The 60948-nt window shown below is 40.8% G+C and overlaps 2 protein-coding genes, 1 long non-coding RNA gene and 1 pseudogene across 3 annotated transcripts; all 4 read right to left on the bottom strand.

Moving 5' to 3' along the window:
- Positions 1 to 7360: 7360 nt before the first annotated feature.
- LOC131990154 (uncharacterized) lies at positions 7361 to 19565 on the bottom strand (annotated as a pseudogene).
- A 6653-nt stretch (positions 19566 to 26218) lies between these two features.
- On the bottom strand, positions 26219 to 31568 carry LOC131989945 (uncharacterized). Its single transcript, XR_009396007.1, has 2 exons — positions 31055 to 31568; positions 26219 to 26807 (listed from the first exon to the last, which is right to left on the bottom strand). It is a non-coding gene; the product is annotated as an uncharacterized LOC131989945 (long non-coding RNA).
- A 1370-nt stretch (positions 31569 to 32938) lies between these two features.
- Positions 32939 to 46343, bottom strand: slc25a11 (solute carrier family 25 member 11). The gene is made up of 9 exons (XM_059355472.1): positions 46117 to 46343; positions 44759 to 44911; positions 41184 to 41301; positions 41001 to 41089; positions 40727 to 40817; positions 40510 to 40600; positions 39829 to 39928; positions 38213 to 38264; positions 32939 to 33537 (listed from the first exon to the last, which is right to left on the bottom strand). Exons 1-9 carry the CDS (start codon positions 46179 to 46181, stop codon positions 33382 to 33384), a joined length of 915 nt encoding a protein of 304 aa, XP_059211455.1. The 5' UTR covers positions 46182 to 46343; the 3' UTR covers positions 32939 to 33381.
- Positions 46344 to 47225: 882 nt separating this feature from the next.
- On the bottom strand, positions 47226 to 57723 carry LOC131990155 (zinc finger protein 239-like). The gene is made up of 3 exons (XM_059355555.1): positions 57436 to 57723; positions 50699 to 50866; positions 47226 to 48848 (listed from the first exon to the last, which is right to left on the bottom strand). Exons 1-3 carry the CDS (start codon positions 57721 to 57723, stop codon positions 48219 to 48221), a joined length of 1086 nt encoding a protein of 361 aa, XP_059211538.1. The 3' UTR covers positions 47226 to 48218.
- Between the last annotated feature and the right edge of the window lie 3225 nt (positions 57724 to 60948).

A 60948-nucleotide genomic window follows, 5' to 3' on the forward strand; every position in this document is an offset into this window, starting at 1 on the left:
AGTTGTCTTTATACAACTGGATCTTATCATGACTTTTTGTATCTGAAATTGTGCAAACTTCTCCAAGTCCTTTTTGCAGGGGTCTATGGCCAACAGCTCTGTTTTTGCCATGTTAATTTTATAGCCTGAGATCTCTGAAAAAATTGTGATTATTTTCATTACGTGTGGGACTGAGGTGATTGCATTGCTTAAATAAAGTAATAGATCACCCACAAATAAGCTTAATTTAAACTGTTTCTTACTTATCTCAATACCTCATATAATAATACCTCATAATTATCTCATATGTTATTTCTTTTGTCTCTCTAATTTTTGGAGCCAAGGGTTTGATTGCCAATACAAACAATGATGGTGAAAGAGGACAACCTTGGGCAGCACCTCTAGTTAATGAGAAAGGTGTATACATACTTTAGGAGCCCTATACAGGTTTCTAATCATATTTATAAAGCTAACTGGAAAGTTGTATACCTCTAATACCTTAAACAAATAGGACTATTCTATTCTATCGAACGCCTTCTCCGCATCTACTGCCATTAATGTTAAGTCTATTTTATGTCTCTTTGCATATTGGGTAAGAGAGAAGCATGTTCTGATATTAGTTCTTAAATCCCTATGTTGTATAAAACCAGCATGGTCATAATGAACTAAGCTTGGTAAAATCTGTACCAGTCTATTATTCAGAATTTTGGTTATGATCTTCCTATCACAGTTTATTAAGCTTATTGGCCTATAATCAGACGGTTTTTCACAGGTCTTACCTGGTTTTGGTATAGCAGATATAGTTGCTTGGTACATTGTTTCGGGGAGATTCTTAATTTTTTGCACTGAATTAACCATTTCTGTGAAGAAGAAATCAATTTTGGGCCAGAAAGTGGTATAAAATTCTATGGGAAAGCCGTCCATTCCCGGAGCTTTTTTGAGGGGAAAGTTCTTTATAGCAGAAAGTATTTCTAAGTTGGTTATGTCCTTGCTAAGATCTTCAATTTGTTCAGGACAAAGGCACTTAAGGTTGATTGAATTTAAGAAAGGGAGATGGTCCTGGTCTTTTATTTCTGATGTAAATAGTTTTTCATAGAATGATCTAAATTCATCATTTATGGCCTGGTTATTTGTATTGGATCTGTTTGATATCTCATCTCTTAGAACTATAGGTTGCCTTTTTAAAACTGTCTTTATTAAGGAAGTCAGATGTCTGCCTGATTTGTTTGCAGCTATATAATTTATTTTGTTAGAGTTATGCTTGAAATCCTTCGCTTTCTCAATTAACAGACTGTCCAGTTTTAATTTAGCTTCCTGTAGTTCTTTATAAATGCTATCATTTGTTTGGGTCTTGTGTGCTCTCTGTATCATTTTGATCTCTTCTCTCACTTTTCCCAATTCCTTCTCAAATTCCACTTTCTTCCTTGACGCATATCCAATCATAACTACTCTTTTTTTTTTTATTGGTTTTTAGTGTCAAACATTTCCACATCATTCATCATAGTTTCTGTGTGTGTGCTCACCACTATGACTTGAATAGTACAAATTTGAAAAAGTCTCTCAAAAGCACACACATATCGACACAATATAGTAAAGAAATAAAATTAAAGTAGAAAGAACAGTAAAACAGTTAGGGGGTAGTTGTTTGTGAGATGATTGGCTATCAGTGAAAACAAAATCAGGCCTTTGGGGCATTACAAAGTGAATCCCCTTTTTAAAGTATGAAGTAAATTGCTCTGTTTTATGATTGAGAAATGCTGTTATCTTTTCCATTTTGTAAATGTCCATTGTGATGTCCATCCATCCATTTAGAGTTGGGCTCTCCTGCGATAACCACTTCCTGGTTAAAGCCTTTTTAGCTGCAACCAACAGAATGTTCAATAAGTATTTGTCCTTTTTCATCCAGGTCTTAGGTAAATTCCCAAAGTACATAGTTTTGGATTCTAAAGGCAGACCATCTTTGAAAATGTCTTGTAGGGCATTGTGTATCCCCTTCCAGTAGTCTTTGATGACAGGGCAGTCCCAAAAAATGTGGAAGTGGTTTGCATGCTGGTTACCGCAGTTCCTCCAACATATAGGGGGGACTCCATCATAGTGGGATTTCTGAGAGGGTGTTATAAAATATCTAATCAAGTTCTTCCAGTTATATTCCCTCCATTTCTGTGAACTGGTACATTTCCAATGAAACCTCCACATTATTGTCCATTCCTCTTCAGATAAATTCATCCCACCTTCCTGTTCCCATTTTTGCCTAATGTATGTAAGTTGAATGTGTTTTAAGATTTGACAGCATTTTGTACGCACATGAAATTATTCTCCCATTTACATCAGAATTATACGCTTTCCTAAACATTTCTATCAAGTTTACATTTATCTCCAACACATTTTTCATCTTTATATTAACATAATGCCGCATTTGTAGATACCGATAAAAATCCTGTTTTTCCAAAAGGTATTTCTCTTTGAGTGAATCAAAACTGAGCATTGTTCCTCCTTTCATTACCTTATAGCTGTTAATCCCTTAAGTGTCCAGTCCTTAAATCTACTGTCCAGTTGGTTAGGAATGAAGTCTGAGTCATATGCAACCCATTTAAGAAACATAATATCGCCTTCTAATTTATATTCTTTTATGATAGTTTTCCACATTTTTAGAGTACATTTCACCCATGGATTCTCAATACTGTTTATGTAATTTTGCAAATTATTGTCTGCTATAACTGCCTGTATGGGGGTGGAACATGTTTTCTCTTCAATAGATTTCCATTGAGCATTATATTTTGGGTTGCACCAATATATAATGGTTCTTATCTGTGTTGCCAGGAAATAATCTCTAAGAGAGGGCAGATCCCATCCCCCTTTTTCTTTTGTCAGTTGTAGAGTTTTAAGACGGACCCTTGGTCTTTTGCTTTGCCATATATATCTTGACACCATTTTTTCCCATTCGTTGAATTGGCTTTGATTGATCTCAATTGGTAGGGTCTGAAAAAGGTACAATAATCGAGGTAATATACTCATTTTAATAGATTCGATTCTTGAAGAAAGGCTAAAGAAAGGGATTAGGTTCCATCTTGCTATATCTTCCTTGATTTTTTTCTGTACTGGGAGGTAGTTACATTCTAATAATTTTGTAAGATCTATGGGTATGTTAATCCCCAAATATCTGATGGATTTTGTTTGCCATATCAATGGGTATTTCTTCTTAATTTCTTCAGGTGGGCTGTAATTATATGAAAGTAATTGGGTCTTACCTATGTTAACCTTATATCCCGACAATTTACCATATTGTTCAAATGATTCCATCAATTTAGGTAGAGTGTTTGTCGGCTGCCCCAAAAAACACAAAATATCATCCGCATAACAGGCTAATTCATACTCGGTCTCTCCAATAGAAATTCCCCTTATATCTTTGTTTTGTCTAATATGTTGGGCCAATGGTTCTAAATATAGCGCGAAAAGTAAGTGTGACCATGCACAGCCCTGTCTAGTGCCTCTTTCTAGGGTAAAACTATTAGATAAATATCCGTTGACTTTAATTCTGGCCGTAGGATTGTTATACAGTGCCTGTATAGTTTTTATAATTGTATCATGAAGGCCAAACCTGTGTAACACTCTGTAAAGAAAAACCCAATTAACCGAATCAAATGCTTTTTCAGCATCAACACTTATTACTATTGCCTCAGTCTTATTTTTTTGTATATAATCTATGATGTGTAATGTCTTTCTTATATTGTCTTGCGTTTGGCGTTGCTGTATAAAACCTGTCTGGTCATTATGAATCAATGTCGGTAGGAACTCCTCTAATTGTCTAGCCATAATCGAGGTAAATATTCTGTAATCCACGTTAAGAACAGATATTGGTCGATATGAACCACAATCCGTCTCGTCCTTGCCTTCTTTTGGTATAGCCGATATAATCGCTTCCTTCCAGCTGGGTGGAGTTTGCGCCTTTTTTAAAGCCCAGTTCAGTGTTGGAAGTATAATAGGTGTTAATTCCTCTTCAAATTCCTTATACCATTCGGCTGTATAACCGTCTGATCCTGGTGATTTATTTGATTTAAGTCTACTAATCGCATTTTTTAATTCCCTTTGTGTTATATCAACAGTCATTATTTCATTTTGTTCTTCATTTAATGTGGGTAAATCTAAAGAATTTAGAAAATTGTCGATTCGGGCTATATTTCCTCCTGGGACATCAGAGTATAAGGTTTTCTAAAACACCTCGAAAGCTTCCTGAATTTCACTTAATTTATTTTGCATTACTTTTGTTCTCGGATTTCTAATTCTATGAATTGTATTTTCTGCTATTTTTTCCTTCAATTTCCAGGCCAATATCTTCATATATTTAGACCCACTTTCATAGTATCTCTGTTTCAAGAACATTAGATTTTTTTTAATTGCTTGTGTAGCTAAATCATTGATTTCAGTCCTAATTTTTTTGATATCCTCTAATATCTTTTGCTCAGAATGTAATTTATGTTTTCTTTCTAGTTCCTTCAATTTGTTATGCAATTCCTCATTTTTTTTTATTCCTCATTTTCTTCTTGTATGATGAAAAAGCTATAATTCTCCCTCTTAATACAGCCTTTAAGGTATCCCAAAGAATGGGAGGTGTGACCTCATCATTGTCATTAGATTCTAAGTAGAGGCTTATTTCTCTCTTAATTTGTTCCTTAAATTTGGAATCATTGAGCAGACTTGAATTAAATTTCCATGTGGTATTCTTTGGTTGCAGGTTTAAGTCAACATACAAGTAGATAGGTGCATGGTCACTTAGATCTATCGTCCCAATTCCACAGTCATTCATTACGTCCTTATCTTTTCCAAATGTTATAAAATAATCTATTCTTGAATACGATGAGTGTGGGGCAGAGTAGTGTGTATAATCTCTCCTGTTAGGGAAAAGGTTTCTCCATATGTCGATTAGACCCACCTCCTCAAAGAGTGCATTTACTTTTCTATGTAGGGACTTTTTTCCAAGGTTTTTTTTACTTGAGCTATCCAACCCGGGTTGTAGGTGTACGTTTAAATCTCCCCCGCAGACCAGAAGTCCTACTGTTTCTGTTGCCATAATATTAGTGATTTTTTTAAAGAAGCCAACATCACTTCCAGGGGGCACATATATATTTAATAAAGTTATTGGCCGCCCATCTATATTCCCTCTTACTAAAATAAATCTACCCTCTTTTTCTCCCATTTCAAATACCTTTTCAAAATTCAGCCTGTTCGAAATAAGGATAGCAACTCCTCTTCTATGCCCTGATTTATATGAGGAGAAAAACAAATTAGTGAAGCCCATTCTCTTAAGTTTTCCATGTTCATTATCGTTTAAATGAGTTTCCTGAAGGTATACTATGTGGGCTCGTTCTTTCTTCATTTTAGATAGAATTTTACTACGCTTAATTGGATTCAAAAGCCCATTAATATTATATGAGATGAATTTCACTTTGCAACTATAGACATACGTATTTATCTGTCCATGTAACATTAATATCCACAAAACAAAACTTAGCAGATCTACTCCCTGAACAACCAGAATATAGAAACACATATGAACAAAACAATAAAACAAGTGTGGTTCCAAGGTTGGGGTCTTTTGTAAGTGACCCTGTGCTAAGCTGAAAATAAAGCCTAGCTGTGGGGGAAGGCCTCTTCTACCTGTAGGCTGAGGGCCCCCACTGCAGCATCTGACCATTGCCAAAGAAAAAAAAAAAAAAAAAAAGAGTATCTGTGTCACTCCCATGTATATATTCTCATTCAAATAGGGAGAAAAGAATGGATGTGAAAATAATAATAAAAAAGGAAAAAGAGAAGGAAAGCCACATCTTGATCCCTGCATTTTTAGTAAATTAAACCTGGCACTGTTTTAATTCAAGAGATTGTTCAGCTCACCACCTTACTCATAACTTATAGCTCTTCTCCTGTGGGGGACAAGCCTTGTCTCCTGAAAGCACGCAGTTTCTCCCTGATGTTCCGCTCTCGCTCCTCTCCCGTCCCCCTCTGCCTCGCTCCCACCGTGTCCCAGGCGGAGCGGGACAGCTGTTCAGCCAGGCTCTCCCTAGGTGTGATGACGGTGACGGGCAGTCCTCTGTCTTTCATGTCCTTGGTTGCCTCCATCGCTGACTGGTATAGCCTCGTCTCGTCTTCGTAAAACACTCGTAGTTTAGCTGGGAACGGGGTCTGGAAGCGGATATTCCTCTGCTTTAACACGCGCTTTGCCTCGGAGTAATCTTTACGCTTTTGTAGAATAGCTGGGGGGTAATCTTGATCAAAATAAATCTGTCTCCCGTTCAAAAACACCTTCCTTTTCCCCCATGCCTTGCGCAAAACCTCCTCTTTAGTTATGTAGCGGAGAAACCTGATTATTATTGACCGCGGCTTGTCCTCTCTGTCTCCGGACGGTCTCGGGGCGTCGGGATTTTCCCTCTTGGTCAAGCAGTTTATTCTCCTGCTGATTCATCACTTTTATCATCTTGCTTAGCACCTGTTCGACATTTTGAACACGGTCCTCCACATTTTCAATTCGCATCTCTGCCTCCGCTAGCTTAGCATTGACATTGGTGAGCTCAGCTTTGATATCGTTTAGCTGTTGTTTCGTGTCTTTACGAAAGCCCCGTATCTCCTCTAAGACCCTTGTTAAGCTAGCCACGTGTGGCTCAGCGTTAGCTTCCTCATCGTGTACCTGTGCAGGAGAGCTGTTCGGGGTTTCTTCCTCGTTATTGGACTCCGTAGAAGTATTTTTCTTTCGTTCATTCTTCTTTCCCATCTTCGCCCCGTTATTCAGATCTTGTGTAGTCGAAGAATTTGTTATTTGGCAATTTAACGAGGCGAAATTAACGTTTTGTCAGGGAGAAGTTAGTTTAGGCTGCCATTCGGTGTGGTGACGTCACCGGAACCTCCATAACTCCTCTTAGGTAGGCCTTAAAAGTGTCCCAAACTATGTTGATTCCCGGTCTATCCTGGGGGTCCCCACTTCGCATATTGGTTTCTATAAATAGGTCTATGTGGTTATTGACATATTTGAGAAATTCAAATTAAATCAAATCAATTTTATTTATATAGCCCAAAATCACAAATCACAGATTTGCCTCAAAGGGCTTCACAGACTGTACATGGTACGACACCCTCTGGGAGGGAGGATAGAGAGAGACAGTTGAGAGGGAGAGAGAAACGAGAGTTCATGGAGGGCACAGCAGCAGGTGATGAAGCGTCACCATTGGCCAGTAGTGATGGTGAGTGTAGAGTGGACCAGGAGTCGAGTTGTGTCATGTATTATTGGGACATCAGAGAGAGAGAAAGAGGGCCCCGGTGTATCGTGTCCCCCGACACATTGGGCCTATAGCGACATAACTAGGGGCTGGTCCAAGGCAGGCCTCAGCCAGCCCTAACTTTTGTCAAAGAGGAAAGTTTTAAGTTTACTCTTGAATAAAGAGAGGGTGTCTGCCTCCCGTACTGAGACTGGGAGGAGCTTGATAACTGAAGGCTCTGGCTCCCAATCTAGTTTTAAGGACTTTAGGAACCACAAGTGACATAGAATTTTGGGAACGTAGTGCTCTAGAAGGGTAATATGGCCCTATGAGGTCTTTAAGATACGATGGTGCCTGACCATTTAGAGCTTTGTAAGTGAGAAGAAGGATTTTAAACTCAATTCTGGATTTTACAGGGAGCCAGTGCAGCGAAGCTAGAACAGGAGAAATATGATCTCGTTTCTTGGTTCTTGTTAGTACACGAGCCGCAGCATTTTGGACTAACTGAAGAGTTTTAAGGGATGTATTGTAGCAGCCTGACAGTAAGGAATTACAGTAATCTAACCTTGAAGTAACAAAAGCATGAACTAATTTTTCTGCATCCTTTTGAGACAGGATGTGTCTAATTTTTGTAATATTACCTAGGTGAAAAAATGCAGTCCTTGAAGTTTGTTTTATATGGGAGTTAAATGACAGAATCTGATCAAAGATAACTCCAAGATTCCTTACGGTGGTATTGGAGGCCAGGATAATGCCATCGATGCTAATTAAGTCTTTAGATAATGAGTTTCGGAGGGGTTCGGGTCCCAGCACAATCACTTCTGTTTTTTCCGAGTTTAACATTAGGAAGTTGTGGACCATCCAGGTTTTTATGTCTTTAAGGCATGCATTAAGTTTGGCTAGCTGATCAGTTTCACCTGGCCTGATTGATATATATAACTGAGTGTCATCAGCATAACAATGAAAGTTATTTGAATGTTTTCTAATTATATTACCTAGAGGGAGCATATAAAGGGTGAATAAAATTGGTCCAAGCACAGAACCCTGTGGAACACCGTGGTTAACATCAGTGCGCACGGAGGATTCATTGTTCACATGAACAAACTGGAAACGGTCTAATATGTACGATTTAAACCAGCCCAGTGCCGTTCCTCTAATGCCAATTGCATGTTCCAGTCTCTGTAATAGGATACGATGGTCAATTGTATAAAATGCAGCACTCAGATCTAGCAAGACAAGGACAGAGACAAGTCCTTTGTCCGAAGAAATTAAAAGGTAATTTGTAATTTTTACCAGTGCTGTTTCTGTGCTATGATGAGTTCTAAATCCTGACTGGAAGTCCTCATATAAACTATTGTGTTGTAGAAAATCACAAAGCTGATTTGCGACTGCTTTCTCCAGGATCTTAGAGATGAAGGGGAGGTTAGATATTGGTCTATAGTTTGCTAAAACACCAGGATCTAAATTAACCTTTTTGAGAAGAGGTTTAATTACAGCTACTTTAAATGATTTTGGCACACAGCCTGTTAATAATGACAGGTTGATTGCATCTAAGAAAGAAGTGCCCGTTAAAGGTAGAACCTCTTTAAGCAGCCTTGTTGGTATGGGGTCTAGGAGACAGGTTGACGGTTTAGATGAAGAAATCATTGAGGTTAGTTGTTGGAAAGTGATGGGAGCGAAGCGATCTAAATATTTATCAGGGTTTGTACCCGTTTCTAAGGCTCCAGGGTTTAAAGATGCCTCAGTACCAGTTAATGGCAGGAGGTAGTGAATTTTATTTCTAATAGTTATAATTTTCTCATTGAAAAAGCTCATAAAATCATTACTAGTGAGGGCTATAGGAATACATGGTTCAATAGAGCTGTGACTCTCTGTCAGCCTGGCTACAGTGCTGAAAATAAATCTTGGGTTGTTCTTATTTTTCTCAATTAATGACGAATAATAGGCTGATCTGGCTTTATGGAGGATTTTCTTATATGTTTTAAGACTGTCCTGCCAGGTTAAAAGAAATTCATCCAGCTTAGTTGAACGCCATTTCCTTTCGAGCTTTCGTGAAATTTGCTTCAGTTCACGGGTTTGAGAATTGTACCATGGAGTTAACTTTTTCTGTTTTATTATTTTCTTTTTTAGTGGGGCAATAAAATTTAGGTGGAATCACTTCCTTGAACTTAGCTACAGCACTATCAGATAGACATCTAGTGTAGAAACTCTTGCTTATTAGTGAGTAGTCCAGTAACAGGACTTCAAAAGATATTAAATTGTGATATGCTATGTTTCCCACTGCGCAGGCGGTGGCGCTGTGTATGTTTTGGTGGGGTGAAAGAGAAAGGGCCTCGTGTTGTTGTTGTTGTGGACATGGCCGAGAGAAGTTGAATAAAAAGCCTGAAACTATTGAGTTGTCGTAAGTGAACTAACATTGGTAGCAGAGGATGGCCGCCGGTAATTACAAAGTTCCACCAGTGTTTGATGAGAAGAAATCGTATGAAAGCTGGAAAAATGAGGTTGGTATATGGAGGCTGGTTACCGACTTGGATAAAAAGAAACAAGACCTTGCGGTGACCCTAGCGCTAACGGGAAGAGCGAGGGACAGCGCGCTGGAAATAGCCACAGTGGATTTAAACAAAGATGATGGCATGACTACACTTCTCATAAAACTGGACTCTGTGTTCTTGAAAGAGGAAACGGACCGGCAATACGAGGCGTACACGGAGTTTGACCGGATCTCGAGGGAAAATGGCGCTTCGATGGTGGATTACATTGTTGAGTTTGAACGGAGGTACAACAGAATTCGCCAGTTCAAAATGGAGCTACCGGATGCGTTGTTAGCATTCAAGCTGCTAGATACCGCGGGACTTAATGTTAAAGACAAACAGTTGGCGCTCACTGCTTGCGCAAGCCTCACGTTTGATAACATGTCAAGCCTTGAAGACAATCTTTGGCGATGTCTGGCCGCAGGGGGGCGCCAGTGGACTGCAGATGAGCGGAGATGCAACTGATGCTGCATACTACACAAGGTTTAGCAGCCGGAGAGAAAGTAGGTCAAATCCACAAAATCAATCAGCTGTTCAAGGCACCAATCCACTAGATAGATATGGGAGGAGATCAAGATGTGCAGTCTGCCAAAGCACTTATCACTGGGCAAAGGACTGCCCCCACAAAAATGAACATGCAAAACTAACAGAAGATGAAAGGTTGAAGAATGCAACATTACTTTGTTGTCAAAAGAAGAAGTGTCTGACACAGAGTTTTTCATGGTAGAGTCCCTTGGATCTGCTGTGATTGACACAGCCTGCACCAGAACAGTGTGTGGAGAAAAATGGCTTGATCATTATGTCAGTCAGCTGACACAAGATGAGTTGCTGAAAATGAAAGGTAGGAGGGGGGGTTGGAGGGACCAGGAGGTTTGTAAATATGGAGTAGAGCTTCTTGGGATTGGAGAATGAGGATTGGATTTTGGTCTGATAGAAAGAGCTTTTTTCAGCTGAGATTAAAGATGAGAAGGCAGCAAGAAAAGATTGGTAGTTGCGTAGGTCCTCAGGGTGTTTAGTTTTCTGACACTTCCGTTCTGCTGCCCGTAGGGGAGCTCTGGTGGCACGCACAGAGTCCGACAGCCAAGGGGCAGGGGAGGACTTGCGCACTTTCCGAGGAGTGAGAGGACAGAGTGAGTCAAGAGAGGAGGAGAGGGTGGCAAGGAGAGTGTCGGTTGCAGAGTTGGGCTGCAGAAGTGAGAAAGAGTCCGATGAAGGGAGGGATGAGAGGACAGTTGAGGCCAGAGCAGGAGGAGAGAGAGAGCGAATGTTGCGGCGGACCAGTGCAGTATCTGTCGGTGAGGACAGACAGTCCGATCGGGAGAGTGGGAGGGAGAACTTGACATAAAATGGTCAGAGACGTGAAGTGGGGTTACAGAGAGATTGGTAGTCGAGCAACTCCTGGTGAAAATGAGATCGAGGAGGTTGCCAGCTTTGTGAGTAGGGGGTGATGGAGTGAGCAAAAGAGCGAAGGAGGAGAGTAGAAGTAGTAGGTCAGCTGACTTCTCGGGCTGGATGTTGAAGTCCCCGAGAAGGACAAGTGGTGGACCATCTTCAGGGAAGTTTGACAGTAGGACGTCAAGCTCCTCCAGAAATTCTCCAAGGGGACCAGGTGGGCGGTAGAGAACAACAATGGTTATTGGTGAGGGAGAGGTTATGGAGACAGCGTGGAATTCAAAGAACCGCGGAGAGAACTGTGGGAGTGGATGGAGGGAGAACTTCCAGTCACGGTTGATAAGAAGACCTGTTCCTCCACCCCTACCAGTATGTCTAGGAGTGTGGGAGAAGGAGAAGGCAGCAGAAAGAGCTGCAGGAGTGGAGGAGTTGGTTGGTGTTAACCATGTCTCAGTGAGGGCAAGGAAGTCCAGTGATTGCTGAGCAGCAAAGCCAGAGATGAACTCAGACTTGCGACATGCAGACTGACAGTTCCAGAGTCCACCCTTGACGAGGCACTGAGTGTGCTTGGAGCGAGCAGGGTGCACAAGGTTGTGATAAGTGCGACAGGTTGTGCGAGGTCTGAAGAATCTTCTAATTGAAACTCGAACTGGGATTGAGTACGTTGTCATGGTCAGGGCAGGAGGTACAAAGATGGTGCAAGGGGCCAAGCCACTGTGAAATTTTTTCACAATCTTAAATCAAAAATACATTACCAGAGACTAGGAGCTAGGTTAAGTCCACACAAGATAAATGCACTAAAAGATTCCAGCTAAATTTCACAGTTTTTAAGGGGCTGGCCACTCCCAGATACTTGAAGACAAAAGCCACTAAATAGCCAATCAACAGATAAAGTGGCTAGGCAGTAGAGCTCTGAAAACTAACCTTAACTTTAAACTTAAACCAAGCAAATAAAGCAGAAAGCCCAGCAGCAGAGACACAAACTTAGGCAGAAACAATAGCAACCTTAAGTAGAAGAACACTAAGCAGCCTTTAAGCACAACAATTAAAAATCTTAAATCAAAAATACATTACCAGAGACTAGGAGCTAGGTTAAGTCCACACAAGATAAATGCACTAAAAGATTCCAGCTAAATTTCACAGTTTTTAAGGGGCTGGCCACTCCCAGATACTTGAAGACAAAAGCCACTAAATAGCCAATCAACAGATAAAGTGGCTAGGCAGTAGAGCTCTGAAAACTGACCTTAACTTTAAACTTAAACCAAGCAAATAAAGCAGAAAGCCCAGCAGCAGAGACACAAACTTAGGCAGAAACAATAGCAACCTTAAGTAGAAGAACACTAAGCAGCCTTTAAGCACAACAATTAAAAATCTTAAATCAAAAATACATTACCAGAGACTAGGAGCTAGGTTAAGTCCACACAAGATAAATGCACTAAAAGATTCCAGCTAAATTTCACAGTTTTTAAGGGGCTGGCCACTCCCAGATACTTGAAGACAAAAGCCACTAAATAGCCAATCAACAGATAAAGTGGCTAGGCAGTAGAGCTCTGAAAACTGACCTTAACTTTAAACTTAAACCAAGCAAATAAAGCAGAAAGCCCAGCAGCAGAGACACAAACTTAGGCAGAAACAATAGCAACCTTAAGTAGAAGAACACTAAGCAGCCTTTAAGCACAACAATTAAAAATCTTAAATCAAAAATACATTACCAGAGACTAGGAGCTAGGTTAAGTCCACACAAGATAAATGCACTGCCTACCTCAAGGACCGCACCTTCCGTGTAACTTGGAGGGGTTCTGTTTCAGAACCCTGTCTACTCACCACAGGGGTCCCTCAAGGCTCGGTCCTTGGTCCGCTCCTCTTCTCGATTTACACCAACTCCCTTGGCTCCCTCATCCACTCGCATGGCTTCTCCTATCATAGCTATGCCGACGACACCCAGCTAATCTTCTCATTTCCCCAGTCTGAAACACGTGCAGCAGCACGTATCTCTGCATGTCTGGCCGACATCTCCCAGTGGATGTCCTCGCACCACCTCAAACTCAACCTGGGAAAGACTGAGCTACTTTACCTCCCAGGGAAGGGCTCTCCCACCACTGACTTCCACATCACTGTCCAGGACACAGTGGTTGCCTCCACAGAAACCGCCAAAAACCTTGGCGTAACTCTTGACAACCAACTGTCCCTCTCAACAAACATCACCGCCACTACCAGATCTTGCAGATTCTTGCTGCATAACATCAGGAGAATCCGCCCGTTTCTCACCCAGAAGGCAGCTCAGGTCCTGGTCCAGGCACTGGTCATCTCACGCCTGAACTACTGCAACTCCCTCATGGCAGGTCTGCCTGCCAAAGCCATCCGACCTCTACAACTCATCCAGAATGCAGCTGCTCGATTGGTCTTCAATCTTCCCAAATTTTCACACACAACGCCCCTCCTCCGCTCCCTCCACTGGCTACCAGTGGCTGCGCGGATACGCTTCAAGACTCTAGCTCTGGCGTACTCTGCTGCTAACGGTTCAGGTCCTACTTACATCCAAGACCTTGTCAAACTCTACACTCCTGCCCGTCCTCTCCGCTCTACATCAGCCAAACAGCTGGCGACTCCCACCTTGCGTGGGTCAACTCGCCTCAAAACCACTTCCAGACTTTTCTCTGTCTTGGCTCCCAAATGGTGGAACGAGCTCCCCACCGACATCAGGACCTCAGACAGCCTGTACATCTTCCGCCGCAGGCTGAAGACCTATCTCTTCCAACAATACCTCGGTTAAGTCAAGGTCACCTAACAGATATATATTTAATAAAAAATAAAAAAAAATAAAAAAAAATTCTTATTCTTATTCTTTTCTCTTCTTTTCTTTTTTAACATATAGCACTCCTGTAGCAATGACAGTTAGCTCTTAAAGTTATGTACTTACTCGATTCCTATGGTCTATGTCTAGTACCATCAGGTTGAATGCACTTATTGTAAGTCGCTTTGGACAAAAGCGTCTGCTAAATGACATGTAATGTAATGTAATGTAATGTATGAAAGCTGGAAAAATGAGATTGGTATATGGAGGCTGGTTACCGACTTGGATAAAAAGAAACAAGACCTTGCGGTGACCCTATCGCTAACGGGAAGAACGAGGGACAGCGCGCTGGAAATAGCCACAGTGGATTTAAACAAAGATGATGGCATGACTACACTTCTCATAAAACTGGACTCTGTGTTCTTGAAAGAGGAAACGGACCGGCAATACGAGGCGTACACGGAGTTTGACCGGATCTCGAGGGAAAATGGCGCTTCGATGGTGGATTACATTGTTGAGTTTGAACGGAGGTACAACAGAATTCGCCAGTTCAAAATGGAGCTACCGGATGCGTTGTTAGCATTCAAGCTGCTAGATACCGCGGGACTTAATGTTAAAGACAAACAGTTGGCGCTCACTGCTTGCGCAAGCCTCACGTTTGATAACATGAAGTCAGCCTTGAAGACAATCTTTGGCGATTTCTGGCCGCAGGGGGGCGCCAGTGGACTGCAGATGAGCGGAGATGCAACTGATGCTGCATACTACACAAGGTTTAGCAGCCGGAGAGAAAGTAGGTCAAATCCACAAAATCAATCAGCTGTTCAAGGCACCAATCCACTAGATAGATATGGGAGGAGATCAAGATGTGCAGTCTGCCAAAGCACTTATCACTGGGCAAAGGACTGCCCCCACAAAAATGAACATGCAAAACTAACAGAAGATGAAAGGTTGAAGAATGCAACATTACTTTGTTGTCAAAAGAAGAAGTGTCTGACACAGAGATTTTCATGGTAGAGTCCCTTGGATCTGCTGTGATTGACACAGCCTGCACCAGAACAGTATGTGGAGAAAAATGGCTTGATCATTATGTCAGTCAGCTGACACAAGATGAGTTGCTGAAAATGAAAGACATAAAAAGTGCAAGACCATTCAAGTTTGGCGATGGAAGAACTGTCCTTTCAACAAAGAAAGTGAAAATCCCAGCTGTAATAGCACAAACTAGATGTCAAATTGAGACAGAAGTTGTCCCACCAGATATCCCGTTGCTCTTAAGCAAAACTTCACTGAAAAGAGCAGGTGCAGTATTGGACATTGAGAATGACAAAGCCACAATGTTTAAGCAACCTGTGAAACTTGAACTGACATCGTCAGGACATTACTGTGTGAACTTGAGGGATGAGAGTAACCCAGATCGAATGGACATCCAAACTGAAGAAGACGTCCTCATTGTGACAGAAAGCATGACAACACAGGAAAAACAAAAGATCCTGTTGAAACTGCACAAGCAATTTGGACATGCCTCAGTTGACGGACTGAAAAAACTACTGACCTGCTCAGGTAATAATGATGTGGAGTGCACCACAATCCTGAAAGACATTGTAAAGAACTGTGAGACATGCATCAGATACAGTAAACCTAAGCCGAAGCCAGCAGTAGGGTTACCCATGGCCTCAACCTATAATGAAACTGTAGCTTTGGACTTACATGAGCTAGAACCAGGAGTGTGGTCTCTGCACACTATTGACCACTTCACACGCTTCAGTGCGGGTAGTGTTATTACCACCAAAAAACCCAAAGAGATAATAAAGCACTTTATTCACTGCTGGATAAGTGTTCATGGTCCTCCACGCAAACTGTTCACTGACAATGGCGGTGAATTCAACAACGAAGAAATGAGTGACATGGCTGAAAACGTCAACATTGAAGTGAAAACGACTGCAGCTTATAGCCCATGGAGCAATGGACTCTTGGAGAGGCATAATCAAACCCTCACTGAAATCCTGTTGAAAGTAAAGAAGGACAATGGATGTGACTGGAAGACAGCCCTAGACAGGGCACTGATGGCAAAAAACTCTATGCACAATGTGCATGGCTACAGCCCCTACCAGCTAGTGTTCGGGCAGAACCCAAACCTTCCATCAGTTCTTACTGACAAGCCACCAGCTCTAGAAGGGACTAGCGTGGATACTTGGATAGCAAAGCACATCTCAGCATTACATGCTACAAGGAGAGCATTTACAGAAGCGGAGTGCTCTGAGAGGATCCGAAGAGCCCTTCGTAAACGACTACGACCGACTGATGACAGATATGAAACAGGGGATAAGGTTTACTACAAACGGGTGGATTCTACAGAGTGGAAAGGTCCAGGTGTGGTCATTGGCCAAGATGGTGTGGTGATATTTGTTCGCCACGGGGGCACTTATGTTCGTGTACATCAATCTAGACTTCGAAAGGTTGATGGCTCACAAGCCATTCTGAGAGAGAGAGACAATCAGTTGATGGGAGCTGAAAATGACACAATACCAGAAACTGGACCCAAGGAAAATAACAATAACACCGAACACGACAGTGAGGAAGAGGCTGATGCTAACAATGACCCCCTTAACAGATTAACACACCCTGGAGATGGTAATCATGGACAATCTAATTCATCACAAACACACTCAAACACTACTTGTGAAGGACTTAAGCTGACAACTGGACAATTAGTAACATATGCAGACAGCAAAAGTGGCCAAGCACACACTGGAAAAATCATCAGCCGGGCAGGAAAGGCCACCGGAACATTAAAAACTGGTACAATCTACAGTACACAGATCCTGAGGAAATTGCTGGCACCACGGGATCAGTTGACCTAGGACAAGTAGACAATCTTCAGGTGGTTCCATCAGAGCATGCTGAGCTATGTGCAGACTGCCGTACAGAGGATATACTGATTGTGAATGATGATGCCTTCATGCCAGCCAAACATGCTGAACTTAGCAACTGGAAACAGAACGAGGTGTTTGAAGAGGTGAATGATGAAGGTCAGAAATGCATCTCTACACGGTGGGTGTGCACACTCAAGGACACACCTGATGGTGTTGTACCCAAAGCCAGACTAGTTGCAAGAGTAAAAATGATAATGGCTGTTATATGTCAAAAGAAATGGCAGCTGAACTCCATGGACATTAAAGCAGCCTTCTTACAAGGTAAAGAGTTAACCCGAAATGTCTACATCAGGCCTCCACAAGAAGCTCAGTGTAAAGGAACTCTTTGGAGGTTGAAGAAGTGTGTTTATGGCTTGGCAGACGCCTCTCTGTACTGGTACAACAGGGTGAGAGACACCATGCAGCAGGCGGGAGGTACCATGTCAAAAGTCGACCCAGCAGTGTTCTACTGGTTGGATGACTCCTGCAATGTGACGGGAGTCCTTGGTTGTCAAGTGGATGACTTTATCTGGGGAGGTTCAGAAACGTTCTATACAAAAGTCATCCCTCACTTGAAAGCTGCCTTTCAAGTTGGACGTGAACAACACAACAGCTTCAGCTACACTGGAATAGAGGTTCACTCTGTGGAGGATGAAATACAGGTGCAGCAATGTATGTACATAAAAAATCTCCAACCCATTCCTGTGGACCCAACCAGAGCCACACAGCGAGAGGCCCCCCTAACAGACACTGAAACAGATTTGCTAAAATCCAAGATTGGGCAAATATTGTGGGTGGCTCGACAGAGCAGACCTGACATCATGTGTGACATATCCATCCTGGCGTCCAGTTCAAAGCATGCTACTGTTCAAACTCTGCACTGTGCAAACAAACTGATCAGAAAACTGAAATCAGAGGAGGTGACTTTGAGGTTTCAGTACTTGGGAAAAGACAGCTCCCTAAAACTGGTGGTGTTCAGTGATTCATCCATGGGAAATCTTCCAGACGGAGGTACTCAAGGTGGACACCTAATCATGCTCATGGGAGAGGGTGGAAGATTCTCGCCTCTATGCTGGCAGTCAAAGAGGATCAGAAGAGTTGTTCGTAGCACTTTAGCTGGAGAGACTTTGGCGCTTGGGGATGGAATCGACAGTGCAGTTTTCTTAGCTACACTCTACTCAGAGCTCACCACAGGTGACTGCACATGCAACAATATGCACATTGTTTGTGTGATGGACAATCACTCTCTTTTTGATGCAGTCAGGTCTACCAAATCAGTCACAGAAAAGAGACTGCGGCTTGAAATCAGCAGTATCAAGGAGCTCATCAACTCTGGGACTATTCAGCAGATCACATGGTCAACTAACAAGGAGCAGCTTGCTGACTGCTTGACAAAGAAGGGGACGTCTGCACTTGTTCTGCTGAGGGCTCTCAGCGAAGGTGTATGGCAGCTTAAAGACTATATGGACTAAACAGAGACTTTTCCACTGTTCAACTCTAGTTATTAAAGCTAAAACTCCAAACCGGTTTATCTGTTCAAATCAAATGAAAAAGGGAAAGAAATGTTTCTTTGCACTGTTTTTCTTTTAAGAGAAAAGGGGAGTTTGTTATATGCTATGTTTCCCACTGCGCAGGCGGTGGCGCTGTGTATGTTTTGGTGGGGTGAAAGAGAAAGGGCCTCGTGTTGTTGTTGTTGTTGTTGTTGTTGTGGACATGGCCGAGAGAAGTTGAATAAAAAGCCTGAAACTATTCAGTTGTCGTAAGTGAAGTAACAAAATAATGGTCTGATAACACAGGATTCTGTGGGAAAACTATTAAATGTTCAATTTCAATCCCATACGTCAGCACAAGGTCGAGGGTGTGGTTAAAAGAGTTAGTGGCTTCATGAACTTTCTGATTAAAGCCAATCGAATCTAGTAAGGAGATAAAAGCACATAAAAGCAAAATCATTATCAACGTCAACATGAGTATTAAAATCACCTACAATAATTACCTTATCTGTAATTAGTACTAGACTTGATAAAAATTCAGATAATTGTGATAAAAATTCTGAATATGGACCGGGAGGCCGGTAAACTATGACAAATAGGATTGGCTGTTGGTTTTTCCAGGTTGGGTGTGAAAGACTGAGAACAAGGCTTTCAAATGAGTTATAGTTTAATTTAGGTTTTGGGGTAATTAGGAGGTTTGACTCATATATCGCTGCAACTCCTCCTCCTCGGCCTGTGCCACGAGGGATATGAGTATTAATGTGACTAGGAGGAGTAGATTCATTAAGGCTAACATATTCTTCATCACGCAGCCAGGTTTCAGTTAGACAAAGTAAGCCAATATTGCAATCTGATATTAACTCATTTACTAATAAAGCTTTAGATGATAAGGATCTGATGTTTAAGAGTCCACATTTAATTATTTTGGGTTTTTGTTTATTTGCAGTTGAAGTTTCAATTTTTATCAGGTTATTTTGGGTAACTCCTCTTCTGTTAGAACCTGGTTTAAGTAACTTAGCTTTGAGAGGACGGGGGACAGACACAGTCTCTATGCGGTTTTGGGTGGGTGACTGCTCTAAGGGAAGCGCAGAGAAGTGTTTGACACTGCGACTCTGCCTCCTGGTCTCAACTCTGACTTGTCACGGGTTTGGACCGCTAATAAATATTAGTGTGTTACTGAGTGGGGAGAATCTATTGGAGACGTGAAGCGGTTGGTGGTTAACCATCGTGGGCCTCGGCTTCTGACTATTCCCCCTTCGGACATTCACCCAGCCGTCCGGCCGCTCGGGAGGTGTCGGGAAACGGTTCGCTACGCTATGTCGGCTCGCACCAGCTAAGGGCGACTGGCTAACTGCTGCAGTTAACTTTACCGAATTGGTTTCCATGGTGCGGAGCCGCACTTATAGTTCACTAAGCCTCGCCCCCAACACAGCTAAAGCACTACACTTATTACAGGTACCATTATCATTAAAGGAGGCTAAGCAGTAACTAAACATTTGACACACCGGGCAAGAGAGAGCAGGAGAGTGAGGGGGAGAAGACATGGTTAGCATCTAGGCTAAGTAGCTAACACAATTGAGTAGTATCAGACAGATAAGATTAGCGATAAAGTTGCTACAAGGAGCAGATAGATACAAGTGCTTAAGTAAAACTAGCGTATGTATAAATGAAGCGGTCAGGTATCCGCTATAATGTGTAACTTTAACAGAGTTAACTGTATATAGCAAGAGCAGCGAACAAGCACAGCACTACGAGCACACACAGAAACACCGGAAGTGACACAATACGCTCACCTTAGCCAACAGCATCCATTAAAAATTTCCTATTCATTCTCCAGATCCTGTGGGTCTGTTTGTTTTCTTTTGGAAACAACTTGCATGTGACAATAGCATGATCAGATATTACAATGTTATTGATTTTGACTTTTTACTACTCTCTCTAGTTCAAACCCCGAAATAAACAGATGATCAATTCGACTGTAGCTATTCTGCGCATGTGAGAAGTAGGTGTAATCCGTTGTATTAGGGTGTAAGGTCCTCCACACATCCTGAAGGTCGTTAATAGATAAGAAATTTAGGAGTTTATTTGGTGGGTTTACCTTTCTGGTTGTTGTTGAGCTGTCCTTTGAACTAAAGATATTATTTAAGTCTCCCCCCGAATATAATGATAAGCATCCTCCTGTAGCCCGTTTACATCCGGCCTTCTATCTTGACATGTTTTTTGACAGTGCCTTCAGGTTGGAGCAGTACAGGCGGCAACCTCCGTGTCTCAGCATGGAGTGTGTGTAGGCATACAAATATTTACTTTGGTGCCACCCAGTGGTGGTATCAAGAAAATCACTGTTACTACTACTGCAACTACAGTTCTACCCAGGCGGCAACCTCCGGGTCTGAGCATGGAGGCAAACCAGGAAGTGCCTTGAGCTGCATTCTACTGAAAATTCCAGCAGGGGGCGCTAAGTTTGGCTGCAAAAAAAAATCTGTCCATTCATTTCAATGCAAAATGAGAAAACTTCTCACTTGATTTATTACCTCAGACACTATGGTCTCAATCACTAGTAAAAAATCTTCTTCAAGACAATTTGATGTTAATAATTCAGATAATGGCCCCATTTAGAAAAAAAATAGAAGCTAGAGAATCGTATGATTTGGGGCGTGGCTACCTTTGATTGACAGGTGGCTAACAAGGTGAGCCATTCATCAGGAGAGAAGCAGAACAATGCATATCCACGGCAACGTGTCAATAAAGTTATATATAACGTTATATAGATATGAAAAAGGACATTTAGCGGTTTGGTCTCATAACTTTGACCCTTTCACTGTATTTTCACTTAATGACAGTTTATTTGAAAGTTTTGTTCATTAAATGTCTTGTTCAGCGTTTGGTTGGACTAACAGACACTCCAAGGAGTCGCTGCTCAGTTTTCTGAGGTCAGTAACATACATTTTGTTTTTATTTTTTGCTAGCCAAAATAACATCCCAGTTAATGCTCCAGTTAATGCTAACATGAATTAGCAGCGACTTCTCTCAGTCAGGTTGAGGTGTAGAGAGGCTGTAGTCAGTGATCAGATCCCTCTCCTCCTCCGCAGTCCAGATATGGTCTGCTCCCCGTATCGGAAACAAGATGGCGATGAGTGTAACGCTGAACTTGATGCTTCCAACGGGCCACAAACCAATGGGTGATGTCACGGTGACTACGTCCATTATTTATATACAGTCTATGGTGCAGTAGTGAGGAGAAGCTTTTTCCACCTGACAACACCAAGACCAAAGCCTACCAGCCTCTGAGTGACCTGGAGAGAGCTATTCATGCCTTCATTACATCTCAACTGGACTACTGTAACACTCTCTACACCGGCATGGATCAGTTGCCCAGGTCCAGGTTAAAAACAAGCCCCAGAATTTGGACCTGCCCCCCCCCCAGTCCCTGAATGTTTTTAAGTCTCACTTAAAGTTTTCCTCTTGCAAGTAGAATAGTGCCCCCTAGTAATCCCTCAGTTTCCTTTAAATGATCCCTTCTTCTTTTAATTTATTTTAACTCCTGCAGGCAATGTCTTTTAACCCTTTTTGTGTCTTTCACCTTTGTCAATCCTGTATTTTATTGCACTTTATGCACTTTTATGTGAAATAATTAAAAGTTTTTGCGGTCATAGGTCAAATAAATCTTTGTGATTGTTGAGCATAAAATGACATCATCAGTACATGTAGAAGTGTCATATCACTTCCCCACCTAAAACATTAAAGCAGCTTTTCCTCAGTTTAACCCTTTGTGTGGTTACTGCAGTCAGGCTCTGTAGGGCAGAGTATTCCTCCAACAGACTAGAAGCTGGACCATCAAGAGACAAAGGATGTAGTCTGGGCCATCAAGGGGGGCCGAATCTAATGCTGGGCTTACACCAAAAGATTTCCACAGTCCCAGACTAAAAGCTGAAAGTCTTTAGTAAATCTAGGAGTTTTACTGAAGTCACGGCGCTCCCGTCATCTCCATGGTTAAGTTTAAGGTAGTAATCTGCTCTGTTTCATATCAGTCTTTTCCTAGTCTTGGGTTTGGATCATATCAAACATGTTTGTTATTATCTCAAGTCTCAGTGACGTAACACAATCACCAACCAATAGATGGGCGGGGGAAAGGTCCCCGGTTCCAGACTGGCCAGTAAAACCACTTCCACAGGAAAAAGAAACATCACAATAATGTTAGTTAGCTCAGTCCTCAATAAAAATATACTGATGTCATATATCTATCTGGCTGGAGCCAAAAGTTGCTTCTCCTCCATTTAGTAAGTTTTTACTAAGAGCATGATGGGAAAAAATTGCATGATGGGAAAAACTGCTAAAAGAATCTAGTTGTAGTCTTGTGTCTGTCTAAAACCTCAGTCTGAGACTCCTCTCTCTCCTCCTCTTTTCTCTCCTTCTCTCTCCTCCTCTCTCTCTCTAAAACCTCAGTCTGAGACTCCTCTTTCTCTCCTCCCCTCTCTCTCTCTCTCTCTCCTTCTCCTCCTTTCGCTCTCTCTCCTCTCAATTCAATTCAGTTCTATTGGCTTTATTGGCATAACATAACACTGCACATATTGCCAAAGCAAGCGTCAGAAGTAAAAAAAAAAAAAAAGATAACAGTAAGGAAAGCAATGTTTACAATAAATTAATTATAATTATATTATTCATTTTAAAGGAATGAAGAAAAGAAAAACGAATAACAATAAAAGAAAACAATATTTACAATCATTGAATACCAATCAATCTATCATTCATTCAATCTAACCGTCCCAGCAAAGAAGAAGAAAAAAATAAAATAAAAATAAAAACAAAACAAACAACAGCTGTGTGTCACTCGCTGTCCCTCAGTGTGTGACAGGCAGAAACATAGACTGCTGCTAATCTACAGCTCTGTGACTTTTCCTCGAGGAGGAGCGGCACTTTTTCCTCATCTGACCATTAAAAAAACTTTTTTTTTTACAGATTCAAAGTTTTGGAAATATGTTTCTCTAATTAGTTTATATTTTTGGCATTTGGTGAGGAAGTGTAGCTCTGTCTCAGGCTGACTGAGGCTGCAGTGGCAGCACAGCCTCTGCTCTGCAGGGAGCAGCTCTTCCTGTGCCTCCCTGTTTCCACAGCCACTCTGTGTTCACTCAGTCTGGACTTAGTCAAGGTTCGTCTCAGCTGTGGATCCGTCACCGTGCTCAGATAATCTGCTATGGTGTACTGTCGCTTCAGATCCAAGCAGCACTGCATTTTGCTCTGTGTTTTGATTTGTGTTTGCCAATAGGTGATGTAGTCTTGTTTTAGGAACCTGGTCTCACAGGAATCCGTGAAATAGCCACAGATTCGCTTAACTCAAAATCCGTGGAATAGCCACGGAATCACTCACATTTCTGTGAAACTGACACGGATTTCGCTACAATGCAAGTTAATGAGTCATATCCCGTGGCTATTCCATGGATATTTTTTCCTATTGGTTTGTTCCAAGTCACGTGACTTTTAAGGTTCCGGCGATCAGAACAAAAAACATGGCGGACAGTTCTCTCATTTTTAGAGAAAAAAATCAATATTTTGACTTAGTTTCTGCATAAAAATGGATTTTGACTGTCATTACATTACATTACATTACATTACATGTCATTTAGCAGACGCTTTTGTCCAAAGCGACTTACAATAAGTGCATTCAACCTGATGGTACTAGACATAGACCATAGGAATCAAGTAAGTACATAACTTTAAGAGCTAACTGTCATTGCTAAGGAGTGCTATATGTTAAAGAAGAAAAGAAGAGAAAAGAATAAGAAATTATTATTATTTTTTTTTTTAAATATATATATTTGTTAGGTGACCATGACTTAACCGAGGTATTGTTGGAAGAGATAGGTCTTCAGCCTGCGGCGGAAGATGTACAGGCTGTCTGAGGTCCTGATGTCGGTGGGGAGCTCGTTCCACCATTTGGGAGCCAAGATAGAGAAAAGTCTGGAAGTGGTTTTGAGGCGAGTTGACCCACGCAGGGTGGGAGTCGCCAGCTGTTTGGCTGATGCAGAGCGGAGAGGACGGGCAGGAGTGTAGAGTTTGACAAGGTCCTGGATGTAAGCAGGACCTGAACCGTTAGCAGCAGAGTACGCCAGAGCTAGAGTCTTGAAGCGTATCCGCGCAGCCACTGGTAGCCAGTGGAGGGAGCGGAGGAGGGGTGTTGTGTGTGAAAATTTGGGAAGATTGAAGACCAATCGAGCAGCTGCATTCTGGATGAGTTGTAGAGGTCGGATGGCTTTGGCAGGCAGACCTGCCATGAGGGAGTTGCAGTAGTCCAGGCGTGAGATGACCATTAGATCGCTGGCTTAAATAGATGGATTAATGTGAGGAGATCATTGCAAAAGTTTTCAATTTCATCAGAGTCAGATGTGCTACATGTGTTGATAACTGGACGGAGTTAATTATGGACTATTTCCCCGCACCGGTAGGTGAGGAGACGAGAGGAGAGAGAGACAGCGGGACCTCCGACTAGGACGCGGACGGTCCGGCTAGTTAGCCGAGATAATACCAGAGAGAGTGAGTTTTGGAGGAAGATGAGGAGGAAGATATTGCGCTCATGGATGAGCCGATGGTAGCATACAATGTCTCTGACTGTAGTTATCTAAACGAGGACAATGTTAAAGAGACTGCGACAGCTCGGGACTGTGTTGTGTATTGCTTTGATTTTTGAATTTATTGGTGTGTTATGTTGTTTAACAGAGGGTTTTTTTGCTTTGATTTTTGAATTTAGTAGTGTGTTATGTTGTTTAATAGAGGGGTTTTGCTGTGATTTTTAATTCAGTTATTTCTTATTTTTTAAATATGTTATCTTGTGTTCAGTTCAATAAAGATGATGTTAAAGTCACCTCAGTCTTTGATCTCTTACGTAAGTGGTATAACCTGATGTACAAAGCACATTCACCTTGTCAGTGTGTCTGACAATTTTTCTAGTACAAGTAAAATGTTACAAATGACACATCATAATAGCATTATAAATTAGGATAGATAAAGTTTTAACATTTATCAAAATAAACAATGACCCATATTTTACTAGAATTCACTAAAGGCAAAAAAAACTCGACATTAGACTTCAAAAGGATGCAAACTATTTTGGCATGATGAAAATGGGAATGACAACAGCTTTTTAAAGTTGTAATGCCGCTTCAAACTCCCTTATTTGTCCTTTGGTGCATTTCTCACATCAATATTAACATTTGGACAACAGTTAGTTCAACCTCCTCAACATTTAGTCATTTGTGCTCATCATATTAGCAGTTTCTCCTTACAACAAATTATAAATGCTTTTGGACATGCATTAATTGCTTTCATACAACTCTCTGCTGTTTTATAACATTATCATTGCTTATGTCAAGTCAGTCAAAATTAACTATACTTGTGAATGCTGAATAGTCATTCCATATAAAACTAATTGTCCTCATTTCTTTACTTGAGTCATTACATACAAAAATATAAATATATATATGCTCCTTATTTGTTTATATGCGGCCAATAATAACAACCGAACGGTGCTTCGCGGCTGTCATCAATGAGTGGTGCCGTGGAGTAAATCTAACATACTCCTCCAGCTCTATTTGACTCCACCCAGCTCAACGTTTGACTCCACCCAGCTCAATGTCCGTTGAGCTCCGCCCCGAACTGCATGCTGCAGCCAGGGGCACCTGCTCCATCAATGTGAGTCACATTGACCCCGAAACACATTTTGAGATTTTGATGTGTATGTAAAGAGGAGACTCTTAGCTTCATGTCAATACCAAAATTATGTTTCTACTCCAAATATTCCATGATATGATCATCCAAAATTCGACTGTTATCAAAAGTTAGTTTTGAGAAAAAGGGCTTTAAAGAAAATGATACAGATTCCTCCATGTTTCACATTAAAACACATTTATTAAGACTAGAGTCCAAATGAACAAAATATTTTTGGGTCAAAGGTGATACCCCACATCTGTATGTGTAGTCTACTCATACTGTCACACATACACGTGCACGTGACCTCGTGCACGAGCACATACACAACACAGTACAGGCCTAGAAACCCATGTAGATAAGTATCCAAAACATATGGAATACAATAATGATAAAATATGAACAAATATACTGTACATATGACGTAATACAGAATATGATGGGTATTTAAATATAATAGTAATTAAAAAATATCAATATCAAGAATATTTATAAAATATTAAATATCGAGCCACATGCACACATGTACTTACACTTACTTACAAGTGCATATCCATATAATTAAAAATATATATACAGACAATGACCCTTTTAATATAATAATAATATAGAATATATTTTATATTATTTCATATTTATTTATTATTATTTCATAATTAAACTGTCACATGCATCAAGGAAGTAGGCAGTCCGCTGGTGTTGCTGCTTCTCACACTGCATCCTCTCATAGAGTCGTATGGAGCTTCACAAGATGGACCAAATGATTTCATCTACAAAATAAGATAGCATAAATGAAAAATCCAGTCATCACAAACATTTTGGGCTGGCTAAATCATATTGAATCATTGTTGAATGAGGCCTGATCATTTCTGTATTATTGCTTCAATATGATCAGTGTATAAACTGATAGACTGCACAGGATTTAATACAGCCCCATATTCAGAAACATAACATATTTACCACTCAGTTTATGATTCACCATATCAGATCTTTTAAACAATACTTTTACTATACTTTTACCATACTTTAGGCTGTTTATTTTATTATAGCCTAAATATCTCCTCACCTTTGTGTCTCACAGCAAACCTGTCTCCTACAAATTATGTTTGTATATTACTGTTAAATAATTAGCCTCAGTTGTGTGGTGATCACTGCCTGGATTATGTTCAAACACTGATTTTCCTCATTATGTCAATAAATGTAATTTATAGGAGACAGTAGACACCTGAGTACACACACCTGGGCTAACGTTACACACTGCTGTTATCACACAGCATCAGAGGGGAACATTCAGGGCCTTCTACGCCTTCAGAGAAGGCCTTAAAAATTCTAAACCAAAAAATATGAGTATTAAATAATTTATATATATATATATTTTAAACAATCTCATTTAATTTAATTTAATACAATACATTTTCTCTCATCTATGTTCTAAAGTTAAGTTTATTGTCAGTGTGCATCAGCAATGAAAGGGTTACTGTCCTGAAACATGTTATCCAATCAGAATCGTCCGTCTCGGTTAGCTAGCTCATTAATTGGTTAGGACTTCACAAATCTCGGAGAAGGCCAAGCTATGTGTTTTGGTTTGGGGAGTGATGGGACAATTGACCAATCACGGTTTGATTTTAAGTGGGCGGGACAAAAAAAAAAAGATCGTAGGCCTTCATGAAGTCCTAACCATAGGGTCCTAACAGCGTCAGAGTGGTGAGAGCGGTAAAGAGACAGTGAAACGGCGGAAAACGAGATCGACATAGTGGCTAGCTTGATAGCATCGCCTTTTTCAAGGCAGCCTTTTACAGAAAAACTGCAAATTATAAAAAATGGAAAACCAACTCCAGAACTGGAATTAATAGAAAAAGTAAAGAAAGTAGAAAGGCATTTCAAGACTGAAAATTTTCAGCGATATCCATGGATGACGGACTGTAAGGAAACAAACAGGCTGCACTGCTGGAATTGTTTGCTTTTTACAACTGACAAGTCATCCACTTGGGTCAGCGGCGGATTTGTCAGCCTTACAAATCTGACAAAGTCAGCCCATCGGCATCAAGATTCTGCGGCACACCTACAAGCAACGGTCAGTTTGAAAACTTTTGGGGACACAAGAGTTGATCTTCAGCTAGATGAGCAGCGCCGTAATCATACAACGGCCCACAACAACAAGGTCAGGCAGAACAGAGAGATCCTGAAACGTCTCATCAATGTCGTCACATTCCTTGGAAAGCAAGAGCTGGCATTTCGAGGACATGATGAAAGTAAATATTCCACAAACAAGGGGAACTACTTGGAGTTGCTGGACTTTTTGGCGGAGTATGACAGCCCTCTGCGCTGTCACCTGGAGTCGGCCACTGTTTTCATCGGCACCTCCAGCAAAATTCAGAATGACTTGATCCAGTCAGTGGCGGATGTAATGACCGCGGCAATGAGGGAGGAGGTGAGGAACACGCCTTTTGTCTCCGTTATGGTAGACGAGACAACTGACGTAAGTAACACCGCTCAGATGTCATATGTCCTACGTTACACCACAGACGGCGGTGTGAAGGAGCGCTTTTTCCAGTTTGGTGATGTAAGTGGTGACAAGCGCGCAGAAGCCATAGCTGGACAAGTTTTGGAGTTTCTGGAGGACTGTGCTTGCACCAATAAGGTAGTTGCCCAGTGTTACGACGGAGCTGCAGTCATGGCCTCTGGACTGAATGGGGTCCAAGCTAAAATAAAGGAAAAAATACCACAAGCTCTCTTCGTTCACTGTTATGCGCACTCTCTGAACCTCGTCATGTCTCAAAGTGCTGCTAAAATCAGAGAGTGCAAAAAATTTTTCTCACACCTCAGTGGCCTCGCAGCCTTTTTCTCAAAGTCAGCCAAACGCACGAAACTCCTGGATGAAATATGCCAGCGGAGACTGCCCAGAGTGACTCCAACACGGTGGAACTTTTCATCACGTTTGGTTTGCACTGTGTATGAGCGGAGAGAAGAACTCTTGGAGCTCTTCGAATTCATTGTGGACAACCACAATGATTTTGATGATGATGCTGTGCACAGCGCTGATGGATACATCGCACTACTGACGGGCTTCGAGTTCTGCTTTCTCCTCGCCACATTCAACTCAGTGTTTGCCTACTCCGACGTGCTCTTTGGGATCTTGCAGAATAAGCAGTGTGACATGCAGTTCTGTTTGTCCAGCATTGATGACTTTTGCACCACCACAGAGAGAGAAAAGGCCAAATTTGACTCCATCTATGAGGACACGGTGCGCGAAGTCGGGGATCCCAGCGGGCGCAGGGCACGGAGAGTTGGAGATGTGCGCACAGCGTACCAGCAGCTGCACAGTGAAATCCTGGACAACATTCTCACTCAGCTGAGGAACAGGTTCAAGGATCATGAAAAACTGATGTTCCTTGCCCTTCTGGACCCCAAGAAGTTTGCCTCATACAGAGAAAACTTCCCCAGCTCCGAGTTTCAGAGCCTCGCTGAAAACTACGGGCTGCACTTTGACCTCCCCAGGCTCAATACTGAACTGACAGTCATGTACAACATGGCAAACTTTGAGGGAAGGAGCCCATCAGACCTGCTGCACTTTCTGACACTGAAAGAGCTGACTGAGAGCATGCAGCAGCTGTATCACCTCACCTGCCTGGTGCTGACCATCCCTGTGTCCACTTCCTCCGTGGAGTGGTCTTTCTCGGCTCTGAAGCGCATCAAGACCCATGCCAGAAACAGCACTGGACATGATCACCTGGGAGCTTTGGCACTGATGTCCATAGAGAAAGGGCTTCTTTTGGAGCTCAAGTCAAAGGACAAACTTCACGACGCTGCCATCGCCAACTTCACAAAGAAAGACAGACGAATGGATTTCGTTTTCATGTAAGGTAGGCGGATGCCTATGTTACAAATCACCTTGATTATTATTTCAAGTGATTAATTCGAGCCAAGTGGAAATTCACTAATTTGTATTTATTGCGGAGGTTGTCTGTAACATTTCCAGCGCAAATTGCCTTTAATTCAATATGTAAATTTATCAGAAGTGTGGGTGAATTTTTTTTAGAGGATTTTTATTCCGCCCATTTCATTCACTGTAGAGAATTAAGGAGGTGTAGCAGAATCTATATGGAAGTTGTGACTTTTATTTTTTATTTGTCATGCGTAATTGCGCATGGAGAGGCATTTGCACTTCATTGCAACTCTAAAAAAAAGTCTTTATTTGACCAGCTTTGTGTAACTTTTGATGTATTGTGCATTTGAAATTGTATTGTAGTTTGAGTCTGCTCATGAATTTATTTGTCAATGTGTGTATGGTTCGTTGTGCGCCGTGATTTCATAGCGCTGTCCATGGTAATGAAATGAGCCTTAGTGTCAGCAGTGTCACGGTTAACATTCTGGGTGACCTCGTTTTATATCTCCAGATTTTGGCATTAGAGTATGCTTATTTAATGTAGCCTAAATGGTCTCCAGTTTTATAAAGTTAATGTTTCTTGTTGCAGAGTTGTTTTTGATGTTATGGTCTATTTTTCCTTGTCATTTTACATCCTTGTCATCGTTAATTAAATGATTGCAGTTGTTAAACGCTTTCAATTTATCGTACTGTGTCTTTTATTCCGCGATTATTTATTTTTTCAGCAATGAGGCACGTGTGTGCCAGACGCACAGAGGCATGCGTAAACACAGCAATTTTGAATACTTCATGCTGTTTAGTTAAAATTCCATGTTTGTAAGTCTTTTTCCCCACATGATTATATTTTCTAAAGTTGCAACAAGCGGGTCAGAGTGTGTGATTAATAAGCACCATGGTCTGCTTCCCGTTCACGCATCGCCTCCTTCAGATGCCGAGACTTTGTGTTTATTAGTTTTAAAACATGAAATATGCAAAAACAGGAGCCGGTCGGACTACTGAAGGCCCAGCTGTAGTGCTCACGGTTCGCCACTGCACAGCATTATTAGCTGCTTTCTTAACCTGCTCTAGTGATTTTATTAGCCCTTATTACCAGAAAAAAGAGGATCGTGTAGATAAAGTATAAGCACTTACCATCACTCATCTCTTTAACTAGGTCACGTCTTCTCACGTCTCCTCCGGTGAACAGCAGCTAGCAGGCGCCGCTGTTGTGAAGTTTGCGGCTCCACTTGTACTCCCGAGCTGTCACAGTCTCTTTAACATTGTCCTCGTTTAGATAACTACAGTCAGAGACATTGTATGCTACCATCGGCTCATCCATGAGCGCAGTATCTTCCTCCTCATCTTCCTCCAACTCACTCTCTCTGGCATTATCTTGGCTAACTAGCCGGACCGTTAGCGTCCTAGTCGGAGGTCCCGCTGTCTCTCTCTCCTCTCGTCTCCTCACCTACCGGTGCGGTGAAATAGTCCATAATTAACTCCGTCCAGTTATCAACACATGTAGCACATCTGACTCTGATGAAATTGAAAACTTTTGCAATGATCTCCTCACATTAATCCATCTATTTAAGCCAGCGATCTTCACCACTATGTGAACCACGTCATCCAGCCTGTCTGTAAACAGCTGCACGTTATACTTATTTCGTTCCCACGAATTAGTATCTCGTGGCCACGAAATAATTTTTTTTTTTTTTTTTTTTTCCCCCATGTCATCTCTGGGGCTCCGTAAGCATAAACCAGGTGCTGATCCAACAGTTCTGACCAATCAGATAGTCTGGTTGCAGCTAATTGTCTCACAGACTGAGATTTATGATCAGATGAAGGTCCATGGACATGTTAACTCTTTCATTACTGGCTCAATAGTTAAAAGGATTTTACTCTCCTCTCTTCTGTTCTGTAAAAAAACTCAAATTCTAATAATAATATATATATATATATATATATATATATATACACACACACACACACACACACACACACACACACATTTGAATACATTTTACAGAAAAAATATATTTTGTATGAATATTTAGTGCTATTGTTGTTATGACACATTATTTAAACATAGTTTTGAGTATTTTAAGTGCAAAAAACATGTGAAAATATTTTTTAAGTAAAAAAAACAATATTAAAATGAATGCAGTAAAATATTTTTGAAACATATTTGAAAAATAAATTTCGTAAAACGATATATTTTTGCAATAATCAGTAAGTATATTAAGATAATTATTAATTTTATAAAGATTTGAATAAATGCAATAAAAAATTGTGTTTTTTAATACTGTTTGAAATTCAAATATTTACAATATTTTGGAGAGATACATTTAATAAAATGCTAAAATACATATATAATAGTTTGTAATAAATAAAAGCATTTCAAGAGAAAAGGTAATAATTTAGTATTATACTTTAGTATTACAATAAATGCAATAAAAATTATTTTAAAGGGGCGTTCCCAGTGGCACACCTGGTAGAGCACGTAGCATAGAGGCATTGTCCTCGTAAACAGGCGGCCCGGGTTCGAATTCGACTCGCAGCCCTTTCCCGCATGTCTTCCCCTTCACTCTGTTTTATCAATAAAACCCCAAAAAATGGCCAAAAAAAAAATCTTAAAAAAAAAAAGAAATGTTTTAAAGCTTCACGATTTCAAGAAAAGAAATGAGTTTTAAAAAATGTACAATATTTTCCGAAACATTTAATAAAAATGATTTAAAAACATATATTTAATATATACGTTTTTTACGTATATATTTTTACCTGAGAAAAAAACATTTGATAAAATATTTTGTAATAAATAGAAATAATTGTGATACGACAAATAACTTGCTGAATTTCAAGAAATGCAAAAAAAAAAAATGTTTTCATGTCAAATAATTAAATAATAAAATCTTAAGTATTTCAGGAAAATAAAATGAATAATAAAATATATTTTTGAAATATAGCCACAGAATTTCCAGAGAAAGTTAATCTTTTTTTAATAAATAAAAATGATATGAGAAATGAATCAAGGAACAGCAGTGAGCTCAAGACATGTTTATTCGTCCAGCTGTAACCATGGTTACCAGCCATCCCATGATGATGATGATGATAATGAGGGGGCGGGGTTAACATTATTAATAATTAATGATTACTAAACCATCAATAAATGATGAACTACTTTCTTTTCTTTACAAAAAGAACTTAAACACACAGAGAGAGAGAGAGGGAGAGAGAGAGAGTGTGTTTGTGTACAGTCCTGTTTAATACTGACTCACTGAGCCTCATTCAAAATGCTGGCTGTGTGTGTGTGTGTGTGTGTGTGTGTGTGTGTGTGTGTGTGTGTGTGTGTGTGTGTGTGTGTGTGTGGTTCACAGTAACAGGACCAAATGTGACGCTGCTCCTTTAAATAATTCTCCAGATTTATCAACATGTGTTTGTGCTGCAGTCCAGAGTAGGTGTGTGTGTGTGTGTGTGTGTGTGTGTCAGCGGTCCAGGACGTGGGTCTTGTAGAGGCGGTTCATCTGCTCCAAGAAGATGAAGGTGAGGACGGTGTGGGGACCGAGGCGAGCGTAGTACGGAGTGAAACCTTTCCAGAGAGAAAAGAAACCCTCATTCCTCACCACACGCACCAACACCTCCTACACACACACACACACACACACACACACACACACACACACACGTTAGAACACAACAAAATTAGTACTGAACACACACACTGGAAAGTTTTATTTGAAAAAAGATTCATTTTCTTTCCATTCACAAGACTAGATCTGGTCTAACAGTTTCAAGAACTGGTACAGAAAGAAAAGTGAAAGCAACACTACCATTTTAAACAAAGTAATGTGGCAGAAACTAAAAATAGTACCATAAATACATAAATATAAATGTGAAAGTTGTGCAAGATCACACCTTGTGGCCATAAGAGGTAACTGCACTTTGGGCATGTACATAAATATACTTGTTGTAACTTAACTATAGGTAGGAATCAAATGTGCATACACTAACATACTAAACAAAGTAAAGTGGATGTTTACAATCTCTTTCATAGTGCATACTGGCACTGCGGAACGACGTGGGAGGAGACAATAGTGACGTGCAACAGATCAGCAGCACAGTGCTAACAGGCTAACAGTTAGCTCTGTAGCAGTACAGTGTGTATGTGCTGCTGCTACAGGAGGTGTTCACTTAGAGATCTCTGTTTGTTTACAACAAGCACTGGACAATCTACGCACAGTTAGCATGCCAGTTTGTTTATGATCAGCGGCAGACACCATGTGTACAGCCGGTTTGTTTACAATTGTTGTGCTGCTGAACAGTGAGGAAAATGAAATGGCGTGTCTCTGAAAAAGGGCAGAGACAGAGAGAAACTCAGGCCCCCTTTACATGAGGACGCTTGCGGGTAAAAGCGACAAAATATTTCATGGGAGGCGCCTTTCGTTTAGACCATGGGTCTCAAACTCGCGGCCCGCGGGCCAATTGTGGCCCTCGTGATGATATTTTGTGGCCCCCACCTTGATATGAAAGTTTAATGTGAGTTTTATATGAATGGCACTTTACCGTGTTGTGTGTGGAAGGTCCCTTTAATTACTTTTTTTTGTAATTTTGTGTCTTTTTTTGGTCATTTTGATACTGCCTCCAGCGGCCCCCAGGTAATTTGAGTTTGAGACCCCTGGTTTAGACGGTGACAGCGTTTTTGGGGCTTAAAAACGCAAAAATGTGAAACCCCCCTCCAGAGTGTAAAACTGTAATCCGCTCCGCCGTAGCGTGTCCGTCTACACTGCCAAGACGCAAAACTCTGCTCAGATCTGCTCACGTCACGTATGTGTTTACGTCACATCCATGCTCCAGTACAGGAAAATAAACAAACATGTGGGATTATTTCCATGCGTCGGACCTTCAAGCTGCTCTGGCAGCTCTAATAAACTTACAGGAGTCTTTCCACCAAATGTACAGGATATGTACAGATAGTATTAGTGAAAAGAGAAGGATCTGATGAGACCTGGGAGATCTAGTGGATGGTGGAGAACTTTGTGGAAGGAGTAGCTGATGAAAATGCGTGGCGTGAAAACTCCAACTCGCTTTAAGTGATGCCACCTGGGATGCATGCAATCCAATTCCACACACTTTAGCGTCACCCACCGTATGCACACAGATTTCCTCCTGAAAACGCTCCTCTAAACGCGGAATAAAAAGTGAAGACTCGACGCCACTTTTGCGTCTTCTGTTCAGACCGTCGTCATGTAAACGGAGCCTTAGAGTTTGATGAAGAAGATCTTCTCGCGACCAGGTTAGGCTCAGAGTCAGTTACCACGGCAACACAGCCAGAGCTGAAGTTACCTCCCCTTTCTGGAACATTTCAGGGTTAACATACTCAAAGTTTTGAGATCTGGAACAGGTCCGAGTGCTGGTGCCTTCAGCATGTTTTCACAGGACAGAGAGTGCAAACTGCGCACCAGCTTCTGAGTGAGCTGTGAGTGGCGTTCAGATGCTGCTGCTTCTCCAGGAAATTAGCAGCATTAACGGGAGTTTTTTGGTATTTAGTTGTGCTAATTGATCACGGTTTTAACGGTAATTAAATTTTTAAATGGTAGTACTAACCGCTGTTACATCCCTATATTATTATTATAATATGATAATAATGATGATTGGAAACAAAAATGTCACTTTGCAAGAAATAGGATTAACATATTTTAGGTAAATATTTTAAGTAAAAACATTTTCAAAAACAAAAAATATGAATCCAAAAATGTTTTAATTTCTTACTTATTAAGTTCTAATATTAGTCAAATATATATTCAGTTTTGTTTTTAATTAAGCCAATTTAAAAAAGAGTTAAGTTTTTATTTCTAGAGAAAGTTGTAAAAAGATGGAAATATGAATGAAATTTTATAATAGGAAAAAGAAGAACAGAGGTAAAAACAAACAAACCTGGAGAATATTTAGAAATATCTCAATAAAAAATAAAATAAATAAAAGTGTTTGACAGTGTAACATTATTAAAATTATAATAATGATAACATAAATAACAATACTACTACTACTACTACTAATATAAATAACAATACTAATACTACTAATAATATAAATAACAATACTAATACTACTTAAAATATAAATAAATAATAAAAATAACTAGAAAATTTCCTCTGGGGAAATTTTGAAAGGGCCACGGGGGCTACTGCCGGTGTGTGTACACTATGATGAGACTCTTCAGAGATTTCAAACTATGCCCTTTAACCTCAAAATGTGTGTGTGTGTGTGTGTGTTTAGCGAAAATCGCATAAAGTTACCTGTGTGTGTGTGTGTGTGTGTGTGAAGCATGTGTATGCATGTGTGAGGAGTGTGAGCTCTTACGCGCAATTGAATGAAAAATAGCTTTGCTGTTACATTTCCCTTATTCCGAAATCTTCCTGCGTTTTTAATATGGGAGCCAATGAGGCTGTTGGTGGTGCATCTTTGCGTTCTACGCCCAAACTATAACTCTGACAGCTTTACCAGAGGATTGTGAGGGAGAAGACAAATTTTCCGACATTTCTGTGTATAAATTATTTCTGTAGAGTGGAATTTGCGGCCTGGAGCGCAATTTTCAAATTTATTTTTTGACAATTTTTTCTCTCCCTCTACACTCTGGTGATGATGACACACACTGTGACACGAACATTCCGTGCAATACACACCCATTATAATCTCAGAATTTCTCCAAAAATGATCATGGTCATTGAACAGGGATTGATAAAAAACTATATGACCTGTCGAAACGTGGATTAATACACCGATACACAAGACTTGTGTCTACTGTTTAAAGTTTAAATGGAGTCTCTCTGTGAAATTATGCCGGAGAAGTAGACGTTTAAAAATCTCCAATAATTGTTCTTTTTCGCTCATTTTTTTTCGCCCGTCCCATACAGCAATAGCTGTAGGGACCAGTGCTCGGAGCGATTGCCCCGAGGCCCTAATAATAAGTATGATTGGAACCAAAATCTTTTCAGAAAAATAAAATTTGCTGAAATTTTTCTGGAGTCGTAAACTAAAACGTAGACTTTTAGTCGTAGACTAAAACATTTTATTAGGGCCTCGGGGCAATCGCACCGAGAAAAACTGCCCAAAATTTTGCATTGAAATGAATGGGACGGCCGACAAAAAATGAGCGAAAAAGAACAATTATTGGAGATTTTTAAACGTCTACTTCTCCGGCATAATTTCACCTAGAGACTCCATTTAAACTTTAAACAGTAGACACAAGTCTTGTGTATCCGTGTATTAATCCATGTTTCGATAGGTCATATAGTTTTTTATCAATCCCTGTTCAATGACCATGATCATTTTTGGAGAAATTCTGAGATTATAATGGGTGTGTATTACACGGAATGTTCGTGTCACAGTGTGTGACATCATCGCCAGAGTGTAGAGGGAGAGAAAAAACTGTCAAAAAATAAATTTGAAAACTGCGCTCCAGGCCGCAAATTCCACTCTACAGAAATAATTTATACATAGAAATGTAGGAAAATTTGTCTTCTCACTCACAATCCTCTGGTAAAGCTGTCAGAGTTATAGTTTGGGCATACGACGCACAGATGCGCCATCAACACCACCAACAGCCTCATTGGCTCCCATATTAAAAACGCAGGAAGATTTCAGAAAAAAGGGACATGTAACAGTTTTTTTAGATCGCTCTAACAAAGCTATTTTTTCATTTTTCTTAAAAAAGTCGGATCAATGATAGGTATTATGGTTTTGCCAAAAATGCTTTCTGTTCGAGGCCAGAAATTCCAGTCCACCTCTGGACCTCTGTCCACCTCTGGCTGCTGTCACTCTTTCATTAACAGGTGTCAGTTAATTCTGTTGATTGCTGATCTGATTGCCTTTGATCTTTGATGTGATTACAGTTACAGATACACACACACACACACACACACACACATGTGCGTAAGCGCTCACACTCCTCACACATGCATACACATGCTTCAAACACACATGTGCGCGCACACACACACGTAACTTTATGCGATTTTCGCTACACACACACACACACACACACATTTTGAGGTTAAAGGGCATAGTTTGAAGTCTCTGAAGAGTCTCATCATAGTGTACACACACCGGCAGTAGCCCCCGTGGCCCTTTAAAAATTTTCTAGTTTATTATTTTCATATAATCATTAATGCGTTTTTAATATTTCGATTAAAGTTTTATTCATAAAACGTTCTAAGAAATATGTTTTAAATTAAATTTTAAAAATATATGTAATCTTTCTTGTAAAAAAAAGTTTTAATATTTAAATACGTTGAGATCAGAGGTCACGAGACTCACCAGGCCGTTCTTATACTCCGGCTTCCCGTCAATCATCCGCATGTTCTGGATCCTGGAACAGGAAATGGTCAGAGTCAGACAGGAAGTGGTCAGTCGGACAGGAAGTATACATATATATATATATATACATACATACACACACACACATATACATACACACACACACACACACACATATATACATACACACACACACACATATATACATACACACACACACATATATATATATATACATATATATACATACACACACACAAGGAAGCGACTGGAGGCAAATCCAGCGCCTCCTTCTTACCCTTCTTAACGAGCCGGAGGCCGGTTTGTTAAGAAGAGTCGCGCGCGCGGGTGTTTACCAAAACAAATACTGACATTCTTGTTAACGAGATGAAAATACAGAATCCTGTCAGAAATTTTGCTCCTTTCAAAATAAAACAATACACTTTCATGCAGCCTAAAACAACTTCACATCAACATTACGTCTTGGCACTGATCAGCAATCAATCAATCAATCAATTAATCAAAGGGTCTCAGAGGGTCGGAGACATGGACGACAAGAGTCGGATTGTTGAAGTAGAACAGCATACAATCATTTATGACATAACATTCTTTCTATAAGTATAGATGGTCAGATCAACAGATCTTCCACATCAGAGAAGCAAAGTACTGTTTGTTGTTGTTGTTGTTGTTGTTTACCTTATACACAGTTTATCACGGGATCTCGAGGTCTCCCGTACGTTCAGGATTATCGCGTGTTCTCGTTATCTCGCGTGTATGTGGCTGGCTCGATACGCTGCCGTTCCGCGCCCAGTGGGAACTGACGCCGGGCAGAGGACGGAGCAAACCCGCGGCGGAGCCGTTCCGCGCCCGGTGGAAATCCCCAGTAAGGTTGACGTGTAGGAGAGCGCACGCACGGACCGTATAGCCGTGTTTCGACTACCACCGGGAAAGTCTCATGCCACACCCTCTCAAATGTCCGCTCACTCTGCGTGTTTCCACAACAAGTTAGCCCCCAGAGCGATTTAGAGACTCTGGAGGTGACGTTTGGTTTTCGCCGTTGCGTACTGTGCACAGCAATGATCATAAACAAAGCAGCATGGCTAATTATTATGCACAGTGTCTCTGCTGATCATAAACAGATCGCTAAGTGAACACCTCCTGCAGCAGCAGCACATACACATTGTACTGCTACAGAGCTAACTGTAAGCTAACTTCTTAACGAGCCGGCCACCGGCTCATTAGCCGACCCGCTAATGAGCCGGAGTCGCCGGATTTGTCTCCAGTCACTTTCTTGAGAAATAGTAATGACGTGGGTCTAAAGCACGCTCGCCGATGAGCCGACTTCTTCTACTCCGGCAGGCTATACGCTAGCCACCGTAATGCAGCCCTCCCCGGTCATATCCAGATCTAACTAACTAAGGGTTTTTGGTGGGGGTTTTTTTTATTTTTTTAAACATGATAAAAAAATAAATTAAAAAAACACCAAAAAAAAAACCCCGAGCCGGATTTCCGGCACCGTGCCGGAGGTCTTCAAGCCCTGTATATATACACGCATATATATACACACACACATATATACATATATACACACACACACAGTCTATGGTCAGTCTCACCTGGTCTTGACGATGTCGACAGGCATGGATGCCGCCGTGGTCACCAGCCCACTGATCATACTGGCACAGAAGTGACACAGAATATCATCTCCGAAGTATCCTGGAGAACAGCACAGTACTTCACTGAGTACTCACAGTCCTTCACTGTACTGAGAGTATAGTGTATAGTGCCTATAGTGTGTATAATGTAATGTAATGTAATGTAATGTGTAGTGTAGTGTGTATTGTATGTAGTGTGTATATAGTGTGTTTAGTGTGTATAGTGTGTATAGTGTGTGCAGTGTGTATACATTGAGTGAAGTGTGTGTGTGTATAGTGTGTAATGTAATGTAGTGTGTATAGTGTACAGTGATGGAAGTGTGTAGTGTGTGTAATGTGTATCGTGTGTGTAGTGTGTACAGTGAGTGTAGTGTATAGTGTGTGTAGTGTGTATAGTGTGTGTAGTGTATAGTGTGTGTAGTGTGTAGTGTGTGATGTGTGTGTATAGTGTGTGTAGTGTGTAGTGTGTATAGTGTGTATAGTGTAGTGTGTGTAGTGTGTGTAGTTTGTAATGTAATGTAGTGCGTGTATCGTGTATAGTGTGTGTAGTGTATAGTGTGTGAAGTGTGTATAGTGCGTGTAGTGTGTATAGTGTGTATAGTGTGTGTAGTGTGTGTAGTGTATCCTGTGTGTAGTGTGTACCTGAGTCGAGCAGGGCCTGTTTGGATTGGGAGTAGGAGGCGAGCTGAGCTGCGTTCACAACCACAGCTCGAGCCATGGTGGGAATACACCCCTACACACACACACACACACACACACACACACACACAATAAATATTACAGAAATTATAAAGATACTCTGACTGAGAGGACAGAGGAGACAGGGGGGGAAGAGGGGAAAGATGAGGCATCAGCTTACCCTCCACAGAGTCGTCAGTCCTTCCTCTCTGGTGATCCGAGCCAGAGCGTTAAAGACATTATTGTACCCTCTCCTCTGGTCCACTGGGAGACTGAGACAGTCAGGGGACAGAGAGACAGACAGACAGGGGACAGAGAGTTTTATTAAACAAAATAGAACATCATGTTTACACTCAAACTGAAATCTACTGGAAAGAAAGGTCTGTCTCTCTGCCTGTCTCTCTGCCTGCAGTATTCTCTCTGCCTGTCTCTCTCTCTCTCTCTGCCTGTCTCACCGTCCGTCAGCAGTCATCCTGATGAGAGCGACCTCTGCTGGTGTCCCTACAAACGCTCCTGTGGCTCCGGCTGTCATACCGATGAGCGCCTGCAGTGGGAGCACACACACACACACAGTTAGGCCTTGAACCTGCTATCTGTCTGATGCATAGAGATCTATGAGAAAATTATGACAAGCTCACCTTGAGTAAGAAGTTTGGCGGCCGTCCGTCTGAACTCGTCATCTTCTCAAACAGGATGGTGTAGATCCCCAGACGGGTCGTAGTGTAGGTGGCCTGACGGAGGAGACCTGCAGACAGGCTACACACACACACACACACACACACACACACACACACACACACACACACACACACACACACACACACACACACACACACACACACACACACACACACACACACACACACACACACACACACACACACACACACACACACACACACACAATCATAGGTAGTATTCTTTGCAGTATTACCAGGTGCAGATGCAGTATTATAAGTAGTATTTTATGCAGTATTACCAGGTGTAGATGCAGTATTATAGGTAGTATTTTATGCAGTATTACCAGGTGTAGATGCAGTATTATAGGTAGTATTTTATGCAGTATTACCTGGTGTAGATGCTGTATTATAAGTAGTATTTTATGCAGTATTACCCGGTGTAGATGCAGTATTATAAGTAGTATTTTATGCAGTATTATCCGGTGTAGATGCAGTATTATAGGTAGTATTTTATGCAGTATTACCAGGTGTAGATGTAGTATTATAAGTAGTATTTTATGCAGTATTACCAGGTGTAGATGCAGTATTATAGGTAGTATTTTATGCAGTATTACCAGGTGCAGATGCAGTATTATAAGTAGTATTTTATGCAGTATTACCAGGTGTAGATGCAGTATTATAGGTAGTATTTTATGCAGTATTACCAGGTGTAGATGCAGTATTATAGGTAGTATTTTATGCAGTATTACCTGGTGTAGATGCTGTATTATAAGTAGTATTTTATGCAGTATTACCCGGTGTAGATGCAGTATTATAAGTAGTATTTTATGCAGTATTATCCGGTGTAGATGCAGTATTATAGGTAGTATTTTATGCAGTATTACCAGGTGTAGATGTAGTATTATAAGTAGTATTTTATGCAGTATTACCAGGTGTAGATGCAGTATTATAGGTAGTATTTTATGCAGTATTACCAGGTGTAGATGCAGTATTATGGGTAGTATTTTATGCAGTATTACCAGGTGTAGATGCAGTATTATAAGTAGTATTTTATGCAGTATTATCAGGTGTAGATGCAGTATTATAGGTAGTATTTTATGCAGTATAACCAGGTGTAGATGCAGTATTATGGGTAGTATTTTATGCAGTATTACCAAGTGTAGATGCAGTATTATAAGTAGTATTTTATGCAGTATTACCCGGTGTAGATGCAGTATTATAGGTAGTATTTTATGCAGTATTACCCGGTGTAGATGCAGTATTATAGGTAGTATTTTATGCAGTATTACCCGGTGTAGATGCACTATTATAGGTAGTATTTTATGCAGTATTACCTGGTGTAGATGCAGTATTATAAGTAGTATTTTATGCAGTATTACCTGGTGTAGATGCAGTATTATAAGTAGTATTTTATGCAGTACTATCAGGTGTAGATGCAGTATTACAGGTAGTATTTTATGCAGTATTACCCGGTCTAGATGCAGTATTATAGGTAGTATTTTATGCAGTATTACCAGGTGTAGATGCAGTATTATAGGTAGTATTTTATGCAGTATTACCAGATGTAGATATAGTATTATAGGTAGTATTTTCTTTCAGTCCTACCTGGCTGACAGGAGCTTCTCTGTCCTGTTTGGGGATTTCTTCTCCTCTTTTGCCCCCCTCACCTGTGGTGTCACTCAGGGCTCTATACTAGGTCCCATCCTCTTCCTATTATATATTTTACCCCTAGGGGACGTCCTGGTCAAACATAACATCTCCTTCCACTGCTTTGCCGACAACGTCCAGCTATATCTGCCTCTTAAGGTTGATGGGCAGGCTGCACTCCAGCCATTGTTTGATTGTCTGGCTGACATCAGATCATGGATGGGTGCAAACTTCCTCAACCTTAATGAGAGCAAGACGGAGATCATTATTTTTGGAAAAACCTCTCCAGCCTTCTCCACTGATGCCCTAGGCCCTCTAGCCTCCAACATCCGGCCTTCTGTCAAAAATCTTGGCGTGATTTTTGACAGTGCTTTTAAGTTTGAACAGCAGGTTAGTGCAGTGATAAGGAGAAGCTTTTTCCACCTGAGAACTCTAGCCAAGACTAAAGCTTACCTGCCTCAGAGTGACCTGGAGAAAACTATCCATGCCTTCATCACATCACAACTGGACTACTGTAACGCCCTCTACACCGGCATGGATCAATTGCAGCTTCGCCGCCTGCAGTTGGTCCAAAACTCAGCCGCCAGACTCCTCACCTGCACTAAAAAACATGATCACATCACCCCGGTCCTCGCATCACTCCACTGGCTCCCCATCCGTCACCGCATCAACTATAAACTACTTCTAACTGTCTACAAATCCCTCCATGGTCTGGCCCCTACATACCTGTCTGACCTTTTGCACCACCACACCCCCTCCAGAGCTCTACGGTCAGCTGACCAGCTGCTGTTGGCGGTGCCCAGGTCCAGACTAAAAACAAGGGGCGACAGGGCCTTCTCAGTAGCAGCCCCCAGACTCTGGAACTGCCTCCCCCTCCACATCCGTGCAGCGCAGTCCCTAAATGTCTTTAAATCTCACTTAAAAACCCACCCCTTTTCTCTTGCCTACAATTGAAGTTGTTGTTTTTTTGTTTGTTTTGTTTTGTTTAGTCTTTTTTTACCTTTGTCAATTCTGTATTTTATTGCACTTTTTGCACTTTTATGTGAAGCATTTTGGTGCGGCTCAGCCGTCTGTAAATGCGCTATATAAATAAATTTGACTTTGACTTTATGCAGTATTATCAGGTGTAGATGCAGTATTATAAGTAGTATTTTATGCTGTATTACCAGGTGTAGATGCAGTATTATAAGTAGTATTTTATACAGTATTACCCGGTGTAGATGCAGTATTATAGGTAGTATTTTATGCAGTATTACCCGGTGTAGATGCAGTATTATAAGTAGTATTTTATGCAGTATTACCAGGTGTAGATGCAGTATTATAAGTAGTATTTTATGCAGTATTACCAGGTGTAGATGCAGTATTATAGGTAGTATTTTATGCAGTATTACCCGGTGTAGATGCAGTATTATAAGTAGTATTTTATGCAGTATTACCAGGTGTAGATGCAGTATTATAAGTAGTATTTTATGCAGTATTACCAGGTGTAGATGCAGTATTATAGGTAGTATTTTATGCAGTATTACCAGGTGTAGATGCAGTATTATAGGTAGCATTTTATGCAGTATTACCAGGTGTAGATGCAGTATTATAGGTAGTATTTTATGCAGTATTACCAGGTGTAGATGCAGTATTATAGGTAGTATTTTATGCAGTATTACCAGGTGTAGTTGCAGTATTGTAGGTAGTATTTTATGCAGTATTACCCGGTGTAGATGCAGTATTACAGGTAGTATTTTATGCAGTATTACCAGGTGTAGATGCAGTATTACAGGTAGTATTTTATGCAGTATTACCAGGTGTAGATGCAGTATTATAAGTAGTATTTTATGCAGCATTACCCGGTGTAGATGCAGTATTATAGGTAGTATTTTATGCAGTATTACCCGGTGTAGATGCCGCTCACCCCCTCCGTCCTCAGGATGGAGAACAAGGCGTGGAAGCTGGTCTTGTATTCTCGGGCCTTGGACCCCTGACCGCTCAGCTGCATCCTGTTCTTTACCAGGTCCAACGGCTGCACAAACACTGTGGCCCCCATCCTGCACACAGACAGGAACAGTCACACACAGGTTAGACAGACAGACAGACAGGTAGAGACAGACAGGCAGACAGGTACACACACGAGGTTGCAACAGTATTGTTCAGTTGCTCTGCATGAACAATACAACAGGTTTTCCGTTTTGCTATTAATTTTGCACTGATGCTTTACAGGCCACTGCATGTGTGTGTGTGTGTGTGTGTGTGTGTGTGTGTGTGTGTGTGTGTGTGTGTGTGTGTGTGTGTGTGTGTGCGTGTGACACCAGCAGCTGTCTCTCTCTCTCACTCCTGAAGACGATCACATGCATGCTCTCTGGACCGAGGGACTTAAAGGTGGAGGGGCATGACATTTAAAGGACAGAGAGAGATAGAGAGAGAGAGATAGAGAGACAGACAGACAGAGAGAGAGACAGACAGGCAGGCAGCTCTGTGTGTTAGTAGTTGAGCAGGTTTGTGTCTTATTTTAATAAACAAACAGCTGTTCTTCTCCTCAGAGGACACATTTATTCTATAAGTCATTCAATACAAGTATTACTTCAAGTTTTTATGTCATCAATTTACTCTGTTTTTTTGTTTGATCTTTTCTTTTTCAAGATTTTTTTGATTTGCTTTTTAATTAAGATGTTTTCTTACTCCTTTTTACATTCATATTTATTTTCAAGGGTTTTAAGCCTTTATTCGATGTATATATTTTTAAAAATATTTTTAGGTCCTTATGTTTTTATTCATTAATTTATCTTTAATGGTTTTAATCACACTTACAAACATGATGCTCAAACATTAAGTCTGATTTCTGTTCGATCTGTTCCACCAGGAGTAACTGATTATCGATTATAGAAATCACTTGATTAAGGCGTCGTGAGGCGGACACAGGGCCGCTGTCAGCTGAGGGGTGCAATGTCCTCCGTAACACCGGTGTGCTCACAAAGTCTGTTTCTGTTCTCAACAGGTGCGGCAGTTTACGGCAGGGGGGGGGGGGGACACGAATCGATAGGGGTACAAAGTTTGACATAACACTGACCCTGCGCTAACAGCTAGCAGCTAACAGCTAAAGCACCGGGCGTCACGGCCGCCGGGTACCGGCTCACACTGGGTCCGAGCCTGCGGTCCTGGGCTGAGTTTAACCATAATAACCAATAATCAGAATGATAATTGATCTGCTGCTAGCCGCTGACTGACATTAGCTGTTAGCATGTAGCTAGCATACCCGGCCAAGCCTCCGAACAGGAACTTGATGGCCTTCGGGGAGGTCTTCGGCTTCGCCTCTGCCATGTTTCCGCCGCTCGGTCGGTCGCTCGGTGCCCGGAGTCTCTCCGGTCAGATTCCCGCTGCTGTCGGTTGGTCGGTCACCTGCTGTTACCAGTACAGCAGCTCAGCGGCGGGGCAAGGTGACTCTCTGCGGCGGCACGTCCGGGTGTGAGAGCCGGTCGACCAATTAGGAGGCGAGGACGGAGATCACCGAACAGTGACGATTAGTTCTGCTGCTTTCAGGGCCCCGCAGAAAGCTCGGTAATCTGAGCGGAATTTTCACCTGGACCCATTTAGACCTGAGTCCCCCTCGGAGACCCCCTTAGACCTTAGTCCATCTCAGACCCTCCGAGTCCCCCTTCAGACCCTCCTAGGTCATCTCAGACTCCCCAGAGTCCCCCTTCAGACCCTCCTAGTCCATTTCAGACCCTCCTAGTCCCCCTCAGACCCTCTAAATCAATCCCAGACCCACTCAGTCCCCCTCAGACCCTCCTAGTCCATCTCAAACCCACTGAGTCCCCCTTGGAGTCCCCCTTCAAACCCTCCTAGTTCCCATCAGACCCTCCTAGTCCCTTTCAGACCCTCCTAGTCCCCCTCAGACCCTCCTAGTCCCCTTCAGACCCTCCTGGTCCCCCTCTGGCACACATAATTTGCGCATTTGGTTTATCTTTAACAAGTTCTTCCTGCTCCGCCCAGAGTCACAAATGTGAGGAAAGAAAAACATTTATTGGAATAAAGTGAAGGAAGAGGAGTCATCTTCATCAGATTCAGCAGCATCATCAGAAATGGGGCTTAGCAATACATCGATGTAAAAGATATATTGATATATTTTTAAATGTGATATGGAATTAGACCATATTCACATATATCGATATGGTTGCGTTTTTTGTCTTTCTTTAAATATAAATGCAGCCCTTACTAGGGCTTGTCATATTTAGTTCTTTTGTAATGTTCATTATTCTTTTCTCATATAAATATATGTATATATATATTATTTCAGAAAAAGATTGACCTATTTTATTTTATATGCATTTTTTATTTAAGATATTTTATTTATTTAAATGTGCACTTTATGGAGCTTTTTAAAAAAGGTTCTCCTGTTGTTATACAGTATTTATATTCACTTAAATAAACAGTTTCAATAAAACTACTTGTGACATGTCATATTTGGCTTTGACTGAACATTTGCTCTCACTTTGTGATAAAAATATCAGGATATATATCGTATATCGATATTCAGCCTAAATATATCAGGATATGACTTTTGGTCCGTATCGACTAGCCTTAGACAGAAACAAACGTTTGTTTTAGCACCACAAATCGTTTATTCAGGTTGAAACATCTTAAAGTGATACAGACCCTAAACACATTCTGTCAGATAAAAACCTTCAGCAGAGAATAAAAAAACAGAAGAAACTAAACTGAGAAATAGGGCTGCATGATTAAGGCCAAAATGATAATCATGATTACTTTTGATTAATATTGTAATCACGATTATTCATCATGTAAGGGAAAAACATGTGTATTTTTATTGCACTACTTTTAAACAAACAATAGGAACCATTTTTAGTGTGTGCACAGTGTTTGCAGACTGGACACTAAGGGGTTAACATCCCCTCCACCTCTCCAGCTGGGAGAGACTGCTGCAGGAGGACTGTGCCGATTCGACTCGTTCTTACTCTTAACGAGCCCCGCGTCCATTTCCAAAAGTCTCCAATAACACCAGAAAAAGTCATTGGATTTGTCACCAGTCGCTTTTTAGAAAAATAGTCGTTAAGGGGGTCTGAAAAGTCGCTGAACATAGCAACAAACTTGCCAAGTTGGCAACACTGCTTCGCCGCTTTTACAAATGGCGCGTGTTGTTGTTGTGTAGAGTACTACGTCACGTCCTGCTTAGCGTTCTATCCAACCAGGCTTTTTTCAGGGGAGAACGCTGACGATCAGGTTAATTTAATCGTGGCGACCAAAATCGTGGTCACACGATAATCACAATTAAAATTGAATTAACTGTGCAGCCCTACTGAAGAGATAAAACCAGAGAGTTCAACTCGTGTGAACTCTTTAGCTGGCGGCGTGGACACGCTGGTGGTTGTTGAGTTCGCTGGACGACGTGAAGGTTTTCCCGCACTCCTCGCACCAGTATGGCTTCTCGCCGGTGTGCAGGCGGCGATGCACCTGCAGGGCGTAGTCCCGGGCGAACATCTTCCCGCAGAGGTCGCACCAGTGCGGCTTCTCTCCAGTGTGCACCAGCTGGTGGCGGGTCAGCGTGGAGCGGCGGTAGAAGGTGGCGGCGCATCGGTCGCATCGGTGCGGCTTGCGGCCGGCGTGCAGGCGCTGATGCTCCTTCAGGTACGCCGCCAGGGCAAAGGACTTCCCGCACGTATCGCAGCTGAACGGCTTGTCGCCAGCGTGCAGCGCCTGGTGCGTCCTGAAGTGAGTCTTGTGTTGGAAGGTGGCGCCGCACTGCTCGCAGCTGAATGGCTTGGCCCCCGTGTGGATCCCGTAGTGGATCCTCAGGGACCCGGCCCGGGCGAACCCCTTCCCACACTGGTCACACTTGTGCGGCTTGTCCCCCGTGTGGACACTCTGGTGGTTCTTCAGGTGGTTCCTGCGCCGGAACATTTTCCCACAGCGATCACAGCCGAACTGCTTCTCCAAGACCTGATCCTGCATGCTGGCCGCCCCCCCTGCCTGCAACACACACACACACACGACAGGGTCAGGACCAGAACCACATCACTCAGGGGGCTGTGTGTGTGTGTATATATATATATATATATATATATATATATATATATATATATACAGTAGTGTTCAAAATAATAGCAGTCCAATGTGACTAACCAGATTAATCCAGGTTTTTAGTATATTTTTATTGCTACATTGTTTGATGAAGAATATGTTAGCCTTAATGAATCTACTCCTCCTAGTCATATTAAAACTCATATCCCTCGTGGAGGAGGAGTTGCAGCGATATATGAGTCAAACCTCCTAATTACCCCAAAACCTAAATTAAACTATAACTCATTTGAAAGCCTTGTTCTCAGTCTTTCACACCCAACCTGGAAAAACCAACAGCCAATCCTATTGGTCATAGTTTACCGGCCTCCTGGTCCATATGAAGGTTATAATAGTTTTCGACTTTTCATTAGTTTTAATTTCGTTGTGATTTTTTGTTTTCAAATTCAGTTAGTTTTAATTCATTTTTTTTAAATGCTTAGTTTTAGTTTAGTTTTTATTAGTCTTAGTGTTAATTTTAGTTTTTTTGGAATGAGGTATTTGTTGGCTGCCAGATTCAATAAGGTCATAATCAATGTTTCCTTTATTTCCTTTGTCTGATCCATTTCAGCCCCAATAAGCTTTTAATTTTAATTTATTAACTCATTAAACCAGATAGATGAAATAGATTTTATATCAACCAAAAAGGTTTATGTATGAAAAAAGTTGACAAAGTCGAAAACGAAGGACATTTTTACTATAATTTTAGTTAGTTTTAGTGAGTTTTGTAACCACAAAATACAGTTTCAGTTAGTTATCGTTTTTTTTTTTTAACTCTCATTTTTATTTATTTTAATTTCAGTTAAAAATGTTTTTTCTATTCTAGTTTTTGTTATTTCGTTAACTATAATAACCATGGTCCATATTCAGAATTCTTATCACAATTCTCTGAGTTTTTATCAAGTTTAGTACTAATTACAGATAAGGTAATTATTGTAGGTGATTTTAATATTCATGTTGACGTTGATAATGATAGCCTTAGTACTGCTTTTATCTCCTTACTAGATTCGATTGGCTTTAATCAGAAAGTTCATGAAGAAACTCATTGTTTTAACCCTCGAGCTTGTGCTGACCTATGGGATTGAAATTGAACATTTAATAGTTTTCCCACAGAATCCTGTTTTATCAGACCATTATTTAACATTTGAAGTCCTGTTACTGGACTACTCGCTAACAAGCAAGAGCTTCTACACTAGTTGTCTATATGTGTATGTATAGTATGTGTATATGTGTAACTCCTGGCCAAGGTTATTATAGTTAACGAAAACTAACGAAATAACGAACAACACTAAAACTAATTTTAAAAAAGAAAACAAAAACTAGCAAACTCACTCTAAAAACGAATTAAAACTAACTGAATTTGAAAACAAAAATTCACAAAGAAATTAAAACTAATACTAATGAAAAATCCAAAACTATTATAACCTTGCTCCTGACCGGATGTTTTCCTCTCTCGGTTATTAAGAGACCCACAGAGACTCACAGAGACCCACAGAGACTCACAGAGACTCACAGAGACCCACAGAGACTCACAGAGACTCACAGAGACCCACAGAGACTCACAGAGACTCACAGAGACTCACAGAGACTCACAGAGACCCACAAAGACACACAGAGACTCACAGAGACCCACAAAGACACACAGAGACTCACAGAGACCCTGTATAGAGCACGGGACTGAATCAGCTGTTTACTGTAGCCTACGCGGGAAATCCCCCAAACAAACAAACAAACAAACCAAACAAACAAACCAGATCTCTGACCTGATCATCCCCCATCCTGCTCCTGGTCTCGGTGTTCCTGGTCTCTGTGGTCCGGGTCCTGGTCCGGGTCATGGTCCTGGTCTGTGAGGGTCCGGGTCCTGGTTTCGGTATCCTGGTCTGGTCTGTGCTACATGTAGCAGGAGAAGCCCCGCCCCCTGTGACGTAGCTCTACGGTGTCCCAGGGGGACCAAACTCAGATCAGCTGATCGCGCTGTTGAAACACACCAAACATTTTAATAATCATCATCCAATATAATTTATCTTTTATAGGTCAAAGCACATGGACAGTTTATTAAGCAGTTAAAATGTATCAATAATAATAATAATAATAATACAATAACATATTTGGAAAACAGTCCGAGTACTTTAACTGCAGTTATCCGATTTCTTCTTCCACCATTCTGTGCACTTATCACAACAATATTAATAATAATTATATTAATAATAATAATACTTAAAAATTACGTCAACAACAACACCAACAATAATAAAAATAATAGTTTTCTCTGTTTGCTGTTTATTTATGAATGCATTGTCACCATAACTGCTTCTGTTATTAAAATAATACTTATATAAATAGATAAGGTCTCAGGTCTCACCAGGTCAGGGTTACTAATATCTTTATTGACTGATATAAATAATAAAAACGAGACTGGTAGGAAGTGGCAGCAGTATTTGATATTTAATGTCATAAAAACTATTTTAAACTAAACTATATTTTTATAGAAGATGAAAAACCTTCCTGCTTATTGACTTTGTGTCACATGAAACGTTTGGAAGCAATGATGCGTTCAGGGACCGTGGGAAAGTTCAGATTGCCTGTTGTGAGGGACCAGCTGCTGCTAGACGGTGGTAGCTGTATCCCAAAGTCAAGGAAGGATGCTCTTTTTTTTTTTTTTTTTTTTTTTTCTTTTTTATTGATATGTTTTGCAATAACATATATACAGTAAAGTAAAGAGTGAGGGGGGTTACATGGGGGAGTAACAAAATTACAAATAATATTTGTGTGAAATCATAGAGTGCAGGAAGACAAGGTACGTTTCTAGTAGGCCAGCACAACACAAAGTCACTTCAAAAACACGGAAACAGGCAAAACAATTCTAGAGTCTTTATGGCTTTCTTGTTTTCGGATTGAGTAATTGTCTTAATGTATTGTTTGATTTCCCTTTCAAGGCGGTAAGTACATGGTATTTGATTAGTGAATTTCCGGTTATGGATATGAGCTTTGGCTAGAAATAATATTAAATTAATTATATAATATTGGTCTACTTGGGGGAATGGGACTGAAAAGAAACCAAACAATACATTTTGATATTCCAAAAGAAAGTTTTTGTCAATATGTTGACGGATGAATGTGGTAACATTTTTCCAAAATGTCTGCAGGTGGGGACATGACCAGAAGAGGTGGTGAAGATCTTCTGGAGCCTGTTTGCAGAAGGAGCAGAATTCGCTGATGTCTTTTTTATATCTTTGCATAAATAGATTGGAGGGATAGATTCGGTGGATGAGTTTGAGGGAAATTTCTTTGATTTTATTTGTGATGAAGTATTTGGCTAGCCTGGCTAACACCAGACCAAATCTCATTGGAGATTAGGTCTGGACACCTACAATGCTTTTCTCCGTAGAGGAGGTGTGGTTTACGATCCTCCGGAGCCGTTTATTGGACGCTTAGAATGTCTATCAAAGCGTCTGTAGGTAGCTCTTAGCCAATCAGATCAGTTATACCAGATGACGTAGTAGAGCAACAGAGATGGATGTTTGTTGTGTGTGTGTCTGTGAGAGAGTGTTGCTGCTGCTTTGCTTCTCCAGTTCTCGCTTTCTGCAAGATTATTTATTTTCACGCTTTATTCCCCCTCATGTCATTCAGCCACACACATCCACTGATTTTATGGGCAATAAACAAGCTGCTGCGGGTCTCTGGCGGCTCCGCTGTCCCCCGATTCGGAGCGAGATCACCGGCGGTGACCGGCGGTCTCACCGGCTCGGCGCAACGAGCCGCAGAAACCGCCCGTGCGGCGCTAATAGCCCCGCTACCGGTGATCTCGCTACGAGCCGGGGGACAGCGGAGCTGCCGAGAGACCTTTCGCCTTTCAACTTTCGCTCTAAACTATTTAAAACACCATCTACAGCTAAAGAGAGTTTCGCGTCCGCAGCAGCCATGTTGGATCCAGAAAGCTTCCAAGTGCCGAGTAGTACGCGTCATCGTCTCACCGTCCCTCCCCGCTCTGTGATTGGATCCCTAAAACAGGGCTAAGATAATCGCTTGGTTTCCAGACGGCCTGGAGGTTCGAAATCAAATTCGAGCGCGCAAGGCAGTCTGGGTATACCCAGGCTAGTATTTGGCAGGTAGAGACCATATGTTTTTCCAGACCAGATTTGTGAATGTATTGTTCCAGTATGATACCGCATTTGGGGTACTGATGATTTCTTTTTGGTATAGTGCACGTATATTACGGTTATTGTTCTTTTTCACTGAAAAGCAGATTCGACCGACTTCTGTCAGCACAGGCTCCAGAGGTAACAGCTCAATTTCAGATACTATGACACTTTTGATCAACATACTTACACCCGAGGGTATTGCATCAAATACTATTGCATATTCTTTTGGAGGAATAGGAAATGTATATTTATTTAAAAATTCTGTGTAGGATAACAGTGTGCCGTTCGGACTAAAGAGCTGACTGACTAAATTTATGTTATGATTGAACCAGTTCTCTATAAAAAGTGATTTGTGTTTGTATAGTATGTCCCTGTTATTCCAAATGTAATATCTATGTGGGGTGAAGTTATGTTTATAAACCAAAGACCAGGAAAGAAGTATCTGTTTATGAAAGTTGGCTAGTTTTGTGGGGAGTTTTTCAATGTTGTAGGAGCAGAGCAACAAAAATTTAAGGCCACCGATTTTGGAAAATATATAGTTGGGAATGAAGTTCCAGATTGATGTTGGGTTATTAATAAATTGCCTGATCCAGTTGATTCTAAATGTATTGTACAGGGTGGAAAAATCAAGAAAATTAAAACCTCCGTTTTCATAGGAGTTCATTAACGTTGATTTTTTTATATAATGAATTTTATTTTTCCACACAAAGTTATATAGAATTTTGTCAATAGCCACAGTGGTTTGTTTGTTGACATCCAGAGATATTGCTGTATACGTGAGTCGGGATAAGCCCTCTGCTTTAGATAACAGGATTCTGCCCTGAAGGGACAGATCTCTCTGGAGCCAGGAGTTGAATTTTTTTTGTGTTTTTTCTATGATGTGGTTAAAGTTCAAGGAGCACCTGTTGCTTGTGTTTTTGTTGATGATGATTCCCAAATATGTGACAGATTCCTTTACAGGTATGTTGGAGATGGATGTACTATTGCAGTTTTTGAGTGGGAGAAGTTCACACTTACTGAGATTCAGGTGAAGGCCGGATGCTCTGGCAAAAACTGAAATTTGGTTAACAGCACTTGAAATTTGTGAGGCATTTTTTAGGAATAAGCAGGTGTCATCTGCCAGTTGGCTGATGACAATTTCCCTGTCTGCTATAGATATTCCTTTGATGGGGCTCTGCTTGATAAAGTCAGAGAGCAATTGGGCACATAACAAAAATAAATATGGTGACACAGGGCAGCCCTGTCTAATTCCACGATTTAAATTAAAACGTGGAGAGGTACCTGTATGCAGTTTAATTGAGCAATTCGCTTTCATATATATAGTTTCAATTGCAGAACAAAAGTACTCACCAAAACTGAATTTCTGTAAGGCCTGGAACATAAATTTGTGTTCAATGGTATCGAACGCTTTGCGAAAATCCAAAAATAAAATAAAGCTGTCATCAGGGCAGTATTCAGCATAATCAATGAGGTCCAGAACAAGTCTTATGTTATTAGATATATGTCTGTCCTTCATAAAACCTGTTTGTGTTTCATCAATAATGTTGTCCAGAACTACTTTAAGTCTTTTGGCAAAGACTCCAGCTAAGATTTTATAATCATTATTTAGGAGACAGATTGGTCTCCAGTTATCAATGCAGAGTGGGTCCTTATTGGGTTTAGGGATAAGTGTTAAAAGTCCTTGATTCAGAGTGGGAGGAAGAGTCTGCTTATGGATGCTTTCGGTGATTACACCATGGAGGAAGGGGGCAAGCTTATCGGAGAAGGTTATGTAAAATTCAGATGTCAAGCCATCAGTTCCAGGGGATTTATTTAACTTTAGATGCTGAATTGCCGATCTGACTTCTTCTAAGGTTACTTGCTTGTCACAGAGGACTCTTTGCTCAAGACTTATAGATTTTAAATGAGAAAGATGTCCAAGAAAATATTTTGTTGCATTTTCATCATATTGTGATTTATACAGGTTCCTATAAAACATTAAACAGTGGTTGGATATCTTTTGTGGATCATCTGTGACAGCTCCATCTATATTAAGTTTTTGAATGCAATTCGTTCTGCTGCGTGACTTTTCCAATCTAAAAAAATATGCTGTGTTTTGCTTCCCTTCTTCCAGCCATTGCTTTCTGGATCTCACATAAGCACCTTCTGCTTTAACTCTGTATATTTCATCTAGCTTGAGCTGCTGCTCAAATAGTACTTGTCTGTCATCCTCTGTTAAATCTTCAGGCATACATTGAGTGAGAGTGGCGATTTTGGTAATTACCTTTGTTTCTTCCTCTTTTCTTAGTTTAGCCAACAATGATCCATACTGTCTTAGGTATTTTGCTATTTCAAATTTCAGTAATTCCCAGTTTTTTTTGCAAACAATTGTCATTCAGCACCTTCTGTCAGTAACATTTTATTAGAAAGTTAATTTTTTCTGTAACAACTTTATGTTTTAAGACTGAGTTGTTGAGTTTCCAATATGAATTTCGATGCGTGCTGGCATTGGGTTTGAAGTTAATTTGAATATTTATAGTTTTATGATCTGTGAGCGGTGTAGTCAAGATATTAACATAGATATTGTTTACATCTAAACTACTTGAAATTAACCAGTAGTCGATTCGTGACCTGCAGGTACCAGTTTTATTAGCCCATGTATAGGATTTAATATTTGGGTTCTTCTTTCTCCAAATATCTACTAATTGAAATTTCTGCATAAATAAAATGATATTGGAAAAGGAGTTTGCTCTATTCTTTGGGGGCCATCTGTCTACAGAGTCGTCTACTGTGACATTGAAATCTCCACCAACAACAAACACTATGTTTGAAATAAGAGCTTTGGGACGGTCTTAAAGATGGCGCCCGCGAAAGAACTTCCGGTTCAAGCGAGGATAGAGGATAGAGGAGGCGAACATTAAGAGCTTTGGCATGTACCCCTGGGCTTCTTCTCATTTCCCTTAATTTTCGCCTCCTCTATCCTCTATCCTCGCTTGAACCGGAAGTTCTTATTTGTGATCGGAGGATAGAGGATAGAGGATAGAGGAGGCATATCGGAGGAGGCACAAGCGAGGATACACGAGAGAATCCTATGCGGAAGTCTTTTAGCGGTGGCCCCGCCCCCTGACTCGTTGAATAGACGCAGCAGCTGATCGGACTGATGTTATACATCAACATCGCTGTAGTTTGATACCGGAGTGAAGACAGATCACAGATTAAACTCAAGTGTGTCACCACAAGTTTTATATTTTATTTATATGATTCACCATGTAATTAAAATCTGTTTTATTGTGACTCTGAACAACAAAAACACCACAAACATATTTCTACATTTATAATAAATTAAGAGAAAGATCGCTCTAGAAGTTTTTTTTCCTTTTTCCTTTTTTTCCTTTTCGTGATCTGTTTTTTCCACCGTACAGATTTATTATGCATATAATATACATATATATATTAAAGTAAAAAAAAAAAAAAACAGTAGAGAGTATGAGAGTCTGTCCGTCAGCAAGAAACCCTTTTACATTGTTTGTCATTTTCATCAGTCCCATGCGAGGCTGATCATTACTGAGTGACATAATTCACATTTTACCTTAATCATATAACCTAATAAAATATTGGCCGGTGTTCAGCGGACACAATCATGTTCTGGGATATTAAATAATTAATTTATCACCAGGATCGTCTACTACGACGGCGTATTAGGGCCATATATGAAAAAAATAAAAAAATAAATAGGAACCCAGGGGAGAGGGACCCAGCCACCATGGCATGATTAAAAACAGATAACATGAGGTGATGTTATGACATCACCACATTTCATTCCCTTCTACCTGCGGGATGTCTCTTAGATAGATAGATAAATAAAAAGAACAACCTAGGCATACTTCAAGCAATAAAATATAAAAATACAATAAAATATAAAGTGTCTAAAGAAGGAGTATGTATTAAGGAGTAGAATAGAATTCCAGTGCAGAATAAATATGAATATACAGTATAAAAATGTTGGTGCTATGAAACAAATAAGGTGCAATGAACAGTGTGCATAAAAACACATAAAGTGCATAGACAGTATGTAATGAACCAGGCTATTATTTGTTATTGTACAGTGTGATGGCATGTGGCAGGAAAGATTTTTTATATCTGTCCCTATGACAACGGAGCTGGAGCATCCTGTGAGAGAAGGTGCTCCGCTGTCTTTCTACTGTGTGATGGAGAGAGTGCTGATCATTGTCCATGATGGCCAGCAGTTTGTTCAGTGTTCTCCTCTCCACCACAGTCCCACAAGTCTCCAGCCTGAGACCAAGTACAGAGCCAGCCTTCTTGATAATCTTATCAAGTCTGTTGGTGTCGCTGGCTCTGATGCTGCTGCCCCAACACACAGCAGCAAAGAAAATGGCGCTGGCGACAACAGACTGGTAGAAGATCTCCAACATCTTGCTGCACACATTGAAGGATCTCAGCTTCCTCAGGAAATAGAGTCTGCTCAGCCCCTTCTTGTACACAGCCTCTGTGTTAGATTTCCAGTCCAGTCTGTTGCCGATCACCACTCCGAGGTATTTGTAGTTCTCCACCTCCTCCACCACCTCCCCCCTGATCTGTAGTGGCTGTGGAAGCATCTTCTTCCTCCTGAAGTCAATCACCATCTCTCTGGTCTTGTTGACGTTCATCTTCAGGTGATTCTGTTCGGACCACTCTACAAATCTGTCCACCAGTGTCCTGTACTCACCCTCCTCTCCCTCTCTTATACACCCGACAACAGCTGAGTCGTGTTAGAAAAATTGCATGAGGAAACCTTGAAAATTGATAATCTGTCACCAACAGAAAAAACCTCACCATTTTTCTGCGCATTCGTTGATGGGGAAATGAAGAGCTGGAGACGTCCAAGTTTCTCAGTTTAACAAAAGTTTTATTACTATACGTCAAAAAATGTGCACTTTACAGAGATTCTCCGGGTTCAAAACTCATGTCCCTGAATACAAACAGACGTGTTTCAGTTTGTGAAGTCTCAACCACGACTCTCTCCCTGGAACCCATTAAAATAACCTGACAATTGTTTATAAAACATGCTGGTCGATTTCCTCCAGGAAGTCCCGCCCTCTTGATCGCTGATTCGCCAGTTTTAATTAATACAACGGCACGTCAATGCCAGCTGGTTGCTTGCTGCCCCGGACAAGGCCATCCTGACTTCTCCAGAACATTCAACAAAAAACCTACAGCCTTGTTTTGTCTCACAAAGATATTATGTCTACAGAGTCAAAGGTTTTTCACTGTGTCACATAGATTCTAAAAGTCTAAAAAATATGAAACAGACAATGAAATATATGTAGTCAAAGTTTCTAAACCAAAATTAACACACAAACATAATCATTGTATCAAAATCATATTGTCTGACTTAATATAAATGCATAGAGATATTTATTACAGTCAAGGTTTGACCTTTGATAGTGACCTGCGTCACTCCCAGAGAACAGACACAGGAAGTCAAACAACAGAGAAGCAGAAATCAAGCATAAAATCATTTACAAATATAGAAAATAATCAATTATTTTAACAATTCCCTCTTTTGGCCTAACATTCATTAGGCCAACTCAAACAAAATTATGAATAGTAGCAATATCAGTGAGCAGCAAAGCATACATTTCAGAGTGGATAAATGTCATTTAATATGGGGAAAGGGATTTACCTTCGATGACCATGGAGATGAGGCAGACACAGGCAGAACAGATACGAGAAATACACACAACACACAACACCACTATGCTTGTGTCATCAATATGTCAATTTCTGTACATAATATAGTAATATTACCACCGTCCACTCTCCCCCTCGACTCCAGGTGACAGAACAGAGAGCACTATAAGGAGAGACAGCAGCGCAAAACAGAACAACACAGCCGTATCCAAAACAATCTTTCTGTACCCATTTATCCAAAAAAAATGTGCAATATATAATGTCAAACACAATTGATTATATGAATATGATTTTTTCATGAATGTATGATTCTCACAGGTTTTTTCAACCTGATATGGACTTGCCCAACGTGGTTCTGTCCACTTCCTGTTGATGACCTTCAGCCACACACACACTCTCGGAGGGTCTTTCACCCTGCCAGAGTTTTTCTCTGTCTGGAGCTGTCATGTCTCCTGGACCTGTGTGGACAGCTTCCAGTGCAGTTAATGTACAGCAAAAGGACACATGGCAACCATGGTAAATCCAGGGGCACCCCCCTTTCACCCACAGTGGCTGGTCCTTTAAAACATTTACTGTAGAATAGTGAAGCACACTCAGTGGAAATGAAACCAAAATAAAACACAAAATATCTCAGTACACTGATACTGAATCAGTATTGGAGAATAAATTGCAAGAAATGTTGGGCAAGAATATAAATTCAGGCAGATTGTGAGTTCAAATATCCATTAAAAACATTTTTTTTAAATTACATACAGTTCGTAGCAAGCAAGTTGCCCTTTTCTTTTCTTCTCTTTTCTTCTCTTGTCAACACATACTAATACCTTCTTTTTTGTCTCTCTTCCCCTACGTACTCTTTTCCATCTATTACACTCACTTGATTTCAACCACCTGTCATCTATCCTTTAGCAAGATATCACATCAACTTACACAGGAAGTTGAGCAACTTGCGTTAACAATCTATTTCAGTTCCAAAACATAACTTTCACCAATGGGGTAAAAACAGACTGCATTTAAAACGGCTGCAATTTGCTATGGACAAAATTTAAACATGCTGACGGGACTTCTGATAAATCCCCCCTCTTTTATTTTTTTTATTTTTTATTTTTTAACTGGCCTTCAAGACAAGTTTCACTCTGTATTTTATAATTTTGTCACCAACGTCAAGGCCAAAATGTTGTGCTATTTTTAACAGCTGCTCTTTTGTGCAGAAAGCCAACAAGCTCCACTAAAAGGAGAAATAAAAAATAAAGAACAAAATAAAAAATAAAAAATAACTCATCAACACTTGTCATACTTGGGTGTGTGCAAAAAATCAATACACAACCAGCCAAACACTATGGCCTAGACAGTAAACAATGCTCCCCTCTAGCTGACTACCTGACCATTACTGTCTAGCTAATCTCAACCCTAGTCTTCATGTGGTGACCAGCGGTGGGTATTTATGCACTGAAACCATGGCGAGGTGAAGCAACCAGAACTGGCCACCCCCCCTTGACCATGATGTGCCCCCGAGACAAATGCTCTAACCAGAGCCACCACAGCACTAGTAAAACAAAAAATAAGACGAAACCCAAAGGGGTAACGCCACTTGGCCTCACAGGGGAACATTTGTTTACATTACAGTAACATTCTGCACACCAGTCAATTACAAATATACTACGCTTCCACACAGAGCAGGAAAAAACTCCTCCACCCAAAGCACAACTCATAAAGGAAAACTTCAGTCAAAACATAAACCAAAGATAAAAGTCAAAATAGGTGAGTGAGTGTAACTGTTAATTTGAAAAGAAAATGTTATGGGTTTTTTTTTTATTTATTTATTTTTTTTATTTAACCTTTATTTAACCAGGTTTTGTCCCATTGAGATCCAAGATCTCTTTTTCAAGGGAGACCTGGCCAAGAACGGCAGCACATAGAACGTTTCAACACATAGTCACAAACATTGGTCAACAATACAAATACATACAAAAACAATTGAATTGAAAAAAATGGTTAAAAGGGTTTGCACTCAAATAAAACATTTACACTCCTGAAGTCTGGATGTGATGGAATTTAACATGGATTTGAAAACATTTAGTGATATCAGGCTTTGGAGTTTGAGCTCTTGTTGCAATAAGTTCCAAGTATTCGGAGCTGAAAATCTAAAAGCTTTCTTCCCTAACTCTGTTCTGACATTAGGAACCTTAAGATGATAAAAGTCC

The sequence above is a fragment of the Centropristis striata genome, chromosome 17 (assembly GCF_030273125.1).
Source record: "Centropristis striata isolate RG_2023a ecotype Rhode Island chromosome 17, C.striata_1.0, whole genome shotgun sequence".
In the NCBI taxonomy this organism is placed as follows: Eukaryota; Metazoa; Chordata; class Actinopteri; order Perciformes; family Serranidae; genus Centropristis; species Centropristis striata.

Bases quoted from the DNA above. Each gene is read 5' to 3' on its own strand.
- slc25a11 (XM_059355472.1), bottom strand. From the start codon at position 46,181: ATGGCAGAGGCGAAGCCGAAGACCTCCCCGAAGGCCATCAAGTTCCTG. The intron at 41,090-41,183 runs GTGAGCTTGTCA...CTCCCACTGCAG, and splicing joins CGCCAAACTTCTTACTCAAG to GCGCTCATCGGTATGACAGC. The intron at 33,538-38,212 runs GTGAGTCTCGTG...GTGTGTGTGTAG, and splicing joins CGGAGTATAAGAACGGCCTG to GAGGTGTTGGTGCGTGTGGT.
- LOC131990155 (XM_059355555.1), bottom strand. From the start codon at position 57,723: ATGAACGTCAACAAGACCAGAGAGATGGTGATTGACTTCAGGAGGAAG. The intron at 50,867-57,435 runs GTGTGTTGGGGC...GGGACACCGTAG, and splicing joins GCGCCATTTTCTTTGCTGCT to AGCTACGTCACAGGGGGCGG. The intron at 48,849-50,698 runs GTCAGAGATCTG...TGTGTGTTGCAG, and splicing joins GCAGGATGGGGGATGATCAG to GCAGGGGGGGCGGCCAGCAT.